Below are 72,089 nucleotides of genomic sequence, written 5' to 3'. Positions count from 1 at the left end.
GAATTTCTTCATGATAAATATTGGAATTTGACTGCACCATTGATCCACCAATTAAAAGGTTTAGTTGCGAAAAAGTAAAAAATATCTTAGCACAAATATTGCACAAAAAGATATCTTTGGTTATATGTATATAAATTATTGTTGGACAACTGATTCTAGTTGAGGGGTTTATCTTTAGAGTTTGAGATATCTTCGATTTTCATTTTTCCTCGCTACTACATGTAATTAATTGATTCTTAATTTTATCTCCATTTTGAGTGGTGTTCTTTATTTCATAGAAAAATCAACAAGTTCGGAAAAATCTTTATAGAATTTTCCAACTTCTTCAAGTATTTTGAAAGTTATACTAACCTTTGAGATAAATTGCTCATCGACAGCACACAGATACTGAAAACGAACCGAAATGTTATAAGCACGACACCATTATATAAAAATAAATGAACCGAATGTATAGCAAAAAATTTTATATTTGTAATAAAAAGATTTCATCAGCTCATTGTTGGTTGAAATCACATAAAAGTTAAAAAAAATAATTAATTCCATTTAAGACCGAATGTATAGCATAAGAACTAACAACATCAAATACAAATAAAAAAGAACTGAAAAATATGCCATATAACACCAAATAGATTCATCTAAAAATTTAGAAACTACTGTATTCTATCCAAATTCAAATTCAGAAACAACACTAATTTTCACAAAGAAGAATGAAATTATTCATTATCACTTGATTCAATTGCATTCGATTCCATTCCATTCCATTCAAATTATTGAAGAATGAAACTACATAAATTAAGAATGAACCAAACCTCATCCACTTAATTCGACTCAGAAGAATAATCCAATTCGCCTTAGTTCAACTAATATGAACATGAATCATTCATTATTTTCGAACACACAAAATCTATAGGAATTTGATTGCAGTGCTGAATTTAAAAAAAAAAAACGCAAATTTTGATTAAAAACCAATGCAGATCAAAATCTATAAAAAAAAGAGAAAAAATCTGCAGAAAAATCTGAGAAATCTACAGAAAAAATGCCAAAGAGAGAAGTGTTTATATAGCAGAAAAGCATTTACATTAAATGTTTATTAAGAGCATGTAAACACGCGTATGTAAATGACTTAGTTGCTAATGTGGAGCTTTATCGTATTTTTATTCACTCTTAATCTTCTTCTGTTGCATCGTCGTGACATTAGTGTGCGTTTGGTTGGTGTTCTTGGACACTAAAAACATAGACATGGTGGCACATGTCTATCATTTGTTTATTGAGATACAAATTTATGATGGACACGGTGGTACACAACTATACATAAAATACATATTTTTAGTGTTTTTTCGTTGAGTTGAGACATTGAGACACAATTTATAAGACACAAAATTTTACATTTTTATTCCTTTTTTTTTAAATTCCAACTATGTCCCTAATTAATCTAACCCTAATTTCCCTTTTTCTCTCTTATTATCTTCTCTATTCTGTGTTTCTAACCCCAAAATTCTTCCAACTTCCACGTCTCTTCCTCCATCCTCCCTCTTCCATGGCTGTGTCCCTCCTCCATGCCACCTCATAGCCATTGCCGCTCCTCTCTTTCTCATCTCATTCTCTCTTTCTCTCTTCGCATCGCCACACCTATCACTCTGCTTCTCTTTCCACTGTTTTGTCCCTCCATACCGCTGCCACGGGCCGCCACCATTGACGCCCCTTCTTTCTTCTTCCTCCTCTTCTCTCTTTCCCTTTTCACACAATCACGCGTATCATCACCATGGGTCATCTTCTTCAGTCAGATTTATTCGTCTACATTCATCAGGTGTTGCTCAGATCTGTTCGTCTCCACTATTACTTGAATTAATTTCATTAAGAAAGGCGAAAAAAATTAAGAAAGTCCAAAATAGTAGTCGACCATTCTTGAGATCTGTCTTCTTATTTTCGTTCTTTTTTTTTATTTATTTCAACCTGTTTCAGTTTTTTTTTTATGAGAAAATTGAATTGTTGAGCTGATGAATAAATAAAAGTTGCAGATAGTATTTTATGATGAAGTTAAAAAATTGCAGGTGGCAGTGGTGGTGGTAGAAAGTTATAGTGGCAGCAGTGTTAATGCTGGTGTAAAATGATGGTAGAGTTGATAAGGATAAAATGGACATTTGAATTAAATTGTTGTGTCTTGTACACTGATGTCAAAAATATTACAAAATTTGTGTCTATTTGTGTCTGTCTTTTGGTATAGTTGTATCTGTATCTATATGTTTTGAAGTAAGTAACCAAACGAAGCCTTATGTCCAATCTTTTGGACACATTATGCACATGGTAGTAATCAATTATAAAAATCCACATTCAAGAACTAGATTTTTTACAGATAGAAATCAATTTTGGTAATAAAGAATGAGATCAATAAAATTTCATGTGGTAGTGCTATTCCAGATTAAAGAATAAACTTTTAGATTGACTATTAAAATGACTATCTAAAATTTATAGTATCCTGTGACACCCAAGAAATTTATTTCATTTGACAATAACAGAAATTTATATAAAAGAAATATAAGAACCAAATTTTTCAATCAACATCCAATCAACTTTGGGAAAAAAGGTTGTGGTGTTTCTCTTTCACTTAAAAAAAAAAAAAGGAAAGAAAATTCCTAGTTAAAGCGTTGTCAAAAATCATTCATCTTTCATAATTATCATTACATTTGAATGATTCTATCAGAATTTGGTGGGTTTATTCTTAGACTATTAATAATAGTTAGCTAGCTTTTAAGGTTGAATAAGATGCCTATAGCAGGGCCTTGGAACAGAAACATAACAAGAAAACTGGAAGATAATCAAGTACTTCAAATTAAACATTCAACTTGAATAACAATAATTGAAAACCAATACAAACATTTGTTCAGGGAGCGATGTTCTTCAGGGGAACTTTTCACGTGAAGAAATATATATGTCTATAAATATATACAATAACAGCCCAATAATTTTATAGGCATATCCAAACAGAACATAATCTAAGGCAGCAGAAACATAAAACTTTCTTGCAACTCAAGCTGTTTCAAATTCAAGCGCTGCTAACACTCCCTCCAGTTCTCTCCGAAGCGGCGTTTGCGCCATTCTTCACCGGGTATGAAGCTTCCATGGCTATTCCACATTTGCCAGTATTGGTGCCTCTGACGTTACGCTGCAACTTGAAGTAACCATCCTCGCCCCAATTCTTGCCCCATGAGTTCCTCACAAGCCAATAGTCTACTCCATTTTCGGTTCCATATCCAACTACAACCACACCATGATCTAAACTTGTTCCACATCTACCCGTAAACACACCCTGCAAACAAACACAGTTATAAGCAAATATCATTATCATTATGCTGTTACATTCTGTAAAATAGTTCCTTCAACCAATCTTTTATATGAAATTGTGCTTCCACATTCTTGAATTGGAGACGCTAGCTCATGAACCCAAGTCTCAGATCAAGTCAATTTATTTGCTAATAGGATCAAATTGATAAATAATTTAAACTGTTATTAGTCATATAATTATCGTATTTTATATCAGAGCATTATCCATTAAAAATTTAATTTAGGTTGGTTTTCATTAATGAAATTGATAAGGTGTGGTTTAATTTGATTTAAATTGTTTAAATATTTAGTCTTTTACTATACTCCACTTTATTGTGTTAATCTTTTTCTTTTCACAAAAAAAAACTAGTCTAATGCAGAGGATTTGAGTTGAATTATGAGAAAATATTAGGAGACTATCAGAATTTATTGCTTTTTTGAACATCACTTAATTATTAACTCAATTTTTTTAGTATAATTCCTTTAATCTAGTAATCTTTTTATTCTATACTTTTAAACATTGATGACTAATTGATAACTAAAAATAATAAATTCTAATAATTCTTTAATATTCCTCTTAAATTATTTAAGTACTTAGTCTTTTGTTTCTTCTACACGGTACTATACTCCACTTTAGTGTGATGAATTCGTTCTTTAAAAAGAAACAAAAAGAAATGGAAGCTTACTGAGTCGTAGAGTTGCAAGGCCCTGCCAGAGGCTTCAATAGCAACGCTGACAGGCTGATGAGCAACAGCTTTCTTCAAAGCCTTCTCATCATTCACCGGAACATCCTCGTACCCATCGATGCTCACTACCTTAGCATTCTTCTGCAATACCCCAAAATATGATTAGAATCAATTCAGTTACTCTGTTCAAAAGACTAAGTCTGAGCGTGACTAACTCTGGTTGGATCACATGTGCCATCGATGCCCTTGTATGGATAGTGTTGCTCGGTGTCTATGCCACCGTTTGCAATGATGAATTGGAAGGCATAGTCCATGAGACCACCATTGCAGCCTTCGTTGAATGCTTTGTCACAGTCAACAAGTTCTTGTTCTGACAAACTCACAAGCTTCCCTGTTACTATCTTATTTATGGATTCCACTGCCGCTATTGTTGAGAATGCCCAACAACTTCCTGCATCGTCAATAATTAACTATTAACCAAAAATAAACTACTATTTCTACCTATAAAAATTAATTTAGAATGATAACAAATCTATTTACAAATAAATAAAATTAATTTTATACACATAAATGATAATTAACTACCATTCTACTTTAAAATATCAACAAATTTATCCATGAATAAAACCAATATTTAGATACTTTTATAATACAAAGATCTTTTTTTAAGGATATAAAGTTAATTTTATTTATTCATAGTTAAATTTGCTAGCATTCTAATTTTTCATTGATAGAAATAGTGATTTACTATTGGCTAAATAAGTAGATCAACTATGTTATGTGTAATCAGCTACTAAAATATTAAAATATAAAATACACATTAAAAAATTAAAAAATAAATTAAATAATATATACATTTTTTAATATATATATATATAATGTCTAATTTTAATATGAATAATATTACACATTTAAATTTTTTTATTAATTAAATCTAACTAAATTAATCTACCATAATAAAATTAGTAATAACTAATATTATTATTCTAAATTTTATTATTTAACTTAATTGAATTTTACTCATAAAAATACATTCGCTTATAGAATTTTTAAAAATCGAAGTCAATAGTATATTATTGCAACTAAGGTCCATCCAAGTATCCACTCTATTCCAAGTTCCGTCAAAGTATCAATTATCAAACCCATCATTTTTTTAATAAAAAATAATAAAAAATTTTAATTATTTAATTTTTATTTTAAAAAATTATGTCAAAGATTTTCACAATTTTCAATTGAGTTTAATTTTAACTAGTAGTAGATGTATGATTAGTGGTAGTATATTTTTTTACGCTAATTTAATGTTGAAAATAACTTGTAATTTAACTAATTTTTAAATAATGTTGTAACTCCTTAAATACTTTATTAGCTCCTCCGAAATATATAAAAGTAACACTTTTTGAATAATTAATATCTAACAAGGACCAATTCAACTTTTCCTTGTTTAAAATAAACTTTCGTGTCTATGTACCTTTTGAAATTCCTTTCTTCTCAATTGGGATAACATGCATGTGATCCTTTTATTAGAGTTTGTTACTCTTAAATTTAAATTGAGTCCTTATCTAGCTAAATTAAAATGTAACCTTAGCTTAGTTAGCAAATGTTATCTTAAACAACAGAAAAGGCAAATAAAATAAATAATCTTACCACAGCTTCCCTGATCCTTGACGGGTGCAAGTGCACCTTTGGACCTCCAATCCACGTGCAGCGGCAACCGGTCACGTGCGCTATAAGCGTAACGGTTGCCGGCGCTGATCTTGGCCTTGATGATCCTGCGGTTGGGATCACTCTTTGTCCCCAAATACATTGCTCTGTACTCTTCATTCGTCAAATCAGCGAACCTATTCAACCCAAGTTTGTATGTGGTGTTTTTGTGTGTGTTGTGTTCATCAATGAAACCCAAGTTATCCTTAAAAACTTGGAACCTCTTGTCTTTCTCTCCCAATCCATTGTACACCTTTTGGTGCTTCACCAACCATTCCTCGTACATGGTCATGACTTCATCGTCGGTTCTCATCGTGTTCGCTTGTTGTGGCTGCTGGTTGGTGGTGATGGCTGATGAGATTGTCAAGAGATGAAAGAGAATAATGGAGGACATAAAAGCCATCGTTGAAGCCATGGGAAAGTATGGGAGAGAAAACAGACCAGATTAGAGAGCTTTGGAAGTTGAAAGGTTGTTGGTGAAGATAGAGTTGGGGGGTGTGAGTTTATATAGAGGGAATTGGAATTGGATTTGGTGGTTAAATTTCAAAGAATGGGATCAAATAAAGATAAATTATGCAAGTGGGCGAAGATTTAATAGAATATAATATGGGAGTGGGATTGTGAAAAACACCATAATTGATAGGAAGTTGGCAACTGCCACAGCACGTGCCCTGGTTACTCTATTATGGTTATGGATGGACCTATTTTCTCTATTTTATAAAAATATACACTTTTTTTTTCGATATAAAGAATCTAGACTTTCTTTTAAATAAATTAAAAAATATATATTTATCATTATAAACCAAAATATAAATATATATTTACACATAATTTAAAATACAAATATATATTTACACATAATTTTGCTGTCAACACATTTGTTCTACACTTAATTTTATAAATTAAATAATAATTTAATTAATATAATATTTTAATTATTTCTTAAATTATATATTATATAGTATAATTAATTTTTTTATATTATATAATTATCTATTACTTCTAACCTTAGAAAAATTTAAATTTTAACTCCTACATCAATTTAGAGAATTATATTAACTTTTTTAATATTAAAAATTTTAATAATAATTTTTAGATGCTAATGAATCAAATAATATTTTTAATTATTTTTAAGAAATTATTTATTGTTTCGTTTTAAATTTATAAGTTTGTAAAAAATATAGATTTTTTGGAACTTAAATTAAAATACAAAATTTAAATTTCTATCCTTATTTGGTGCTATATTTTATAACCTACAAACTAACCGATAAGTGCACCGGGTCGTACCAAGTAATACCTCAGGTGAGTGAGGGTCGATCCCACGAGGATTGATGGATCAAGCAACAATAATTGAGTGATAAGCTTAGGTAGGCAAACAGAAAGTAATGTTCGGGCAATATAAAAGACATTAAACAATATAAAGAATATTAAAGATAAGCAAATAAATAAGTTGGGAATAAAATATGCAGAAAGCAATTAAGGTTTTAGAGTTATCTATTTTTCTGAATTAACTTTTCTTACTAACTATTTTAATCATGTAGGATTTAATTTATGGCAAACTATATGTGACTAGACTCTAATTCCTTAGACCTTTCTAATCTCCTCTAAAATTCATTAACTGCCAATTCCTTGGTCAATTAATTCCAATTAAAAGCTGCATGATCAAATTCCAGTTTATGTGCCACAAAAACTCTAATTACCCAAAAATAAAAGGATTATATGTCACATATCCCATTAAATCCAGATAATTAAAATTTAGGAGAATATGTTTTCAAGCTGTTGTTCAAGTAAAGAGCTTTTCCAAGTTTTACAAGAACTCAAATAGAAAGAGGGTCATACTTCCATTCCACCCAAATTCATAAGATAAAGAGCGAAAATAATTCTTAAATTATAAACCCATACATGAATTAAAATAGAAAAAGCAATAAAATCAATCCATACAAATAGACAGAGCTCCTAACCTTAACAGTGGAGGTTTAGTTACTCATGACTCAGAGAGAAAAACTATGATTTCGGAATGTAAATTTGTATATAATTGGAAGTTCTCCCGGAACCTCTCGGACTTCCTCCCCTAATAGAAGAGAAGTCTCCCCTTTTTATAACTAATCCTAATTAAGTTTAAAATCTAATTTCTAAAATTAAAATAATATCTTTTCTATTTTAAAATCAAATTTGAATTTAAATCAGAATTTAATTGACACGTCTTCAGTTGATGGGTGGGGACCACATATTTTGTCTATTCTATAGTTTCTAATTTGTATTTTCTGGGCTGAAAACTAAATTAAAACAGCCCAAAAATCGCCCCTAGCGTTTTCTGCGTTTTCTACATGTGGCGTATGTCATGCGTACGCGTCGATGGTCTTTTTTCCGAGTCACGCGGACGCGTCGATCACACGCACGTGTCGCTGTGCAATTCTTCAAATCATGCGTACGCGTCAGTCACGCGCACGCGTTAGTCACGCGCACGCGTCACCATGAAAAGCTCCAAATCACGCGTACGCGTCAGTCACGCGTACGCGTCGCTCCTTGCTGTCATCTCTTTTGATTCTTGTGCTGCAAAAACTCCATCAAATCCAACCGAATGCTACCTAAAATAAACAAAATTGCAAAAGACTCAAAGTAGCATCCATATTGGCTAAAAGATAATTAATTCTTTATTAAACTCAACAATTTAGATGCAAATTTACTAGGAAAAGATAGAAAAGATGCTCACGCATCAATATTTATCATTTAAACTTAAGGAATCAACTTAAAAAATAAGAAATATCAAACATTAATTCTGCTAACACTACTTACGAAATTGCAGACATCAATTTTTTTTCTATTTCGTAAGTATTGACTGCAAAGTTGTGTGCCTGCAAAATTGAAAAATACTACATAAAATCATAAATATAAATTTTTTATTTATTTAAAAAAAGTCAAAGAATCTATTATTTTTAACAATAATTTGTTATCAATAAAATTATCAAATTTCAGGTCCTAATTTGATGACTAAGTCGAAGGAACTTTGAATTAGGCCTCATTTTAAATTCGAGGCATTGAAGTTGGGGTTTTTTCCTAATTCAATAGTTATGTCGGAGGGTCAAAAAAAGTAAAATAGACGAAAGTACACATAAAAGATGATACAGTTGATAAAGTTATATATTAATAATTAAAAAATTCAGATGTATACATAAAAGGTAAACTTCATTCTTGGTTACATCCACCCACCCATCAAGAAAATTTTGTTATTGTTAAGACTTAAGAATGTTTTACACGTGTCATGTTCTTTTTCTAATTATACTATACATCGAGTGATGTGACAATTGATCCAGTACAATAAATTCGGATTGAGACAACCTTTTAAAAATATTGTTTATAATAAAGAAAAAACGATACCTTTGATCAAAGGCAACACTTTCCGACAAAACTCAACGTTTTTTGGAAAATTGGCTATATTGCCGTTACCTTTATTCTAAGGCATTTTTGCATTAAAGGAAACCCTTCCGTGACAACCTTTAGAAAATGTTTCCTTTTCTACTAAAAAAAGATAACTTCATATAAGAATTATCTTAGATGACCCAAACAAAATGCATAAAAAATTACTTTATTACAACATTTTTCATGAGTTGTATTTTCGAATATATAAAGTAACATTTGTCTAAGTTTTTCTAAGTTGTCTTTTCATATACCTAAAGCAACACTGGTGTAAGTTTTCTAATTATTTTTTCATATACTTAATGTAACACATGTTTAAGTTTATTTGGAGTTATCTTTTTTAATACATGAAGCAGCACGTTAATGGATTTTTTTTAGGTTTCTTTTTTTATATCTAAAACCATTTTTTTTTCAAAAAAAATTTATATAATATTTGAAGGATATATAGCACACACTAACAATATTTAAATATTTAAACTTAATTTAATTAATATAAAAGGAGAATAAACTAATATATATTGCATATATTTAGAAAGGTATGTCAAGTGCCAATTAGATCATTTTTATATACACATACTTGTTAAGTTACTAAATCAAATAAATAATAAACATAAGTAAATAAAATATATGTTTTTCTCATGGACTTGAACAATATATATATATATATATATTTCATTTGATATCAAGGACTTTATGTTTTATCATTTTGTCAAGAATCGTCTTTATCTCATAAAACTTCATCCAACTATAAGCAAACTACAGTCAAATCTAAATAGAGAAAAAAACACATTATCAAAAAGTGTCTCAACAATAACATGTATAGATAAACATATTCAAGTGTTACAACAATTTAACACACACATATATATACCTAATCATCATTTAGTCGATGAAGATGAATGTTATCGATTTAAATTTGGATCTTGTGCACTATTTGCAGACGATTGCTTAAATCGCAAGAGAGAAAGTGCTTCATCAATATTCATATCAGGAGAAGTTTATTGCAATTTCACAATATCTTCTAATCCTTGCACTTTTTATTTTGTGTCATCTAATTCAGTTTTCAAGACTGTTGCCTTCTCTTCACTTTATTTTTTTATTTCATATATTTCTTTATTTTTCTTAAGAGAAATTTTTGTAACAGTTCTTTCAAAACATCGAACTCTTCCTAGATTCTTTTTACCAAATACTTTTTGAAATGCATTAGGAAGAATTTTTTTAACTTCTTGAAGATTATCAAATTTATCCGATCTTATATACACAAATATATTATATGCATATTTTTAGTGATAAAAATTTAAACAAATAAATCCAATAAACTGTTGACAACTAATAGAACAACAATCCATCAGTAGTACATATATAATAAGGTATTCTAATCACAATACTATTAAAATAATATATAAATATGCAAGTGATTGAACATCCATAGCTATAAACATAAAACAACCACCAAAATAAGTATTGTTACAACCATAAGCACAAAATAACAACCAAAATAGTCATAAGCACAAAATAATCATGCTAAACAAAAAAAGAAAGACTTAACAACTAAGATAATTAGAGTTACAACTATAAGTACAAAATAGCAACCAAGAGAAGCAACATTACAATGACAATTTGTGTTTTTACATCAAGTATTTTTTTTTAGTCTATTTTAAGTAGTAACAAATATTTCGTCTTAATTTGGTTCCTTTTTATTCTCTTGTCTCTCACGCTATAGAACAAGATGGCGATTATAAAATTATAACACAAAATAAAATTAGATAAAAAATATGAGTAAAGAATTTCAAAATAAACGTGATTTTACCAAATCAACAGTTGAACACGTACTCTTACAAAATTGATAGGCCCCAACTTATACTTTCATTGTTGCTTTTTGTAATTTTCAAAGGACGATTCACCAACATATCCTCAATATTTTTAAAATATAATTCAAAGTGTTTTTTCTTGATTCTTGTCTTGTAACGTTTTCATACTCCTTGAACACTAGTCATCACCCATAATTTTAAGAATTTTTGAAGAATGAACTTTGACTACAAACACATTATATTCACCATATCATATAAATCAGAAGAGTATAAATATATGGCATCAACATAAAGATAAATTAAGCTTACATTAATATACTTTCATATGTGTTTTTAAATTTGCTTAGGCATAACTTTTTCATCAATCATCAAGATAATGAAATTAATATTCTTTTTCATTGTTTTAATAAAATTAGTTAAATTCTTCACTCTATGAGGAGTTGGCCCCACTACTTTTCCACCATCAAAAGTCACCTCCTCCTTTTCTTTCCAAATTCTCGCATAAATCTTTGGGCATCTTATTTTTGCACGACTCTTTCTAACCTTTAAGGTATCTAAATTAAAAAATTGACGAGTTATGCAAATTATATTATAACAAATACAATTTAATTTTGAAAGGTTAAAAAAACAACAATTATAACACTTATATGAATTTACATTATACATTATAAATAACTAAAAAAGCATAGCAACAAACAAAATTACAGTAGGTTCTACATGAGCAATTTCTATAACTTGGTCTCTTTTCACATCAAAATTTTTATTTTCATATTTACCAACATAATCTTTCTCATGGAGGATATCAACATTTCCTCCATCATTCGGGAATGGCCTAGATCTAGCATCCTCAATAATTGAGACTTCAATATGTTCCTCTTCTTTTTTCGTGTGAATTTTTTGTTCACCCAAAAAATTATCAAGAGTCATTGCTAGTCGTTTTAAGTTTTTTTTTTTGTCAAATTAACTAGTTATTTTTTAGTAGCTCTAACATCCTTACCAATTGACTCAAAGTCATCTTCCTCTTTTCTTTCCATTTCTACTCTTTTTGTATGCAAAAATGCATCAAGAGTCATTACTAGATACTTTGTCTTGATCTTAATCTTGTTAGAGATTGGTTATTCTTTATATTTCTTTCCATAAGAAGTCTTATTTACTCTACTTGGCTTAGAAACTGTTAGTTGAGCATTACTTCCCACTTAGTTATGAAAAGACTTTAAGGATTGGTTCATAGTCTTTTTCCAAGTGGCTCGTTTCTCCCTTTCAATTTCTGAAAATTTTTTTAGGATGTTGTGCTATTTTGACTTGATTACTTCCTTTATCACCTTTAGATATAAAATTTCGGACTGATTTTGAAGCAGAAGATATTTCCTTCATTTCAATTTCTTTAACTTTTGCATGAGTTTGATATTTTTTACTAGTCTTTTTCTCTTTTAAATTGTTCTATTTTCATCTAATAATAAGAAAATATTACAAAAGAGTAATGAAATATAACAAATAATAACCTTTTTTTATATCACAAAATGTTCATCAAATCAAGTTCAAAACTATAAAAACAAAACATGAAATTTAACTTATATACAATAAATGAGGAAAATAAATCACTCAAAAGTTTTCGGAATCATATTCTTCATCCGATCATGTGTTATACTCTTGAAAAAAATAAACTTCTATTGCGACATCGACAAGAATTTCATTCAAATCATTCTCTACCAAGTCTATTTCACGATCATCATTAGGTATAGGAGGAACGGTTAAGTTAACAAATGACTCATTTTCATATATGAGTTCTATAACACCCTACTACACAGAGCTTTACGCTTAAGCCGTAAAGCATAGATGGTGTGGTATTACAACCTCTAAAAATAAATATATACATAATAATATTGGAAAGAATACAGTATACGAGGAGTCTTGAAAAATGGATAAAACAAAATTGCAAAATAAAAAGCGCAACACTCAGGAACAAGATTACTTGTGCGTGAAGAAATCTAAAGTTCACATACATAATTATACAAAAGATAAGAGTAGAGGATCAAGGATACAAAATAACAAGCTCCTAACTTAGCTTGTGAAACTAAGGTAGGTCGGAGAATATTTACATATATATATATATATATATACAAAATAACAAGCTCCTAACTTAGCCTGTGAAACTAAGGTAGGTCGGAGAATATTTACATATATACAAAATGACACATACATAAAACCCTAGTTCTCCAAAATAACACAAGCATTTATAAGGAGAATCTATATAAATACATATATCAAAAGGATACAAAGAAAACCCCAAAATATCCACTTCGCTGTAGAAGCTCCAGACGCCTAGCGAGGTGCCGCTCAACCTGCATCTGAAAAATAATAACATAGTATGGGGGTGAGAACCGGAAGTTCTCAACATGGTAAAGGTGCCAGCATATAGGATATAAGGTCTTGGGAATGCAGAGGCAATCCTAGAATACCGACACTCAGATATAAAGCTTAAGGAACTAAACAAAAACCATAATTGGGTGATCTTCTAAGAATATCTAAGCCTAGCTTAATATATTCAATTAGGCATTCCCAAAATAATGTATAGCAAACAAAGCAGACAATATGTACATGTTGTATGCCTGTCCTATGACTGATGAGGCTCATCTGTCAATTATCAAGCCAACTCGACAAGTCCGGCTGCTAAACCATGGACTGTCCCTCGACGCGCATCCCCAAGAGTCTATGCATAACTTTCTCTCAAATATATAAAATTGTGCAATGGGGGTCAACATCTCCGGGAATTTATATGTGCCCGGTCACACTTATGTCATAGGGTCAACAGAGTATCGAGTCTCAACCTGGTACACGTGGTGGCAAGCCACGATACTTTACCCAGCGAAACTCGTATCTCAGATCATTTGAGTGTATAAGCCAATAAACATTCATATTCATGGTACTAATTGTATCAACATATCATTTAAACCATTGTACCATATACACTATAAGTTTACATCTTGGCCCATTTTGCGTACGCATTCCTCTTTACACGTACGCATGCGTGTCAAACAGAACCTCATGGTCGCGTAAGGGTGGTTTGCGTACCCAAAAATCCTAGATCACGCGTATGCTTGGGCCATGTGTACGCGTGGACGTACGTTTTATCAAAAATTTTGCTAAGCCTGAAATCTGCAGAATCTCACATTTGAGTCCTAAACTTCCGGCGCGCATAAATTTTTTGCGTAAACTTCACGAACCTAATTTTTATATAAAATAAGATCGAAATCATTTAGGGATCCGGAAGCCAAGTTATGGCTCGCCGAAGTTCGACCAAAAACCAATTTTTACACAAAATCTCAAAACCTCCATTTTCTTTAAAACTCAATTCCAAATCAACTTACCATACCCATAACCACAAACACAACATACCTTTCTCAACACAAAAACAACCTTCATATCCTACCATTTCTCAATTCAACAATATCATGCATCAACTCTTTGAATACATCAACAAGATTCTCATTTTACCTATCCAATATATATACATATTCATATCATCATCAAATCATCATTCGACATCCATCCAACAAACACCAAATCCATATCACAATTTTTATCAAGGTTACTAAGCATTAAACATACTCATACGTTCCAATCTATCCTATAGTCATCTAGCTTAAGTTTTCATAGAACATTATATATTAAATACATGAAACTTAAACCATACCTTGGCCGATTTCCACGTATTATCCAAGGCAACCCACTTAAGCGAAAGGCAAGGCTTCAACACCAAAATTTAGCTCTAATACCAACCAAGTTCCCAATCAAGCTTCCAATGGCTCCAAGGACTTCATATCATACAAACATACATATCTAACACATATATACATATATATACCCAAAAAATCAATACCCAACATACTCAAAACAAGAAATAGCTAGAGTTAAAGATCCTTACCGGACCCACGAACTAAACAAACTAAGCCCAACAAGTTTCGCAAGCTAAATTGAACCTATAGCAGCAAAGCCAACAAATTCTCAACATGTATGCTCAAGGTTTTTGAAAATCAAATGGGTAGAGAAACTGGAGTGAGAATGAGGTTTACCTATGAAATTTTTTCAGTAGATTCGTAGAGCTCGATGCAGTAGTCGCATGACCGCAGACGGTGCGGTAATCGAAACTCGGAGGGAGAAGTTACGGAGGTTTGATTTGGAAGCAAGGGTTTTTGTCTTCCTTCCCCTTTCCAAAAGTTTACAGCATGAGTGAGGAGAAGTGAGGAAAAGGAAAGCTGTGTTTCTTAAAGGCTAATGGCCTGAATTGGACCTTGGGCCCATTTTGAGCTCGGTTCGGCCCGTTCGGCCTAATCTTGGGCCAAATTCTTTGAAATTAGTGTCAAAATTCTTATTTTAATTTGCTCTATCTTATTTTTCTATAAAATTTATATTTCTAATTTATTTTATTAAAATTTAATTTATTGGTTAATTATTCGCTAATTTAACGGAGTTTACATCCTACCCACCAAATTAAGAATTTCGCCCTCGAAATTCAGATTTAGTTACTTGAAAAGAGGTGTGGGTAGTCCTTTCGCATATCCGATTCGAGCTCCCAAGTATGCTCTTCCATACCGGCTTGATTCCAAGCTACTTTCATCAATGAAACCTCCTTCCCACGTAAACACTTGATGCTATTGTCGTCGATCCTAACTGGGGTTACCGGTAGTGTTAGATCTTCCCTCACTTGAATTGATTCTGGCTCCAGAACATGGCTTGCATCAAGAGTATATTTACGAAACTATGACACGTGAAACACGTTGTGAAGTTTCGAAAGATGCGGCGGTAAGGCGATCCTATAAGCCACCGGTCCAATTCTCTTCAAAATCTCAAACTGTTCGATGTAACGGGGATTCAATTTATTTATTTTAATGGCTTTTCCCACTCTGATGGTTGGAGTAACCTTCAAGAAGACATGCTCTCCTTCTTCAAACTCCAAAGGCTTCCACCTTTGATCAGCATAACTCTTCTGACGACTTTACGCTACAAGCATTTAGCTACAGATCTTCTTTATCTGTTCTGTGGTTTCTGCTATAATCTTAGGTCCTAGCAAGCTCTTCTCTCTAGATTCATACTAGCATAGTAGAGATTGACATTTCCTCCCATACAGATCTTCATACGGATCCATTTCGATACTCGTATGGTAGCTATTGTTATAAGCAAACTCCACTAGCGGCATATATCGATACTAGCTCGCCGACTAGTCCAAAACACAAGCTCTCAGCATATCCTCCAAAGTCTGGATTGTTCTTTCTGATTGATCGTTAGTTTGAGGGTGATATGCAGTGCTCAAACTCAACTGAGTTCCAAATGCTCACTGAAAGGCTCCCCAGAACCTTAATGTGAATCGAGGATCTCTATCAGATATAATGGTGGAAGGCACGCCATGCAACCTCACAATCTCCTTAATGTACAGTCGTGCTAACTCCTCCAACATGCAACTCATCCGAATGGGGAGAAAGTGAGCCAACTTTGTTAGTCGATCTACAATCACCCAAACAGCGTCATAACCAGTCCGAGTTCTAGGTAAGCCCGACACGAAGTCCATCGCTATACTCTCCCACTTCCATTACGAAATCTCTAAAGGATGAAGGGTTTCTGATGGTCTCTGGTGCTCAATTTTAACTTTTTGACAAGTCAAACACTTGGAAACATGCAACGCCACATCATTCTTCATTCTCGGCCACCAGAACATCATTTTTATATCTTGATACATTTTGGTGCTTCCCGGATGGATTGAAAACCTGCTCTTATAAGCCTCCTTCAAGATATCCTGCCATAAGTCTCCAACATTTAGCACAATGATTCGACCCTTGAACATCCGTAATCCGTCCTTATCCTTTGACACTCTCCATTACTTTTCTTGTTCAATAGCCGGCAATACTTTCTGTAATCCTTTATCATCTTGATGAGCTTTTAGGAGTTTAACCTTAAAATCAGTCGAAACTTGCAGCTGACTTAAACATAGAGTCCCGAATTCTTCTCTAACTCCCAGTTTCAAACCTTGGAATGCTTTTAGCAGCTCTTCCTCTTACAGCATCATCCAAGCAGCATATAGAGACTTCTGACTCAAGGCATTTGCCACAACATTCACCTTTCCAGGGTGGTAATTTAACTCGAAGTCATAGTCCTTTAGAAGCTCTATCCACCTCCTCTGACGCATATTCAACTCCTTTTGCTCAAAGAGGTACTTCAAGATTTTGTGGTCTGAGAAGACTTGAAATTTGACACCATAAAGGTAATGTCTCCAAATCTTCAGAGCAAATATAACGGCAGCAAGTTCCAAGTCGTGAGTTGGATAATTCATCTCATGTGACCTTAACTACCATGAGGCGTATGCTACGACCTTACGATGCTGCATCAGCACACACCCTAGGCCCTTTAGGGATGTATCACAGTACACCTCAAATAGTTCACTCAGCCCAGGCAAGACCAACATAGGCGCAGTGGTCAGCCTACGCTTTAATGCTTCAAAACTCTCCTCACACTCCGGAGTCCAGGCAAAAGGCACATCCTTCCTAGTCAGCTTGGTTAAAGGTAAGGCGAGTTGTGAGAATCCCTTAATGAATCTCCGATAATAACCTGCCAAACCTAGGAAACTCACGATCTCCGTCATAGAAGATGGTCGCTCCCAATTCAGGATGTGATGATCAGCATGTGAAGGTAATGATCGACATACATGCACGACTAATACCGCAACATGTGATGGAGTTATATGTTGTGGTCTGTGACATGGTTGTTGGTGGTGGGCCGTCTCTTTCGAGTCCTGAAATTGTCCTACTCAAGGCCACACCGATCCACTACGCCCAACCACATGATAGTGCCGACGAGGACGAATGTGAGGGCGATTCAACTTATGTTGCTGGGTCCAAGTCGTCTATCAATACAGCTTTCAAAGATGAGTATGTGCCAGAGACTCCCATCGGTGGTGTTGATAAGTTTTTCTTGCCCCCTTTGGCCATTCCTCGACTGTCGGATGTTCCTAGTCATTATCAGACGTTGAACTTGGACGCAATGTAGCCCAGTGGTCTTTTGAATGCCGGTGATAGGGAGGATTACAATATGGATGGCAGGGGTAGAATTTTGAGTTGGCAATAGGTTCAGGAATTGTGAAGCAGTTCTAATGGCGGTGAAGAACTATAGTATTCGACAGAATGTGGAGTACAAAATTTTGGAGTCAGATAGACTTAAATACCAATGTCGTTGCAAGCAATTTACTAACGGTTGTCCATGGACTCTTCATGTGGCACTACGCCATAACTTGAATTACTAGTATGCGTTACGATTTATTTTGGATGCATTAGAGTCTATTACGTTAATTTTGTGTTTCGCTGAAAATTGACATCCACGAGAAATTTGTAGGAAGGTGCATAGATTCGGTGGAGCATATACATGTCTGGCACCTACCATGTCTCAGGACCATGCTCAGCTGGATAGTGGTTTGATTTGCAAGGTCATGTTAACTATGATAAAGACTGACCTGTTAGTGTCTATCCTAGTGTTGCAAAGTCTGGTGCATCAAAATGACCATTTCAAGCCTTCGTATCGAAAGGTGTGGACGACAAAGCAAAAAGCGATTGCCAAGATCTATGGTGACTGGGAAGAGTCGTATAGTAGGATACTTGCGCTCTTACAAGCTTTGCAGGAGTGCCTCCAATGTACGATTCACGAATGTGTTGTTGTTCCTTATTACAACAAGGACATGATTAAAGGAAAGTGGAGTCAGTTTGATAAGGTTTTTTGGGTATTTCCTCTATGTATTGAAGCATTTAAGCATTGCGAGCTTTTTGTATCTGTGGACGAGACACACTTGTATGGAAAGTACGGGGACGTGCTGTTAATTGCTGTGGCTCAAGATGGTAACAACAAGTGTGCAAACCAATGTGGTAGGCAACATCTTAGAGCGTAATGTTGACCTCACTCCATGGAAGGTGGAATGTGTGGGTCTCGGGCCTTTATCGCTTGACAAATGCAGAAATCAAGAAATTGTCAAATATGAAATCCCTCAACTCTACTGCATGTCCAAATCCAGCCACCCTTATATAAAGCAACAGGATGTCCCGCGAAGAGAGACCCAGAGTCACACGACGTGAAAATAATAACCGTGGTCTCTACAATTTTCATAACATTTATAAACCGTTAACTATTGCTAAATACTACTAAAAATTATAAACCACCTAGATAAACAATTATATTAAATGCACGCAACAAATACCTATTAATTAGACTAACATGTTAATTGAGAATTACTTATTTTATTTATTTAACTTAACTCAAAATTAGTTACCTATTTTATTTATTTAACATAAGTAACAATTACTTATATTCAATTATACAAATTATAAAATCATACTAAGTATACCAATGAAACTAATATAGATCTTCTAACTTAGTCTACTTACTATTACTTACCCCATTAACTAAGTTACTAAATACTAAACATCTAAATTTATTATTCACTAAAAATAAAATAAGAAAAAACTACTAACCTCAAAGTCTAAAACTCCAACTACGTGCCAAGTAACATTCAGTATGTTGATGTCTCCTTTGCGGACATATTTTCGGGTGGCATATTTTCGGAAGGAACTCGAACTCAAGCATTTAAAAGATCACAAAAACTTAAAAAATGATGGTTATGCACAGCAATCTCGGATGCTATTACATTATATATGCATGCGAGTATATCTCGAATGCTGAGACCACAAGCACGATGCATGTACATATCTCGGGTGGTGAGATCCCATTCTCTTTTTGCACATATCTCAAGTGCTCAATACCAGTCCTTATCCTAATACATATCCTGGATGTATCCAAGATATGATTCAATGTCATCCGGTCATAGTACGGGATGTCAAACACCGAGATATACTTATTTTTAGATTAACTCCTTAGCATCTGAGATGTGTATCATGATATATTTTTGTAAATAGGTTATTTTTTATGTATTCGTAATTTATATATTTTTTTAATTTAAATAAAAAAATTTTCGTTTATGACATAAATATTTAAATTTATATTAGAAAAATAAAAAACAAATTGCAAGAATATATTATTTTCCATTAGGACGGTAGTGGGCATGGATTGGCTGTGCTGATCTTGTAGCCAATAAGACTTCTCCATGTGGATGATGCAGCAAAGAATCAAAGATTGTCAGATTTCTTCGAGAAGAGGGATTCTGTTTACTTTTCAGTCAATCAAGCTTCTCGCCTTCAACTATTACTAGCGTGATAACCCGTGCAATGCACGGGATTCACGAAATTTAAACTTTTTTTAAAAAAAAATACTAAGAATATAACTAAAATACATTCTATACAAATAGATATGTTCTATTAAGTTTGAATAATTACAAAATTATTATTAAACTAAAATAAAAAAATAGATTACAACAATTATTCAATATGTCAATAAATATATAACATGTTTTGTAAGATAATAAAAGTTAATAAAATATTCAAAGAATTGCTAAACACTAAAAAAACAGAAAAAAAAAGTACAATAGAGATGTAATTTACTATTACATATTATCTTAAGAACACATAACATCAGGAAACTTACTATTACCAAAAGAAAATATATACAATATATATAAATTTGTTCATTAAACACAAAATAAAATATATCCAAGACAACTTAACATATAATTCACAATATCCATCAAATAGAGTTATACATAGGAGGCCTAACAACGCTGAATCGATAACTCTATCTGGCGGTTAGCTATGGAGCTAAGTTTCAAAGTGATGGTATCACCCTCCTTTAAATTATATGTTCTACAACATTCACTCCACCCGACCCCAAATTTCCATTCTGTACGTCTTCCTCGACTCCTCAGTAACTGAAAAAAGAACACATTCTTCTCAACATTGGAATCTGGACCAATGATCGTCCAAATCGAACCATCTCCAAATGGTTTAAGATACACAGCAAATTTTGAAGCCAAATACTGCAACAAATAATTCATAGTTAACATAAACATAATATTTTTATACAAAATAAATAACAGATTTAGGAAGAACATCCAATAAGTTTGTAGGAAAAAAAAAAAAGAAAACACTCTTTAAGATCAACTTACCAATCTAGACTGGCCAACATCCCAAGCTGTTATCTTCTTTTCATAAGAAACCTCCAGAGCATATCTAATTCAAGATAATATGAACCTTAATCACGACAGTAAAAAATAAAAAGCTATCAAATGATATTAAAATACAAAAGAAAGGAAAATAGTTACATGTAGCATTACCTAGGATCAGGCAATTCGTTTGACACATTAATGTGTTCATCAACTTCCAATGATAAACTGCTGCCACTAGACAAATTTATGGGATTATGTGGATTATCCCCAACCAGTGACACATCTTGATCATTGTCTTCATCACCATCCGATGAAAGCTGTTCATCCGATGGTTCAGACCCAGACAGAACAATGACATCAGCTGATGAGTCTTCTTCCATCCTGGTATACTTTATGTGGAAGACTCTTGACACATTATCAAGTGTCTCTGGGTCCATTAGCTCAGGAACATAGCAATCAGGATCAAGGTGAACTTGGATGGGTTGGTTGTCTTTATCAAACAATGAAATAAAAAAAATTCCAAAACTAACGTACCTAAATTGAACACATGCTGGTCTATCGATAAGATAGAAAGTTCTAATCATTTCAAATGAGTACTCAGTTATCAGCAACTGATCATTCTTTTGATCACCTCCAACGATAAACAATTATCTAACTCATCAATGACATAGAATATTGGCCCGAATCCTTCCCCATGAGTTGAAACAAAATTTGAGGGAAGAGCTCTATCACCCTATATTCAAATTTCTTAACAAAGTTAACTCTTGTAACTAAACATGCTAAAAAAGCTTCACATAATCTTACCTAATTATTTAGCAAATAGAGGTATTTTAAATATACTATTATTACCAACTGAGCAACACAAGAGAACAATAATCACATAAATGAACTAACATTATAATGAGAAGAAAACTTTAGAATAAATAATTGAGAAAATTCTAGTTCAGTAAATAGCTCAATGAATTTAAAAAAAATATCCATAGAAAAACGACAAAGGGGCAAAGCAATCAGTCTCACAGATGAAGTAAATAATAGAAAATAACAAATTAAAGAACATAAAGCCAAATCAGTAATCTAATTAATTGAGATTGACACTACTCTAGAAAAGTGCACATTGGCCATTATGTCACATTACCTGCTGACTGAGATCACAGAATCTGAAAACCAGCTCTTTTTCGCTGGGCCAATATGCCTGGGTTGCTAAAAACCTCCTATTAGCATATAAAGGCACGATTAGAATTTAAGACCGAGACTTTTAACGAAGAAAACAACTAACTAAGTATACAAAAAAATTACAACAAACTAAAAGCACAATAATGAAAAATACCCAAGAGACCACATTAGAAAACTAACATACATATTGTATAAACTACAACAACTTCTGAAATCTAGCCCACATACAAATGAGAGGTCAATAAAATTAAATTAAAACATGAAAAATATCTGAGTAAGAATTTAAAAAAAATACTATAGATGGCATTACATCGATATTGAATTCACATTAAAATTTTCATAAGTTAATATGAAATATACTGAATGGAAAAGCAAATGAGACTTCAATCGAATTGAAAATGCAGCAAAGAAAACATATTCTCTAATGCTCAGCACCATACCTGTTTGGATCTTCTCTATTAGCATCCATGGCCATTCAGACTTGTCAAATAGAGAGGCTTGATATAAAGATTTAAGAAGAAATAAAGGACGTTGTCTCGTACTGCAAAAGAAGGCATTATAATAAAGTAAACCCTAACAGAAAATTTCAACAAATTCAAGAAAAACAAGCGATAAAATTGAATAAAGAAACTTAAAGAACAAAACATAAAGCATGTCATTTGTAGGACCTTAAATCAGGTAGGAAATTGAAGATATTTAAGAATTTTCACATAGAAACAAAAGCCACAATGAAAACATTAAAACTGATAACAAATAAGATAAGAAAATATCAACACTAACACTCAAGACATGTGAATTAGTAAACTCAATTTATGTTTCTAGTCAACATCATATAAAAGTTTTAATTTAAGCCAAGTTCAAAAAGCATCTGAAGAAGCATGATTAAATTTATGCATTGAACAGTTAGTAGAATATTTAGATGACTAAAATTTTGCTATACAAACTTATTAAACAGAACTATCAAAATAGCTATAATAACTAACTTCTTTATCCATTATCAAAAGCTGAAGAAAAGCATGTTATTCATTCTCCTCCCTATGATCAATTAAAGGACCTGAAACAAAAACACAAACAGCTGAAACAAAATAAAAATCCAGCACAGAGGAGGGGCAGCAAGTCAGCACAGATTGAGAGCTGGGATGGTGCAACCACACAATGAACAAAACTAAAAAAACTTTGAATCAACAACATAGTGAAAATTCAGAAAAGTTTAATAAAATTTAACTATAGAAACAGACAATAAAGCACTAATAGAGTTATAAATATAAAATCTATAGAAACAGACAATAAAGCACTAATAGAGTATAATATATAAATTTATAATCAAATGTAATCACTGAGCAAACCCAAGCAATCAAGCATTGTATGGGCAGTCGATTAAAAGAAAGAATCAAAAAGAACATTTAAATCACACCAACAACACAATAACACCAATTGAAACATTTAGAAAGAAAGCAACCAAAAGAATATCTAGAAATTCACCAAACTTGAAAACAATAATGATCTCAACGAAATAAAAGCTAACTTCCAGGAAAGTGAAAAATACCCAAACCAAAGAACATTCAATCACAGTTTAAACCAAAATTCAGAATCCCATCAAATTGAACAGGCAAGCAACCTAAAAATCAAAGAACCAAAAAATAATTTTCAAATAAAGATCAGATCAGTTGAATCAGAGTTCACAGAGCTTCACTATTCAGTAACACAGTTTCACTATATCAGAGTTCACAGAGTTTCACTATACCAGACTTCAATCATAAATTGATAGTTAATAAAAAAAATTACCTAGAGAACATGCAAGAGACTGTGGTTGCGGAGAGGGACAGAGACACCGAGAGACAGAGACAGAGACACCGAGTGACCAAGAGAGAGAGAAACACCGAGGGAGACAGAGCATGCAAGAGTGCTGGAGTAGACGATGGCTTCGAAAGTTACGATGGCTACCGCGCGATCGAGCCTTCCAAGGTTGCGATGGCTGCTTCGCGATCGAGGGGAAGTGAGCGCGCAGACGGTAGCTGTTCGAACGAACAATGGCGGCGGCAGGAGACGCTCGCTGAACGGAGCTGAGGGGCTCTCTGGAGCTCGATGAGATTGAAACGGCGCCCTGGACTCTGGAATGCTAGGTCTGGCACGGGAGGATGCACTTAGGGTTTGCTAATTGTCTCATTGACTCGAACCGCAGCGTTTTGCTGCCTAGAAAGTTTTAAACTTTTTTTTTATCAAAAAAATATCTAACTAAGTAACTATACACTATTAAAGTACTAACATAGATAACTTAGATATATCAATAAAAAATTAATAAAACCAACTAAGTATTTGAGTATTGGATGACTACTAAATCGAAAAAATAAAAAAAAATGAATAATATATTTTTATTTACTTTTTAGTAGAGTTGATATATTTTTAATAATAAAAGTAAAATTACTAAAAAATTCATTAGATTTTTTTTTTTAGTAATTGAAATTTATCTTTTAAAATTTTGTTTGAAATATATATTCTCACATGATAAATAAATAAGAAATACACATAACCAATTTGACTAAAAAATATCCTTTTACATGAGATATCTAAATCTAAATATAAAATTATAACACAATTTAAAAAAATACATTTTTAAATGATTTTGGAATTCATTATTTAAATTATTGCATACATTTTAATAAGTTATAACAAAATATATATATATATATACCAAACAAACCCCACATCTATCTATAATCAATAACGATACATACAAATTTAAGCACAAGAAAGAGAACAATACCTTTTATAAATATCACAACTCCAAAGAATGAGTTGATAATTACATACCAAAATAAATCCATCAACAATATACTTTACCAATTTCCCAAGTACTTAATACAACTAAGCAAAATTCTAACAATTCTTCAGAGTCTTGCAATGATATTATAGATAACTATATAATTATATATTGTAATGTAAGAAACAATTAGCCACTACACTCATCCATCCTTTCCACAGCATCGCTAGTATTTTCACAATGTCCAAACGCCCTCCGAAGCTCCTCCCTAATAGTGAGAGGCTGATGATTCCCAACTAAATTGGAACCTTGTGAGGAGCAGATTCTTGCATGAAAAGCATGGTTAACAGTCTACAGAGAACACAGCAAAATATAAGAACAAGGAACACAGAAGAAAAAAAATAAATAAAAAAATAAATAAATAGATAAATAAAACAAATTGAGATAATAAAGAAATCAGGTATGATAAAAATTTGGAAACTAATAAGAGAGATATTAAACAAATAAAGAAACCAAAGCTAACCAACATACATGTATCCCTATATGTATTAGTGTAAACATAGTTTACTAATAGATAAAGAATCAAAGCCCATTAGATAAAGAAATACCCAACAAGTGTGCAAACCAATGTGGTAGGCAACATCTTAGAGCGTAATGTTGACCTCACTCCATGGAAGGTGGAATGTGTGGGTCTCGGGCCTTAACCAATGTGGTAGGCAACATCTTAGAGCGTAATGTTGACCTCACTCCATGGAAGGTGGAATGTGTGGGTCTCGGGCCTTTATCGCTTGACAAATGCAGAAATCAAGAAATTGTCAAACATGAAATCCCTCAACTCCACTGCATGTCCAAATCCAGCCACCCTTATATAAAGCAACAGGATGTCCCGCGAAGAGAGACCCAGAGTCACACGACGTGAAAACAATAACCGTGGTCTCTACAATTTTCATAACATTTATAAACCGTTAACTATTGCTAAATACTACTAAAATTATAACCACCTAGATAAACAATTATATTAAATGCACGCAACAAATACCTATTAATTAGACTAACATGTTAATTGAGAATTACTTATTTTATTATTTAACTAACTCAAAATTAGTTACCTATTTATTTATTTAACATAAGTAACAATTACTTATATTCCTTATACAAATTATAAAATCATACTAAGTTACAATGAAACTAATATAGATCTTCTAACTTAGTCTACTTACTATACTTACCCCATTAACTAAGTTACTAAATACTAAACATCTAAATTTATTATTCACTAAAAATAAAATAAGAAAAAACTACTAACCTCAAAGTCTAAAACTCCAACTACGTGCCAAGTAACATTCAGTATGTTGATGTCTCCTTTGCGGACATATTTTCGGGTGGCATATTTTCGGAAGAAACTCGAACTCAAGCATTTAAAAGATCACAAAAACTTAAAAAATGATGGTTATGCACAGCAATCTCGGATGCTATTACATTATATATGCATGCGAGTATATCTCGAATGCTGAGACCACAAGCACGATGCATGTACATATCTCGGGTGGTGAGATCCCATTCTCTTTTTGCACATATCTCAAGTGCTCAATACCAGTCCTTATCCTAATACATATCCTGGATATATCCAAGATATGATTCAACGTCATCCGGTCATAGTACGGGATGTCAAACACCGAGATATACTTATTTTTAGATTAACTCCTTAGCATCTGAGATGTGTATCATGATATATTTTTGTAAATAGGTTATTTTTTATGTATTCGTAATTTATATATTTTTTTAATTTAAATAAAAAAATTTTCGTTTATGACATAAATATTTAAATTTATATTAGAAAAATAAAAAACAAATTGCAAGAATATATTATTTTCTATTAGGACAGTAGTGGGCATGGATTGGCTGCGCTGATCTTGTAGCCAATAAAACTTCTCCATGTGGATGATGCAGTAAAGAATCAAAGATTGTCAGATTTCTTCGAGAAGAGGGATTCTGTTTACTTTTCAGTCAATCAAGCTTCTCGCCTTCAACTATTATACATTTTTTCTTTTATTTTACTGAATATAATTTAGATACATTGTTAATATAAATCAGTTATATATATATATATATATATATATATATATATATATATATATAACGTTAAATTAATAGAAATATTTTTTTAATATTAATTATGTAAATTATTATTCATAAAATAAATGTAATTAAATAATTTGTAAAATATTTTATCCAATTACTATATTAAAATTAAACTGTATTTTATACAACTATATATAAGAAGAGATATTTTCAGCCATTTATGATGTAGCAGGAACTTAGAAATGAAAAGAATGAATCTCTTCCTCATGTTTAATTTTATCTATTTCCAAAGCTTTAGACAAAAGAAAAATCAAACCACTTTATTTCTAACATTTTTACTTTCGGTTGGGGCACATGAGGTGCTATCTGATCATTCAAATAGATAAGCTAAAATAAAAGAGGAAGAATTTCACCAAAAACTATACAATAAAATAAAATAAAATAAAAGGGGGAAGAATCTTGACGAGCTTATGGGTCAGGTGAATTCACTTCTCATAGGTGCAGATAAGCTGCAACACTTGAAAATAAACTCGTGAATTGAGATTCCTGAGCAATGATATTATTACAAAAGAATAAAGGTCGTTTTTAATAGGCGGTTAAATTTTATTTGTGTCTTTAATATCTAAATAATTTTATTTGTATTTTTAATGTTTATGAGTTTTAATTGAAATTTAAATATTTTTTTTAAAATTAGAATACAAATATCTCAAAACTAATGATTTATTTCGAATAATAACTTATCACAAATTAAAAATTAAAACTAATTTTTGTAATATTTATATAATTCACTTTCTTCAGTACAAAGAATCTAAATACAAATAATAGATACAATATTAAAATTAAATATTTTTAAATATGACCTAATTAAAAATAAATAGATCAAATAAAAATAATTAAAAAATATGATTTGATCTGATAATATAATTAATAATAAAATAATATTAAATTATTTTTATAAATATTAAAAATAAAAATAAAAGAATTTAAATATTAAAAATATAAATAAAATTTATCTCAAATATTAAAAAATAATAATAATACTTTACTTTCTTCTAAAATTTTCATTGCCACAAGTTGCACAGAACGGTGGTGGTGGAGTCTGACCACATGTGACAGCCGCACTAGCAACATTAATATATTAATAAAAATATTTGAATAATCTAATATAAAAGCTTTACAAAAACAAATAATTTAATTAAATGATAAAAAATATTCTTTTTAAATAAGTGTCGTTTTTCATATTTATGAATATATATTATATAAAATAATTTATTAAAAACCTTTTATATTAATAAAGTAATATAATTACTAAAGAATAATATCATTCTATATTTTTATTAATAATAATAACAAAATTTTACTAATATTTTTTTTTTATATATTAAAACGGGACAAACTATACTAATATAATTTATTCAAAACAATAAGAGATCTATAACTGCCCGTGGCCAAGTCCCAAGTTGCAATGGAAGTCACTCAAGAGTAAATGGGGCATGGCTCCCCTGACCTTGGAAAAAAGTAGCCCCTTATCTTCGAGAGAAATAATAGCATGTTTCATTTGGATTTATGTGATTTAAATATTTTTAGGATATCGCATATTTATTGGTTCATATCCCTATAGCAAGCAACATGATGCTCTTATAAAAATGTTCGAGGAAAAAAAATTTAAAAAAAAAATAGATAAAACGAAGAAATAAGAAGTTAATTAACCTTATAACTAACATATATATATATATATATAATATATTATATTATATCTATATATATATATATATATATATATATATACTTTTTAATTTAAAAGTGATTTGATTATTACTTTTTTATTTTATCAATTTTTTATTTTAAAAGAGTTTAATTCAAATTGAAATTGTATGTTAAATTCTTTATTATTTTTTAATATAACATTATTTACAATATTCTTTGAGAGCTTTGGCTTTGGAGAAATCAAAACTTGGACCTTCAAAGATCAACTTGGAATACTTGTGTGGCTAGTTTTTTAGTAATATCTAATATGTAAGATTCAAAATTTGTGTTGATGACTTTAGAGAGACGATGCAATTTAAATTACTAAGTCTTTACAATACTTATTTTCATGTGAAACTGTAGACCTTTAATGTTAAAATTTGAATATATTTATGTTTATTGTTTTGCTTGTTAATTTGTTACATTTGTAACTACTTTTAATTAGGGTGATAACAAATTTATTTATATATAATAAAGACCAATATAACTCATACTTGAATTCAACCATTTTTTTATTCAAAATGACATTTTAATTTAGCATGAGAGCTAAAATTTATATCATATATGGTGACATTTTGGAAAAACGTCACCGTCTTTTCTAACTATCCATTCCCAAGCACGTAGATAGATTTGGCAAAAATTTTGACCACATTATTAAGGATTCCATTGACTTTAATGAAGAATCTTTAGAGACCCTTCCGAATGTGTGCATGTGTTTGGTTCATACTTCATACATAGGCAAACATATAAACACAAATACATAAATATTAACGATATACATTATGTATTTATATACTAATATATATTACTGTATTTCTTTTTATTTTATGTATTTAAAAATCAAACATAAAACATGAGCATGAATATATCATTGTATCTCAAAATTTAGTAGATGCACCCACTAATCAAATACATTTATCATCATTTTGTTTGAACACAGCACAAAAGTAGTCTAGTTGAAGACTCACTGTTGTGATAAGTTTAAAGTAAGTGGGCGGTTTGAATCTCCCAAGTCAAAATGAAAATAAATAAAATTTTAAATGCTTTGATCTTTGTATTTATAAATAGAGGCATTTGTCTTTGAATGAAACACACACAACAATAATATAACAAAAGCAAATTATATTCTCTCTCTTTCTTCTTTTTATATTCCTTTCTATCTTTATATATATATATATATAATATATATATATATATATATATATATTTATGCAATTCTCTCTCTTTTTACTTTTTATACTCTTTTCTATCTTTATATATATATATATATATAAAAATCATTATTGAGCTAATTATTTTAATGCTAGAGTCTTCTATTTATACATCTTTATTTTATATTTAATATATCTTTTATTTAGTATACAACACGTTATCAGCACGAGACTCTGATCAAATTTTAAGAACTCAGGTAACAATTTTTCATTATGTCAAAACTCTCTCATCTTGAATTCAATACTCTTGATATATCTGGAAACAATTATTTATCATAGATATTAGATGCTGAAATCCATCTTGATTCAATAGATCTTGGAGATACCATTAAGACTGAAAATAATACATCCCAGAAGGATAAAGCCAAAGCCATGATTTTTCTCCGTCGTCATCTTGACGAAGGATTGAAATGAATATCTCACATTAAAAGATCCTGCAGATCTTTGGAACCTTGAAGAAAGGTATAATCATCAGAAAACGGTGATACTTCCTCAAGCCCGATATGAATGGACGCACTTGCGTTTTACAAGATTTAAATCTATAAATGATATAATTCTGCAATGTTTCGAATCATCTCACGAATGAAATTATGTGGGAAAAAGATAACTGATCATGATATGGAGAAAACTTTCTCAACCTTCCATGCCTCGAATGTGCTCCTGCAGCAGCAGTATCGAAAAAAAGGGTTTAAAAAATATTCTGAGTTAATTTCTTGCCTTCTTGTTGCTGAACGCAGCAATGAGTTGTTATTGAAAACTCATGAAGCGCGCCCAGCTGGCGCCGCCCTATTTCCTGAAGTAAATGTGGCAAATTACCCCAGAAGATTTCCTGAAGTAAATGTGGCAAATTACCCCAGAAGAGGTAAATGGCAAGGTTTTAATAACAAGAAAAATTATGGAAGGAAAAAGAATTATATTCAAAAGAGAGGATCTCATCAGAAGTAGGATAAAGAAAGAAATATCGGGCAGAATAAATCAACAGAGGATAAGTGTTTCCGTTGTGGTGGAAAGGGTCATTGGTCACGTACCTGTCGTACCCCAAGGCACCTAGTCGATATTTACCAGGCATCTTTTAAAAAAGACGACAAGGGAAAAGAGTCGAATTTCGTTTCAAATGATGCTGAAAATTCCACCACTCATTATGATGTATCTGATTTCTTTGAGGATCCTGAAGGAAATATTGGTCATTTGATCAATGATGGAATAGTTTAATGTGTAAGAATATTAAGCATTCATGTAAATAAATAATGTAAAGAACTTATTGTTAAGTTTTATCTTCTATGTATTTAAGTTTCAAATATGATGTATATAAATAATGAAATATTAATGTTTATGAACTTTGAAATCATTAAATATGTCATCTTTTAAAATAAAATTTTAGTATATGACATTATTTTTATGTGCAGTATTTTTTAGAAAAATAATTCTGATCAAGTATTCAATTTAACTGTGCATACTACTCATTTTATTATTATTTGTCTTTGAAGAAAATGGCAAGGATATATAATGAAGATGTATGCCTTGCAGATAGTGCAAGTTCGCACACTATTCTCAAAAGTGATATATATTTTACCCATCTGGTGCCAAAAGAAGAATGTGTTAATACTATTATTGGCTCAGGCAATATGATTGAAGGCTCCGAAAGAGCTATAATTTTGTTTCCCGGAGGAACAAAATTCATAATAAATAATGCACTATTGTCTGCCAAGTCTCGAAGAAACTTGTTGAGCTTTAAAGATATTCGCCGAAATGGATATCATATTGAGACTATGAATGAGGGAAATCATGAGTATTTATGTATCACAACTCATGATTCAAATAAGAAAGTTATATTAGAAAAATTATCCTCACTTTCATCTGGGTTGTATTATACCAAGATTAGTGCAATTGAATCACATGCCACTGTAAACCAGAAGTTTACTAGCCCAAATGAATTCATAACTTGGCACGACCGATTGGGTCATCCGGGAACAACCATGATGAGGAGAATTATTGAAAATTCTCATGGACATTCACTAAAAAACCAGAAGATTCTTAAAAATAGTGAATTTTGTTGTGCTGCATGTTCTCAAGGGAAGTTAATTTTAAGGCCATCATCAATAAAAATTGGATTTGAGTCCCCTGAATTCCTAGAAAGGATTCAAGGTGATATATGTGGACCTATTCATCCACCATGTGGATTTTTTAGATATTTTATGGTCCTAATAGACGCATTTTCGAGATGGTCACATGTGTGCTTATTATCTTCTCGCAACCTGGCGTTTGCGAGATTACTGGCTCAAATTATTCGATTAAAAGCACAATTTCCAGAAAATCCAATCAAAGCAATTCGTCTTGATAATGCTGGTGAATTTACTTCCCAAACTTTTGATGCTTATTGTATGGCTAGCTAATGGAATAAGTGTTGAACATCCAGTAGCTTATGTTCACACACAAAATGGGTTAGCAGAATCACTTATTAAGCGCCTCCAATTAATTGCTAGACCCTTACTTATGAGAACAAATCTCCCAACCTCGGTTTGGGGGCATGTTATTTTACATGTCGCAGCACTTATTCGTTTGAGGCTAACGAGTTATCATCAATTCTCTCCTATGTAATTAGCTTTTGGCCAGCAGCCAAATGTTTCCCATTTAAGAATATTTGGGTGTGCGATATATGTTCCCATTGCACCACCTAATCGCACCAAAATGGGACCCCAAAGAAAATTGGGGATATATATTGGATATGATTCTCCCTCTATAGTGAGGTATCTTGAGATACAAATTGGAGATGTATTTAAAGCCCGGTTTGTGGATTGTCATTTTGATGAATCAAAATTTCCAACATTAGGGGGAGAGAATAAGCTTCCTGAAAAGGAGCTTAACTGGAATGCATCATCATTGATGCATTTAGATCCTCGATCAGGGCAATGTGAACTGGAAGTTCAAAAGATTATACATTTGCAAAGAATAGCAAATGATTTGCCTGATGCATTTTCTGATACAAAGAGGATAACTAAACCTTATATACCAATGGAAATGTCCCAATTCGAATTGATGTCCCAGTAGGACAAGTAGCCACTGAAGCAAATTCACGCCAGAAGCGTGGCAGGCCTGTCGGTTCCAAAGACAAAAATCCTCGAAAGAGAAAAGAGGTAAATAATATTCCTGTTGAAAAAGACATAGTAGAGACACCTGCAGTTGTCCAAAATTTTGATATAACGCCAGAAGACGTTCAGGTACCTGAAAATTGTGAAAATGACGAGATCTCGATAAATTATGTCTTTACAAGAGAGAAATGGGACCGAAATAAGACAATTGTCAATGAAATATTTGCATATAATGTGGCATTAGATATCATGCATGAAAGTAAGGATCTTGAGCCAAGATCAGTCGAAGAATGTCGACAAAGGAATGATTGGCCAAAATGGAAAGAAGCCATGAAGGCTGAGTTAAACTCACTTGCTAAACGTGAAGTCTTTGGACCTGTAGTCCGTACACCAGAAGATGTAAAACCTGTTGGATATAGGTGGGTATTTGTGAGAAAACGAAATGAGAAAAATGAAGTTGTGCGCTACAAAGCCCGTCTTGTGGCACAAGGTTTTTCACAAAGGTCCGGTATAAATTATGAAGAAACGTATTCCCCTGTAGTGGATGCGATAACATTGCGTTATTTGGTCAGTTTATCTGCATATCATAAACATCATATGCATTTAATGGATGTGGTAACAGCCTACTTATACGGCTCATTAGATCGAGATATCTATATGAAAGTCCCTGAAGGACTAAAGATATCTAAACCATCTAGTGAATATTCGCAAGGGTCATACTCAGTCAAATTGCAAAGATCTTTATATGGTCTGAAACAATCTGGACGAATGTGGTATAATCGTCTTACTGAGTATTTGGCCAAAAACGGATTCAAGAATGATGATATCTGCCCATGTGTTTTCATAAAGAAATCTGCATCTGGATTCATTATAATTGCTGTGTACGTTGATGATTTAAATATTATTGGGACTCCTGAAGAGATTCCAACAATTATAAAAACTCTAAAAGAAGAGTTTGAGATGAAAGATCTTGGAAAGACTAAGTTTTGTCTCGGCCTACAGATTGAGCATATAAAAGGTGGGATCTTTATTCATCAAACAACATACACAGAAAAGATCTTGAAAAGATTTTATATGGATAAGTCACATCCATTAAGTACCCCAATAATCGTAAGATCTTTGGATGTGAAAAAGGATCAATTTCGTCCTAAAGAAGAAAATGAAGATATCCTTGGTCCTGAAGTACCATATCTTAGTGCCATTGGAGCACTAATGTATCTTGCTAATAATACGCGACCTGACATATCATTTGCGGTGAATTTACTAGCAAGGTATAGTTCCTCTCCAACCAGAAGACATTGGAGTGGAATCAAACAAATTTTTCGATATCTTCATGGAACGGTTGATATGGGATTGTTTTATCCCTATGGATCCAAGTCACAACTAGTTGGCTATGCAGATGCCGGATACCTATTTGATCCACATAAAGGGAGATCTCAAACAGGATACCTATTCACATATGGTGGTACAGCTATATCATGGAGGTCCACGAAACAGACGATAGCAGCAACCTCCTCTAATCATGCTGAAATACTGGCGATTCATGAAGCTAGTCGCGAGTGTTTTTGGCTGAGGAGTCTGATTCAATATATTCTGTCATCATGTGGACTGATTGATCATAAGATAGCTCCAACTGTCCTGTTTGAAGATAATACAGCATGCATTGCTCAACTTAAGGGTGGATACATCAAAGGTGATAGAACAAGGCATATTTCTCCCAAATTCTTCTTCACTCATGACCTTCAAAATCAAGGGACAATTGATGTCCAACAGATCCGTTCAAGTGACAATCTAGCAAATTTATTCACAAAGTCACTCCCAAAATCCTCCTTTGAAAGATTGGTACATGAGATTGGGATGTGCCAATTTCGAGACATTAAATGATGTCGGCAAGAAGGGGAGACTGTACTCTTTTTCCCTTGGTCAGGTTTTTTTTTCCATTGGGTTTTTCCTAATAAGGTTTTTAATGAGGCCGTCCCAATCGCTAAAGGATTTTGTACTCTTTTTCCTTCACTAAGGTTTTTTCCCACTAGGTTTTTCTTTAGTAAGGTTTTAATGAGGCATAATCCTGAATGGTCATCCAAGGGAGAGTGTTGTGATAAGTTCAAAGTACGAGGATGCCCATTCAATATATGGGCGGTTTGAATCTCCCAAGCCAAAATGAAAATAAATGAAATTTTGAATGCTTTGACCTTTGTATCTATAAATAGAGGTCTTTGCCTCTGAGTGAAACACACACAACAATAATATAACAAAAGCAAATGCTATTCTCTCTCTTTCTTCTTTTTATACTCCTTTCTATCTTTATATATATTTATGCAATTCTCTTTCTTTACTTTTTATACTCCTTTCTATCTTTATATATATATATACACATTACAACATATAATATTATTATATATATATATATATAAATCATTATTGAGCTAATTATTTTAATGCTAGAGTCTTCTATTTATACATTTTTATTTTATATTTAATATATCTTTTATTTATTATACAACACTCACATATTTATTAAGTAAATTTTTAACCAAAGTACTAAAACTTATTATAAAAGTTATACCGCTGACAAATTTAATTATAAAAAAAATTAAAATTAATTTATAATTATAAAAAATAAATTTTAATAAATAAAATTAGTCAAATTTTAAAAAATTATCAAAAATTTTAAATTATCTCTTTAAACTAACTTAACTATCTCCAAATTGTAACCTTAAAAATGAGTAATTAATTTAATTTAAAAAAATAATTTAAATTTTTTTATAATTTTTAAGATTTGACTAGTTTTATATGTCAGACTTCATCTTTTATAGTCATGAATTTTTTTAACTATTTGACGGTTATAATTTTTTATGATTATTTTTATTACTTTAGTCAATTTTTTTAAATGGCTTGATTGATATTTTCGTATTTTTAGATTTAGTTTTGTAAAAGTTTTGTTTTTCAGATGTAGTTTATAAAAGCTAACTTTTAAAATATAATTTTTTAAAAGTTATAACATTTGTGTTTAATAAATTAAATTAAAAATGACTTTTAATAAACACAAGTAATAATAAGTATGTTTGGTAAAATAGTTTTTAAAATTTAAAAATATTATAATAAATATTAATATAAGAATTAAATTTAGATATTAATTGATATATGAGGTTATATTAGATTTTTAAAATTTTGATAAGTATAAACCAACTTTAAAAAACTCTCTTCTTTATGTGCTTTCAAAAGTACTCTTAACTTTTAAAAGCTATAAGTACAATTGCAAAAGCACATAAACTTTTTAATTTACTAAATGCAAAATGAGATACTTATCACAAACACAAATTTAAAAATTTTTACCAAATCAAGCCTTACTTTCGCTAAGATCTTGAACCATCTGTTTGCGTTGTTGTCAAGATGCAAATTTAGTCTTTGTATGACAATGTATAGTTTGAGAAAGGGTATTAATATGAGCTAATATCACTTATTTTTTAAAAGATAAAATTAGTCATATTAGTCTCTAAAAAATAAAACCTAAATCAAATTGGTTATTCTGTTAGTTAAATAATAATGTATCACACTAAATGTCATATATAGTATGATAATGTAGTAAGGTAATAACACATGTTACAAAATAATTAGTTGACATGTTAGGTCAATAATACGTAGCGTATATGTCATAAATTTATTTAGAATTAAATTAGTTTTTGAAAATATACATGTAAATTATTTTTAATTTTAAAATTTTTGTACTTTTTTTTGTTTTATGTTTTTTAGAAATTTCTCTTCTTTCCTCTCCTTCTTTTCCTTCTTGTTTTACCTATCAGTAATAAAAAGAGGAAAAAAAAATATATGAAAAAAAATGTGATAAAAAATATATAATTTACGTACATATTGTGTAAATAATTTTATTAAATTTAAGCTAATTTAAATAAACATAATTACTAAAAGTGCTTGTATATATAGCAGCATTATAGATAAAAATTTTCTAATAACTTAATTGTTAAGTAATATATAATTATATATTAAACAGGTCAGGACATATTATCCCACCTGGCCTTATTCCTTGCGTAGTCATGTAGCTCTTTGATGTTTGGGTAAGCGAGTGAGACACTGCTAACTGCATTCTCTAATGAGGGACCCTCTTTTTTGTGTTTTTTATTACGATACCAACATGGCCTAGGCCCATAAAAGAAGAGAAATAGGAACCCAAGACCAAAAACTTGTAGGAAGCCCTTTTACATCCTGTGATATCAAAGGTTCTAACTCTCTGTCCAAAAAAAAGGGTTTTAACTCTAGAATACCAAAAAAAATAAAGGTTCTTCTAACTCTAGAGGTGTAGTATCTAACAACATGAATCCATATTGATGTTTGATTAGCTAACCCACAATTATTTCCTGTCTATGTGTATGTTGAACTCTTTATCTCCCAAGGTTTATTTTTCATCTCCCAAATAAAGTGATCTTTTTTATTTTGTTATTACGAATGAGTGATCTTTTATAAACTCAAGGGCTTTTTTATATTTGGTGCATTCTAAGTATGAGTATATGATTACGTCAGTAACTATATTGATTATAGTGTTTTTAAGGTAGCATTTGGTGGAGAGACAAAAAAAAAAAAAAAAAGATCGAGATTGAGAGATAGAAACTAATAAACAAAAATTGAAATAAATATCAGTATTCTGTTTGGTATAAAATAGGATATAGAAATTGAAACAAGAATAAAATTCTAATTTAATTTGTACAAACGGTAAAATTGAAATTAATTAATTGAACTAAAAGTATTTTAGGTATAAAATGTTATAAAAGTTTCAGTCTCAATCTCTAAAAATTTTAGTCCTCTGTGTCCCTACTTTTTTGAGATACTGAAATACTGAAATTTTAGAGACAGAGACAAATTTTAGTACCAGTCTATGAACTAACAAACATGATATTGAGTCACAGTCTCTCAATCTCTGTCTCACTACCTCAAAACAAACGGTACCTAAAAGTATTGCTAAAATTAAAGTAACGTTTTTTAATTATTTAGTAATACTTTTTAAAACTGTTACTAAAAAAAAGTCTGACTTTAATTTTTATAACGCTTATACAATTATCATAACCACCGTAAATATAAACATATCAGAATCCACCTTTATATTTTAGGTCATACATATTTAAGCCTTATTTCAATTTGGACTGAAAATGAAGGCCGGTTTTTGTTTTAAATCACGGAGGATGGACCTTAGTGGATTTCTCTTACAATAATCAGCCTTTGCTCTTTGATTCCCAGCCAATTTAAAGAAGATAAATAAATCCATACAAAACCAAGTTGGGTTGGTCTAGTGGTTAGCTCACTAGTCCGCTTAAGTAAGTGTCGGGGGTTCGAATCCCGCCTTGTGCATGCAGCAACCCATTGGCCAGCGGCAAACCCTTAAATGGAGCTCAGTACCGCGAGACGGATTAGTCCTTGACCTGCCGAGTTGGGGGATACAGTGGGAAACCAAAAAAAAAAATAAATCCATACAAGCTATACCAAAAAAAATTCAAACAAAAAATTAGTTTGAGTTGGTCGAGAACTTAGTTTACTCATTTGATTGATTAAATAAATGTAGAAGGTTCGAATTCCACCTTGCATGTACAATAATAATTTATTGGCCAATAACAAATTCTTATGGAATTTAAATTCGTGGCGCATTAATTTTTGGTCTGTTAGATTATAAAATATAATGACAAATTCAAAAAAAAATTCAAATAAAATATATAAATAAGTGGTGGTGGGGGTTCAATAAGAAGGTGTTTAGGTGGTGACGGAGGTTCAATAAAAAAGAATGTTCACTTTAGAAAAAAGTAGTTTATTCTTGCAATAACTTTGATGGTGGTATGTCCTTTGAAAATCAAAATTTAAAAAGAACTGGAGGTGTTTGGTAAGGAAAGATAAATTGAAAGAGGTATTTCTGGGTCTATACAGACTGAAAAAGGAGTGCACAATTAGTAAGTGTGGTATTTGAAATGGTTATATTTGGAGATACAGCTTACAATGGAGAAGAGATTTATGGGAATGGGAGGAACAAAACCTTATAAAACTTCTTGTAATTTTGTCAAAAATCGAAATTAGATAAGAAAAGGTGGACACTATGAAATAGAAGCACCACAAGCAAGGTAATTTTTTGTTAAATCTTTTTTAAATGTGGTATAAAGTATAAAGAGATAGGAGTGGAATCCAATATGTATAATTTTATAAAAAAATTGTGCCTCTATGGGTTGAGTTGCTGATGTGGTTTGTAATTTTAGAAAGATTGAATACTAGAGATTAATTATGTGAGTTTAGGATTGTGCCAAAAGTGGAATCTTTTTGTGTATTATGTAGGAAAAATTAGAGATCCTATATCACTTATTTTTTTATGTGAGTGTATATAGAATGTGTGGGGATCAATCTTGGTAGAATAAAATGTGAAAAGAATCCTTTGAGGTATGGATGGATAAGAAGATAAGAAAAAATGTGAAAAAAGTTTGGATGGTGTTATTTTTTTCTGTAATATAATGCATATGGAGATATAGAAATAACATTGTCTTTAATTATGGAGTGTTGATATTAGAGAAGTTAAAGAAAAAAATTGTAAAATGCACAAATTAATGGTGACAAAATCGACAATATAAGAGTAATTGATTTGCCTATGAGTACAAATATCAAGTTTAAGGTGAATAAGAAGATAATTTATGAAAAAGACCAATAATACAATAGATAAGAATTAAAAGGAAATTGATCATGAATTGATATAAAATAACTGTTTGAGTTCATCTTAAAGTATCTTTGAAGGAACTAAAATTATTATATTCTATTGCTTTATTTGTTGTTTATAAAGCTAATTTTTAAGTTTTTTTTTTTTTTTGTTGCCCTGGTTATGCTGTTAGTTTTTTGAAACTATGTCCACATTCTTTGGAGTTGGGTGGAGATGTAATTATATATATAAAAGAAAGCAAGATAAATAAATAGATAAAACTCCGCCCAGTTAAAATTGTTTGCATGGTGAAAGGAAAAAGTCCACTGTTGTGCTTCATGAAATTAAATACTTCATCAGTACGTATGACTATTTTTTCCTTATATAAAATTAGAACAACAATATTCTTTAATAACAACGATGGCATATATATTGAAGTCAATTTTTATTGTTTGAAGCAAGAATAATGCAAGATCATTATCAATATCAATTACTCAAAGCTTTCAAAAATTTTACTGAAGGAAGGTAATGCCGAGGTGGTTTATTTATTTTAAGTAATCCAATAATGATAAAATATTCAGAAGATATATACTCCATAAATGACGTTCACAATGAAATAAAATTAATCTTGTCTGGAAAATAGATCGGCTTCAATTTCTCGAAATCGGCCGAGCTATGGGCTGCAAAGTTGAGCGTCCGTCTCTTAGAATCCGAGCTTCTTGTGTTTGTTATTTGTGTGAGAGCACGAGCAATACAAAGAGGGTAGAATGCACCTGCAAAGGCACTCCAATGCTTAAGTCAGTACAGTGTCAAGTTTAGAACTGTCCTTCAAAGAGATACTTTACCTTTCTTTTATAGATATTTCTTCGTCCGTTACATTCTGGGTGATAAATTATCAGTTTCTGTGATGATTGGTTTCGTAACCGATTTTATCATACCGTTTGAGACGTCGATTATGATGAGAGTATTGATGTCACCGAGTTATAACTCATAAGAACCGAGCAATAACGGAAAATGACGAGTTATAGTGACTGCCAATAACGATCATGAGGCCGAGTTATAGCTCGTATTAATGGTGATCATATCACAGCCCCCAAGCTCAGCTTGAGGAAAGTTTTTTAATGAAGCAGGTTGAGCTTTTGTGATGAGTTATAACTCGGTATAGTGGGTTACTGAGTGAGCCCCCAGTTCAACGTACTTCATTAAATTAACTTTGTATTTGTGTCACTTAGAAAATCGTGCCCGTTTTTTATTGAGGAGAGAGAATGAGTGGTGGCTTCATTAATATTTTGATGGTTTCTAATGCTCCTTTCGCCGTTTGATGTGACTGAGGCAAGGGTGATATTTGGAACGTTTTTGTTTGTGATTGATTATTTCTACTGATTGGAATTTGGGCGTTTTGGTTTTCTGCTTCTGTGTGAAGAATGAGCAAGAGAGGTATGGTTATGTCTGTGTTCTTGTGATTTCTTTCTTCCCTCGTCTCTTTGTATTTCTTGGTTGCATGCTTGTTTTACTGTTTCTAATGGGGTTTGAGAAGGAGAAGAAAGTTAAGATAGATTGGTCTTATGACTGGGTTGGGGATGATGTGAAGTCTCGGGTGTCGTTGTTCTGTGATGAAGCTGCTGTTAAGGAGGTGGATGTTAGTAAGGTAGTGAGGCAGAATTCTGGAGTTGGGGTTGAGTTACTGCCATATAGTGTTAATGATAGGGTTTATCACCGGGGTAGAGGCTTTGAGTTTTTCTATATACACAGCTGCGTTCTTGAAGAGTTGAGAGTTAGGTTACCCTTTACTGATTTTGAATGTCAGGTTTTGAGACAGTTAAACTGTGCTCCGTCGCAGCTTCATCCAAATGGGTGGGCGTTCCTTCGTTCTTTTGAGATTTTAATGGAATTTCTGGAGGAGGTGCCGTCTGTTGACCTGTTCTTTTCCTTATTTCAAGCCAAGGGGGTGTGGAAAGGTGGTTGGATAAATTTCAATAGCACCCCTGGATTTGGCATTTTCAGATTGTACAAATCTTCTTTCAAAGATTTTAAAGAGATGTATTTAAAGGTTAGGGGTCTGGAAAAAGATTTTCCTTTTTTCGTAGATGAGAATCTGGCTGAGAAGTTCCCATTGTATTGGTGTTCAGAACCTCAAAATATACTCGGACCTGAAGTTATCTCTCCGAGAAATGTTTGTTTGATTGAGTTTCTTGTTGAAAATATTGATCGGGGAGACCTGATTTCAATGTATGAGCTTCTGAAGTGGGAAGAGGATAAAGATGCTGTGGTAACATTTTTGGGTGAGTTATAGGGTTGTTTCTAATGTGCTTATTTCTTTTTGTCATATATCTAATGTTAGTTGTGTTTTGCAGGTGGTAAATATCCCGGTATTTCAGCCGCGTCTCTGAGGACACGTTTCAAAAATAAAAATCTGGAGAAGGAGGTATCGTCTTCTAATGCTGAGAAAATTGCTGGGACTGGCGAAGTTACTCAGCCTCGTCAAGGTTGGAGGAAGGTGATTGCAAGAAAGAGAAGGAAGTCCGACCTTGTTGAGTTGTCCGATGATGCTGATGAAAAGGAGGTAGAGGTTCCTCTGGAGGAGATACAAGCTTTTATGGGTAATCAAAGAAGGCTTCATGAAATTTCTGAGCAGAGTGAGGCATTTTCGATGTGGGGAAAAGAGTATCCCTATATGGCTGTGGTGGACGAGTATTGTCAATCGTCGGCTGATGTTTCTCTTGCAAAGGAGGTTGGAGACATGGCTATTGGGCAGTATATGCAGGTAATAGGCGACTGTGTTTGCTTTATTTTTGTTGTTTCTTTGGGAGTCTTATGAACTTTGTTTTATTGTTTTCTCTAGGTTGTTGGCCTGCGCCTTGCAAGTCTTGGGCGTAGCCAAGAGTTGAAGTATAAGAGAGTTGCTACAGAAAAAGGAGAGGTTTCTATTTTGAAGGAAGAGTTGGTTAAGAGTAAAAGTGCTGCTGCTGAGCTTCAGGCACGTTTAACTGAGACCGAGAAGTTATTGAAGGAGACTAAAGATAGTTATGCTAAGGATGTGGAGGATTTGAAGAAAAAGGAAAGTGACTTGGTGAGTATACAATCTCGTCTAATTGAGGTGACTGCCCAATTAAAGGAGTTGGAGAAGAAAAAGGTTGATGAAATTCTGGATTCTTTTGTTGAGGGGTTTGAAAGGGCTTTGTTACAGGCCAAGTTTTTGGCGCCAGAGGCTGATCTGTCCGGGATGGACCCTGGGAAAGTCGTTCGTGATGGCAAGATGGTTGAAGATGATGGTGACGTTGAAGATCAAGCTGATAATGTGTAGTTTTTTTTTATTTTGTTGGTTATTTTGTTTTATTCTTGTAATGGATAGCTGTTTGAACTTTTGATGTTTGTTCTTTGGATTGTGTTACGGACTTGAATGTTTTTGAATGGTAGTGTTTTTCGTTAAGGAAAAAGCTGTTTGTTGATTAATAGGAAATGATCATGATGACTTTTCATTTCGGTTTGAGAAAACTGCCGAGTAGTGGCAGGTTGCGAATTTTGGACGATTATTGTCGTTTGCCGAGCTATATTGATAATTGGTAGTTATGAAAGAGATAGATCATATGATTGAATAGAATGAGGTAATACTGATGATAAATTTGTATTTATTTGAATATAAATTTGCAGGTAGGCTAGTCTCGTTAAAACCTCTCCAAGCAAAACCCTTTGAGACAAAAACTTGGTAGTAGGAAAAAGAGTACTAGCTTGTCCCTGACTTTCAACTATAGAACTTCTTTAGGGAGGATACATTCCAAGTATTGGGTAGTAGTTTACCATCTATTGATTCGAGTATGTATGCTCCATTGCCGAGTACTTCTGATATTCGGTATGGACCGTCCCAGTTTGCGGCGAGCTTTTCATGTGAGGTTGGTTTCCGAGCAGTTTCTGTTTTACAAAGTACTAAGTCTCCTTGCATGAAGGATCTGCTTTTGACCGCTTTGTTGTATTGGCGAGCTATTGCTTGTTGTGCTGCGCGTTGCCTTAATGTTGCGATGTCTCTGACTTCTTCGATGGTATCGAGTTCGATTCTCCGAGCTTCTTCCTGATTGCCGAGCTGTGTTCTGAATGAGCTCTGGGAGATTTCCAGTGGTATCATAGCCTCGGAGCCATATACAAGCCTGAACGGTGTTTCCTTTGTTGATGTTTGTGGGGTGGTGTTGTATCCCCAAAGGACTTCAGGTATAAGCTCGGCCCAGAGCCCTTTGGCATCATCTAGCTTCTTTTTAAGTGCATGTAGGATGACCTTATTTGCGGCCTTAGCTAGTCCATTTGTTTGAGGATGTTCAACAGAAGCGAAATGTTGCTTTATTTTGAGGTTCTGCAAAAAAGATTGAAATTTCTGATCGGCAAACTGGCGACCATTGTCAGTTATGATATGTTGAGGTATGCCGAAATGGCAAATAATCTTTTTCCAAATGAATGAAATCATTTGCTGGGATGTTATTTTTGCCAAAGGTTGGGCTTCCACCCATTTGGAGAAATAATCAATGCCGACAATGAGAAATTTTACCTGGCCCGGTGCCGTAGGGAACGGACCGAGTATATCTAAACCCCATTGATTAAATGGCCAGCTGATGTCTGAATGATGTAATTGCTCTGCGGGTATGTGTATCAGTGGTGCGTGTCTTTGGCCGTTGTTGCATGATCGGATTTTTTGTTGGCTGTCGTGCTTCAAAGTAGGCCAGAAGAATCCAACTCGGAGGACCTTTGATGCTAAGCTCCGAGCACCTGTGTGTGTGCCACAAATTCCTTCATGTGCCTCAGCTAATGCTATCTCAGCTTCCGAGTTGTTAAGGCATTTGAGTAAAGGCCGAGTATAACCTCCTCGATACAGTGTTCCATTGAATATTGTGAAGGAAGATGCTTGTCGTCGGAACTTTTTATTGTTCTCGATCCTTTCCGGTATAGCACCTGTTTGTAGATAGTGTATAAAGTCGTCTCTCCAGTCTTTTACCTGTGTAACACTTAACACATTTGTCAGAGTAACAGTGGGTGATGTTATGGTGAACTGCTGCAGTGTAGATAACTCGGACTGTGTACTGCCGAGTTTAGATAAGATGTCTGCCCTTTGATTTTGTTCGCGAGGTATATGTTCTATTTCAAATTTGGCGAATTTTGTTGATAATTTTTTTACTAATAGCAGATATTTAGAGAGTAGAGGATCTTTTACCTGAAAAAGGTCGTTTACATGCTGTACCACTAATAAAGAATCACAATATACCTTGATCGCCGAGATTTGGAGATCTAAACAAAGTCGGAGTCCAGCGATCAGTGCTTCATATTCGGATTGGTTATTGCTGACTTTGAAAGCTAAATGTATTGAATGTTCCAATATGAATCCGTCCTCGGCCTCTAGACGGATTCCTGCTCCACAGCCCCCATTATTTGAAGAGCCGTCTACATATAAAGTCCATTGTTTTGTATGATCTTCCTCTGATGGTATTGTAAGTTCGGCGATGAAATCTGCCAAGAATTGGGACTTGATCGGTCCTCTGGATTGGTATCTGATATCGAACTCAGATAATTCGACTGCCCATTTTATAAGTCTTCCTGCAATTTCTGGTTTGTGTAATACTTGTCTTAGTGGGTGATCGGTTCTGACGTGTATAACGTGGCTCTGGAAGTAAGGTCGGAGACGGCGGGCCGAAAATATAAGTGCTAGCGCGAGCTTCTCTATCCTTGGATAATTGAGCTCGGCGTGCTGGAGGGTTTTACTGACGAAATATATCGGATGCTGGACTTTGTTTCTTTCTGTAACAAGGGCCGAACTTATCGCCCAATCAGTAACTGACAGATATAGAAATAAATCTTCCCCTTGTAGGGGCTTTTGCAAAATCGGCGGTTGTGAGAGAGTTGTTTTTAATTTTGAAAAGGCTTTCTCACAATCGTCGTTCCACTCAAATCTGTTTTTCTTTTTAATTGTTTGGAAAAAAAGGAATAGAAGTTGATGCTAGGCAAGGAACAAATCTGGAAAGTGCGGCAAGTCGTCCTGTGAGGTGCTGAACTTCTTTGATTGTTTTAGGGCTGGCCATGTCCAGCACTGCTCGGCATTTGTCTGGATTTGCCTCTATTCCCCTGCATGTTAGTAAAAACCCTAAGAATTTACCCCCTTGAACGGTGAATGCATATTTCTCGGGGTTTAGGTGCATGTTGTACTGGCGAATCTGGCCGAAGATTTCTGTAAGGTCGCTGATGTGACTATGTCCGATTTGTGTTTTGGCGACCATATCATCGACATAGACTTCAATATTTCTGCCGATCTGTTTTGCGAACACTTTATCCATAAGGCGTTGGTAAGTTGCACCTGCGTTCTTTAATCCAAATGGCATAACTTTATAACAATAGTTACCGAAATCAGTGATAAAAGCCGTTTTATTTTGATCGGAGGGGTGCATGAGTATTTGAATATACCCTGAATACGCATCCATAAAACTTAAAGTAGCATAACCTGAGGCGTTATCTACTAAAGAGTATATGGATGGTAGAGGGTAAGAATCCTTTGGGCATGCTTTGTTTAAATCAGTGAAGTCGACGCACATGCGCCACTTACTGTTTTGCTTTCTTACCATTACCACATTGGCTAACCAGGTAGTGAATCTGATTTCTTTGATAAATTCTGCGTTGATGAGCTTTTGGGTTTCTTCTAGTGACGCTTTCTTTTTCTCCTCTCCGAGTTTTCTTTTCTTCTGCTGTACTGGTCGTACCGCCGGGTTTATTGCTAGTTTATGACTGATAATTTGGGGGTCGATGCCGGGCATGTCTGAAGGTGTCCACACAAAAAGGTCGGATTGTTCTTGCAGGAAGGTCGTTATGGCCTGTAACTCAAATTTGTTGATTGACGTACCTACGTAAATAAATTTGTTAGGGTCATTATTAAAATAAACTTTTTGTAGGTCGTCTGAAGGTTTTGGTCGTTCGAGAAAATCAGCTCTTGGGTCGAGGTCGGCTAGTGAGTGGCCATTTTGCTTGAGGTCGACATTGTTGTCTTGTTGAGTTGAGCAGTTTTGGAATTTCATGCTGATGTTGTAACATTGTCGGGCCTCTTTATGGTCCCCGTGGATTGTTACTACTTGTTCGCCCTGCAGTGGAAACTTAACACAGAGATGAACTGTAGAAACAATGGCGCCGAATTTGTTCAAGAAAGGTCGGCCAAGAATAAGGTTATATGGACTGAAACAATCAACAACTAAATATTGAATATCATTAGTTTTTGAAAGAGGATGCTCACCCAGTGTGGTTTGTAACCACACTGATCCGAGTATTGGAACTCGTTCTCTGGAGAATCCGACCAAGTCTCCTCCTGTGGATTGTAGCATGTTGTCGCTGAGCTTCATTTTTTGAAATGTGGAGTAGAATAGAACATCGGCACTGCTTCCGGGATCCAAGAGTACTTTTTTTACTAACAGATCCCCTAGCTGAAGGATGACTACCACAGGGTCGTCCAAATTTTGTATGTTGGAGTTGAAGTCAGCGTGTGTGAAAGTGACTTCTGGTTGTTGATTGGTGATTGCTGCATCATGCTGTGGTCCGTTTACCGAGCATATTGCTCGGAACGACCTTTTCCTTGCCGAATTCGAATATCCGCCACTAGCGTATCCTCCTGAAATACAATTGATTATACCTCGTGGTCTTTCATATTGGCTCGAAGATGCCTTTTCTTTTTCTCGGTTTTGTTCAGGGATGTCGGTTGTTGTGGAGCTAGATCCGCGCTTTTGTATGTGTCCCCCAATGTATTTGTCAAGGTGTCCTTGTCTTGCCAACCGCTCTAAAAGGTCTTTGGCGACCACACAGTCATCAGTATTGTGATCGTGTTTCTGGTGGAAGGCGCAGTATTTCGATTTGTCAACGTTCTTTGCATCTTGGTAGGTACCGGCTTTTCTTGGTGGCTTGATCAGTTTTGAATTCAAGATTTCTTTGATTATGTCTTCTCTCTTAGTGTTAAACTGCGTATAAGAATCAAATCGAGGTGTTAGTTTAAAACTTTTCTTATTGGTTGAGCTCTTATCTTCTTCTCGGAAATGTGACTTGTCAGACTTCTGAGCTTGTTTGAGCTCTTTGATATCAATTTGTCCCTTTGCCTTCTCGCGAAATTCTGCTAGAGTCTTCGGCTTGGCTACTGTGATTGTCTCCTGGAACTTTCCGGGTCGAAGGCCGCTTTTAATTGCGTGTAGATGGACCTCGGGGTGGAGGTCTGGTATACTGATTGCGACCTTGGTGAAGCGGGTTATGTAGTCCTTTAAGCTTTCGTTCGGTCCTTGCTTGATAGTATTCAAGTAATCGGAATCGTGCAAGTATATTGCAGATCCGACGAAATGATCTTCAAATAACTTTGCCAACTGCTGAAACCGTGAAATGGAACCTGCAGGCAAAGCACACAACCAATCAAGTGCAGGGCCGTCTAAATAATTCAAAAAACAACGATATAAAACTGTATCTGATGCACCGTTGACGATCATTATTGATCGGAATTTCTTTAGAAACTTCCTCGGGTCTCCGAGTCCGTCATAAGGCGTGAGGGTCAGCGGCAGAGTGAACCTCTTCGGCAGTTCGAAGTTCATCACTTCTTCTGTGAAGGGACCTACAAGGTCGTCGGCCTCTTCTTTTTCATCTTCGGGTTGTTGCTCTTCTCCTCGAGCAGTCTCTGAGACATGAGAGGGTTGGGACTGATGCTCCTCGTTTTCTACCTGCTAGCGATGAGCATCGTTATGCTCAATCCGAGCATGATTTAGTTCAGCGATTTGGGCAGCCATTATTTGGTTCTCGTCAGCCATTCGTTGATTGGCTTGCTGTAGCTCAGCTACCATTCGCATGAGTTCGGATAGTGAAGGAGGCAGCACGTCAGCCATGAATGCAGATAGAGGTGATGGGACCAAAAGAAAAAATATGACCTTCTCGGACCCCACGGTGGGCGCCAATTGATCTTGTCTGGGAAATAGATCGGCTTCAATTCCTCGGAATCGGCCGAGCTATGGGCTGCAAAGTTGAGCGTCCGTCTCTTAGAATTCGAGCTTCTTGTGTTTATTGTTTGTGTGAGAGCACAAGCAATACAAAGAGGGTGGAATGCACCTGCAAAGGCACTCCAATGCTTAAGTCAGTACAGTGTCAAGTTCAGAACTGTCCTTTAAAGAGATACTTTACCTTTCTTTTATAGATATTTCTTCGTCTGTTACATTCTGGGTGATAAATTGTCGGTTTCTGTGATGATTGGTTTCGTAACCGATTTTATCATACCGTTTGAGACGTCGGTTATGATGAGAGTATTGATGTCACCGAGTTATAGCTCATAAGAACCGAGCAATAATGAAAAATGACGAGTTATAGTGACTGCCAATAACGGTCATAAGGCCGAATTATAGCTCGTATTAATGGTGACCATATCAAAAACCAACTACCAAGTTGGATTTTGTTTGTATACCACGAAGCCTTCAAAAAATTTCCTCATGTAATAATGAAAAGAAATTAAATCTCATCATGTTTTTCCTTCCCAACACAAGATTTGATATGATCGAATATATATACTAGCTGCTGGTCCACAAATATTAGTCGAATAAATATTTTCTAGACAATGCTTATCACATAATATTATCTAGAAAATTTGATAATTTTGTTACATGATAGCTTATTATTAGTCTGTTAGTTAGTCTCTCCAATTGCTTGACACACACGATAGATAGTGTTTTTTTTTTCAAAGATAAATGTTATTTTATTAATATAAAATAAAAGTGTTTCTATAAAGAAGTATAAAAGAATTGGGTATTCCCATTTATCACCAACTGTGACTGAAAGACTAAGAGCTTAAAGAAGAGTAAAGTAAGAGTAAAGAAAATTAGTAGCATCTATCAGGTATGGCTCACGAGTTCACGCACTAAATTGCTGGCTTCTTTCACTATTTTTGGTGCCGGGCTTATTACCTTCTCAAAAACACACGATAGATAGTGTTAAATACAAATTAGTTAGAGAAGATATTTATCTTGTGGTTAAGAACTTAAGATTGGTTGTAGCACTTATATATATACTGAAGGTCAATACTTCAATAAGATGGAAACTCAGGTGCAGTCAATTTCATGTGAAATTGATAACTGAAAGTTATTAGATAAAAATTTAGTCAAATTATTCAAATTATTTAACAGTTTTCAGTTATCAATTTTACAAGAAATTGACTACACCTGAGTTTTCATCCTTCAATAATTAGCACAAGTTTCTTCATTTTAATGAAAAAATTTCACACACTACAACAAATCCTTAAGATAGCGACGGTTATTTTGCGGCGGTTTTGTAAATGTGCCGCGAAAAGACAAATTGCGGCACATATAGTGACGGTTAAAGGTTGGGGCTGCAATCAAGACGACATTTAGCGGCGGTTTTTCTAAAACCGCCGCTATATTGCTGTAAGGTTAACATTTCGCGGCGGTTTTCTTCAAACCGCCGCTATATTGCCGGTCAGGTTTGTATTTCGTGGCTTCTTTTCGAAAACCACCGCGATATGTCCGCCGGTGACTTCTTGTTAGGCATTTTGCGGCGGTTAATTTTAAACCGCCGCAAAATGCGTGTTACCACATATTGCATTGTTCTCTTTAGAAATAACCATCTGGGTATAATATAGTTAAATGAAGACTACTTTCTGAAGCTACATATGTTTAAATCATTCTTACTTAAACTCGTAACACTTTTTCTACATTCAGTTTACGATAAAAAATTCACAAGTTACTTGTAACCTTTATATGTTAACTCATGTGAACAAATTTACCTCTAAGATTTTCTTGAATACGTTATTGGCATTTAAAAATTGCATTCAATCATGGATGTAAAAGTAGAAAATAAAGGAAAACTCTGATATTTATGAAGTTAAAATAAAGTTCTAGAGAGCATATATCAAAGTTACTCCTCTTTGAAGTTATGCCTTACTAAACCTAAACCAAGAATAAACATGTACAACTGTGACCCAAATCATTAAACTAAGGAAATCAGCGTAACTGTTATAATAAAAGATCAAAATTTCTCTCCAACATCATATTGACCTAGCGAAAAAAATTCTGTTATGAATCTATGGGCTTCACGTTTCAGAGGATCTGATATTTCATCTCCATACCATGGCATCTTATTCAGATCAAAGCACCTTTTCTTAACATGTATATCATCTTGTTTATCTTGTTGGTCTTCTAAAGTTTCATCCTCTTCATCCGGAACCTTATTCAGATCAAACTGCATGGATCTATCAACTGCGACAGAGGATACATCATCTAAAATGTCTTCTGAATCAGACTCTTCTCCGTCTAGACTGTCAGGAACTATTTCTCCGGAATATTCAGGTACGATTGAAAATATCAACATGCACATAACAGAATGAGTATACATAGAAGGAATTGAGAACTCTGGAGTTATTAAATACTGACTTAGAAAAAAAACCAAACTACAAGATGCTAAGACAATTTTATTACTAAACGTAAATTTTCGACAATTACCATCACCCTTGTTAGTAGTTTGTGCAATTTTCTTAAACATAAGCTCTATAGCAATTGTTGTGCTTGCAGAGGATGACAAAAAGTCCTCATTTTTTATCGATCCTGTTCCACCGTCATGTTATGTTCACTATTGTTTTCAAAATGTAACACTAGTGAAATTATATTATGTAATACATAGCAAGATTATAAAAAATGCAACCCTAATAACAACTGTAGAAGGAATAAAGATTTAACGTATACTAACATTTCCATACTAAAATCGATGAAAGAACCAAAAATTCGGCTTTTACTCATGAGGATTCACAATAACATAACTATTTAACTGAAAAAAAAAAACTACACAAGTGTAAAGTAACCAAAGAAAATAACGTACAACGCTGAGTTTATTTAACTTAGTTAATGACAAAAATATCATTTTTAAAACACATTAAAATACTTCATACAAAACATTATGCGACATCATCGAAATTCTCTGAGGCATTTTCTATGAGGTCTTCTATATCCTCCTCCCTTGTCAATAGTAAATCTCCAATGTCACCTTCCGCTGACATGTTCAACCCTGGCTGTGGAGAAAAACCAACTTCAGCTTCTTCATTCTCTTCTCCCATGTCATACAAATCCCTTGGTTTCACATGAATCATAACACTCCATTCTTTAGCTACTTCATCATCCATATAGTATACAAGCTAAGCTTCTGATGCCAATATGTAGGGTTCATCTTCTTCACGATTACCAGTGTGTATTGGACGAGAGAAATTAACGCTGGTAAGCCCCAAATGGTCTTATTTGATGCCTCTACTGGTAGTGGTATCAGCCCAAACACATTTGAACAATACCACTGTGAAGGAACAACTGTAATTCAACTCAATTATGTCTATAATTTTTCCGTAATACGGAACACCACCAACAGCCACTCTATTATCACGCATGCTTGCATAACTTCTCGTATTAGATGATACATATACTACACTATTTTGTGTTTTCATCCCGTTTTCCTTTGTGACAGTTTGAAACTTGTACCCGTTAACATTATATGCCCCAAAACGTCTGGCTTGAGTCATGGGACCGCACGCAAGCAACTTCAGCTCTTTCGATTGAATAGTACTTTCCAGAAGAACCTGGAACCACATAACATTCACGCTTTATATTAAAGTCGGTTTTAATATAGTACTAATTCCAGGGTAAAAAAACATTGGTCAGGTTAGTATTCTGTCAACCTGAGCATTGAACCACCGAGAAAATTCTGCATGGACGACACTATCAATCTTAGCTGGGGACCTTGTCTGATGACGCATGCTTCGCTTTGTCTTTTCCCTAAATGTACTTTATTGTAGAGAAGAAAATTAGTCCAACTAGAAACTAGGGTAAAAGAGTTACGTTGGTGTTTTAGAAATACATGCGTATACTTACTCAAGGAACGGAACAACGACATCGCAGTTGACTAGCACATGACGATGAGCTTGATGTTTTTCCATTGGAGTGAGTTCGAAATGCGAAACTGCCCCTAATGCCTTGCCAATAGCTGGGAAGATACTCTCCTCTGAATTGTGAGGAACGTCAACAGGTTCATCGTCAACTCGCCCTGGTCGGTTAATTCTAGTCTCAATATTATCCAAATACCTAGAACAGAAAGTCAAGATTTCCTCAGATAAATAGCCTTCTGCAATTGAGCCTTCTGGTTGTGCTCTATTACGAACATATTGCTTCAGACGTCCTAAATACCTTTTATATAAATACAATAAAATACTCAGTATGTACACAATTAATTGATTTGAATGTACTAAAGGGGTTTATCAGTAAGCTAACCTTTCTATTGGATACATCCACCTATAATGTACGGGTCCACCAAGAGTAACCTCATCAACGAGATGCACGGTGAGGTGAACCATGACGGTGAAGAAGGATGGAGAAAAAATCATTTCCATCTGACACAAGGTTTGCACAATATAATTCTGAAGCTCAGCAAGCTGCATAGGGTTTACGGCTTTCCCACAAAGTTCTCAGAAAAATGACGACAAATTTGCAATCACATTGGACACCGGACTTGGAAGTGAAAACTTCACCAAAATTGGGAGTAATTGTTCCATCAGAATATGACAGTCATGACTTTTCAACCCAAATAACTTGCGCTGTCGCAAATCAACACAACGAGCAACGTTGCTAGAGTAACCATCTGGAAATATCACATTCTGCAAAGTCTTCAGGAAAACATCCCTCTGTGAATTCGACATCGCAAATATTGCAGAAGGATATTTACCACCTTCCCCCGGCCATAATTCAGGCCTTATACCCATGCATTGTAAATCTCTGCGAGCTTTTAGATTGTCCTTTGATTTGCTGCTATCGTTTAAGATAGTGAATACCACATTGTCACACACGTTTTTCTCTATATGCATCACGTCGAGGTTATGACGCAACATCTGATCCTTCCAGTACGGGAGGTCAAAGAAAACACTCTTCTTCTTCCAATGTAAATCATCTTCATCCGCATCCTGGCCATTGCGTCTTTTTTTAGATGTCACACTTGAACTCTTCCCAAATGAAACGTGCACATTAGACTGCTGCCTCAATACATCAGTTCCGGATAACTTCTTTGGCGGATCTCTACCTTCAACCTGCCCATCAAATCTATTCCGGTCTAGTCTGTATTTGTGTCCCTGGTTTAAAAAGCGTCGATGGCCCATGAAACACCATTTTTGACTGTCTTTCAGCCGATGTGGCTTAGCATCTAAGTTACACGTAGGACAAGCTAACCCACTGTGCGTATTCCAGCCGGATAGGTTTCCCAATCCTGGAAAGTCACTGATAGTCCACATTAGTGCCGCACACATCTTGAAAGTGTTTCCCTCTTTGGCATCATAGGTTTCAATCCCATCCCATAATTGATTCAACTCATCTATCAAAGGCTGCAAATAAACATCTATGTCGTTACCCGACATTTTCGGCCCAGGAATAAGCGTGGATAGAATGAAAGATGTCTGCTTCATGCAAATCCAGGGTGGTAGATTATACGGAATAAGAATCACAGGCCAGATGGAGTACTTTGTGCTCATATTCCCAAATGGATTAAATCCATCGCTCGCCAAGGCTAGGCGAACATTGCGCGGATCCGCGGAAAAATTAGTATACTTTGCATCAAACTTTTTCCATGCTTCAGCGTTCCTTGGATGCCTAAGGAAACCATCGTTATTAGACGCCTGTTTATACCATAACATATCACTCGATGTCTTGCTGCACATGAATAACCGCTGTAGTCGTGGTATGAGGGGAAAGTAACGAAGACTCTTGGCTGCTATAGGTTTTCCTTTTCTCTTTACTGGTACGTTGAGCCTAATAATAGATCCCTTTTTAGTCTTCTGCTTCCATCTTGAATATCCACATTTCTTGCACCTAGTTAGGTTCTCATCATCACCTCGGTACAGCATACAGTCATTTGGACAAGCATCTATCTTGGTGTATTCAATACCCAGCTTTCTTATAGTCTTTCTAGTTTCATACGCTATCTTTGGGAGTTTTGCTTGTTCGAATGCGTCGCACAGCAAGTCAAGAATCATTGTTATTGCCTTATCACTCACACCGCACATACACTTGATATGATAAAGCTTCACTAAAAACGATAATTTGGAGTACTTTGAGCATCCGGGATATAACTCCTGCTCTCCATCTGACAGTAGATCGTTAAAATCCCGCGCCGCGCGACTTGGACCTTCATACAAGCTCGGTAACACGTCTTCATCATCTTGTGTAAACTAATTGTATTGCTTTTCAGTGAAATTTATTTAGTTGAATAAGCACGTTTATAACATTTGAGAATCACAGATTTTTATAACTGATTATCTCAATAAACTTTTGAAATTCCCATAAAGTTCTCTATTTTTATGTTATCCTAACCGTTTACCTCCACTTAAATTATGCAGGTGGTACATTTTACTTTTATAAAGATACAATGGTTAACTTGTTTAAGTTAATATGGTAACTTAATAACATATTTGGTGCAACGACTAAGGAACATGTACATTGCATAACAGAAATTTAAAAGTGATTTGAAAATACTCTAACAAACTATTTGAATTGATTAAGTTAAATCTGATTGTCAAACGGTGTTGTGATCTGATTGCATAACAGAAATTTAAAAGTGATTTGAAAATACTCTAACAAACTTTTGAATTGATTAAGTTAAATCTGATTGTCAAACGGTGTTGTGATCTGATCCCATTTCTTCTCGTTTTCTGTTGTATACGTAAACCCCAAAATTTCAATTTTTTTATATAAAAAATACTACTGGTTCGTTTTCTTTTTGTTCATTCGTAAAATTATTTTTCTCTCTTTCTTTCATTCTTCCAGCGATATGTCTGCATTGAAAGAAGATCAATGAGAAACCTTGTTTCCTTGTTCGCCTGTTTGTAGCTCGATTATAAGGTAAGCTTCTTCTTCGTCATCTTCATCTTCTTCTTCAGTCTAATTTCATGGGAAAAGGGTTTTAGCTTTCTGAAGGAAAACAAAAGGGTCTAACTTTTTTAACAAAGGTCTTTCCGAAACCCATATTGTGAAAGTTGGCTCCTTTGTGTGAGAAAGTGAGCTCTGATGTTTTTTATTAGTGTATATACATAATGTCATGAAGAAAATTGGAATCTATTTTTTCAGTTCATGTATACTTAAATTCCCACACTTTATTTTTTCATTCATTCATTGTCTTGTTTGATCAAATAATCTTCAAACTATATCAAACCAAAGTATCATCATATATTATTATAACGAATATATATATACAAAAAGCAAATCACCAATTCAAACTATGTATTTATATTCAAACTATGTATTATTTAAGTTTTTCTAATGTATAAATTTAATATAATTATATTATCATGAAGGAAAATATACTTTAAATGTATAATATGTGCAGTGAATTTTATGGTAGTATCTAATTTTTATTTAATTTATTTTTTTTATGTTAAAATTTAAATATTTAATAATTATTTATTTTTATACTTTTAAAATTAAATATTAATTTTTATTTTAACTTTTTTCAATAAATTAAATAAATACTTTTAAACACCATAAGTAAAAGGCAACATAACATTTAACAGTGAACTAAGAAACTAAAGCATATGTAATATTTTAGTGCACAATGAAAAAGACAAGATAGCGAATGCCAAACATATCACACAGATTAAGGAGGAAAAGTAGAGATAAAGGAGGATTAAAGCTCTGATTAGTATTCTAATTAGGGAAACATCAACTGTCTTTTAGTTTTTTTATTCATAAATTGCTATAGGTTTATAGTGGTTCATAAATTTTTTATTCTTTTATCCGTACCAAAATTTTTAAGTAAATAGATAAAACAAATAAAGCAGTATTATTGTTGGTTAAGACTTAAGAGATGGCAATGCTCGAGCACTGTTTGATTGGAATACTTTGATGTGTGAACTTGCATCTTGTTTGTGCATCTGTAGGAGAAGAACAAGATCTTAATATTTATTACAAATATGGGAGTAAGACAGTTAGTTATTTAAGGTAGTTGTAAGTTAGTTAGTTATACTTTCAGTTACTAGTTCTATTCTGTTATAACATATTATACTCTAGATGAGATCAAAGTATATGTAATATGTTCTGGAAATTAAGCTGATCAATATAAATTTCTCATTTACTAATTTGATATGTATTAGTCAGTTTAGTTAGAGGACATGTTAGTTGGAGGAATTTGTATTGAAGAGATTGATTTGAACTTTGTGTTCATCAGTTGAACCAATCTGGGTTGCGCACTCCTCAGTGTACACTTCAAAGCACCCTCACGAAACCACAAGATCTGAGTGTAACCAAGGTCTGTTTCTTTCTTCTCACTTGTTAAATCATATTTAGATTCAGTTCACCATCTATGACTAATTTCTCCTATGACTTTACTAGAAGGAAGCTTTTGTATTTCGGTATGGTTTTTGGTGGCAGGGTTATAGGAACATGTAGTGTTTCTACTGTGCTTGTGTTTTGATGAGATCTTAGTCCTCATTGTTTGACATCCCCTGCCATTGTGCAGCGCCTTGTTTCATTGTGGGGGAAGATGTTCGAAGAAGAAGTGGATCAAGATCTTAATATTTACCTGCAAGTGACGTAGACAGGTTAATCGTTAATGTCATACTAATTATTTATGTCTTTTTTTTTTCGTCTAATATTATCTCTCATCCCTTTTTACAATAAGTCATGAATAATGATTACTATTAAATATAAACATCTAAAGCAAGGACAAAACTTCAGATTTTATTCTTGTGTGTTTTCCTATTCTTTTCTTTTTGTGTTGTTGGGTACTCTTTGCAAGCAAGTTAAGATCATTAACACAGGGGATCTTATCCGTAAGCAATTCTAAATGACAGTGATTAGATACTAGCTTTAAAAATGGAAAAAAATATTAGGGGGTCAATGAATTAATTAATAATACTTAGTGCCTCACTCTTGTAACTTGAATTTAATGTTTGCTAAAACGAATTTTGGAATAAAAAAATCTACAAAGGGGTAGGCAGGGCCTGAACTTGAAGGAAAAGATCACGAACAGGCTAGAATGAAGGAGAATGTGATAATTAGAATATATTAGTTTTAGTAGAAAATTCAAAATACTCACAATATTAGAAAATTAGTAGAATATATTAGTTTTAGTCAGTAATGTGGTATTAATATTTAAAAATATATTATTAAATTATTAAATTAAAAAATAACACTTATGTGAAAAAATTGGTTAACGGGTACCGAATTTGTTAGTTTAGATTACTTGAGTTTAGATTACTTGAGTCTGTTCTCTCACATTATAACTAAGGTCTGATGACTGTTGATATAGTAAATAATTTAAAATTATTTGTATTACTATTTCTCCATTATTCTTTTCTTAATACTATGCTTCTTACATTCTTTCATAATTTATTATTTAAGGTTGTTTCTTCATTTTGGTCTTCTGCCTCGTTTGGCTCCATATATAGAACAAAAGTAGGAAATACTGTATACAGTAAATATTAATACTATCTATATATGTGGAATTGTAGGTAAGAACACTATCTAATATTAATATAATTTGTCTACTAATATTGTTTTATATACAGGTTTTTAAGGATGCCTAGGAAACCAAGGTACAATATTATACGGAAACCCCCGAAAGATGCCGGAACTAATGACGGTACTGAGGAGACAACGGTTAGTGTTTGTGGTTAAGTTTTCTTGACGTAACCTTTAGTGAAAATTAAATATGTCCTTCAGTTGACTCATCGAACCGCATTAATTTTCCTCCCGGCAAAATTACTAGTTTAAGAAATAAAATAATTCTCAATATTAATTCGTTCTCTAAGATATAATTCTAAATAGTTTCACATTGCGTTAAGGTTGGGACCACGACTAGAGGAGCTCAGACATCACGGGAGGAAACACGTGATAGGGTTCCTCCGATATCATCCTCAGCTAATAGAGCTCCGGCAACCCGTATGAATGAACCGTTTCGTGCACCGCGCATCGACCATAGGAATGCACAATCGAGTACTGCTGATGACCTTCAAACTCCAACAGACAACACAGAGACTCGGTATCGCGCGGAAGTGGCTGATCATGAATTAGCGGATAAGGATTACGACCTAGAGGCGGATGAAGTTCCGTCGTTTGATGACCACATCGACGACTTGTTTGCTGCCCAAGAAGTCGAAGGTTAGCATAACAACAAGAAAGCCAAAGATACAGATTTCTGGAAAGTTACTGTTATCGGTAAACATTTTTTTTCCTCCCATTTTGGTAAACAGTGATCTGTATAGTCCTTTACTTCTATTTTTCTTTTGTGCAATGATTAGAGATTAATTTTGTTTCCCATACACTTCTTAGAGGACGGTGTGAGAAAAGTTTCTAAGCTGAGTGTGAAGGAGGCTATAGCCCTCCCTTCCAATACGAAGATAGTACTCCCATTTAACAGTCAGCTGCAACCGATTGGTCAGGCGGCAGGATTACTAAGTGGTTTCATAGGAAATTTGGGTGCGGATTATTCCCAGTTTCCCATACACTTAGAAAGTTGGAAGCTGGTGAGGAAAGCAAAGAGGGATCATGCGTACAACATGCTTAAGGTAGAACTTTAAGCTTCTACAATTTAAGCAATTTTAGTTTTCGGTTTTTTCTTTTTAGGTCGTTTGCATGGGTAATTTAATTGGTTAGTAAAATTTTCATATTGTGTTTGTCACATCATCATTTAAGCACTTCTCATTTATACGTAATTGCGACTGCTTGTACTGGATTTGAGGGTCATACTTCAATAATTTAAATTAGCCTGTAATTGTTGTCGCATGTCTTAAATATATCAATCTTAGACTTGTTTGTTGGTCCTCGTTAATGACAATGTAAATGGGTTGCAGCGGGTCTTTTACTATGAGGACGATGCTGGAGGAAAAATAAAGCGTGATATTTTGAAGAGGATAGGAAAGAATGGGAAGGATTCAAGACACCACTTGTTTCATAGGTGTTACAAACAAATAAGGACTTATGAGAAAAATCTTCGGCATCACCCGAAAGGAATAGACAAAAATGATTGGAAAAAGTTCGTTGACTATCGCCTGAATGAAGAAACGCAGGTAAGCCTTGGTATATTTTATTATTTCCATATAAAAAAACATGTGTATACATAGTAATTCCCTTACATTTGATATTCATCATATCTTTCTCATTTGCATTTGTTTTGTTACTTGTTCATAGAAAAAGTGTAAACAGAACACTTATAAATCGGAGCAAGCAAGTTTACACACATACTGGGGGCTCCAAAACCTTGGCACGAAAAAAAGACGAAGTGGTAATAAGTCATCATTTGCATTAAGATTTCGATTAAGCTTCTTGAAAAATATTGTTGTTTACTGAATTGTGTCAATATCAATGATATAGGAGAGAGAGCAAGGAAGGTCCGTTGGTAGAGGAGAGTTGTTTATCATGACTCATAAGAAAAGAGATGGCTCGTATATCCACCCCGATGCGCGTGTTGTTAGTGTAAATCATGTTTGAAAATTTAAAGCAATATATAGCTTACTGTATATATCGTGCTACTATTAACTTCTTCCTTTCCAATGCTGTATATTTTTAGGAAGCAATTTCAAATGTTGAGAGGCAGGATGGATCCTCTAAGCAGCTTTCACAGAATGACTCGTTAGCACAAGTTCTCGGAAAGGAGCACCCAGGACGAGTTCGTGCCCTAGGTGCTGGACCATGTCCCACCCAAATCTTTGGTAACGCTGCTGGAATACCATCGGGTTCTGCAGAGTCCAATGCAGAGGATAAGAGGATGATTGCAGAATTGACGGCTAAGCTGGAAGAAGAGCGGGCGAAGAGACAATCAATACATAGGGTCTTGGGATATGTAGTCCAACAGTTAGGAGGCAATTTGCCAGTTGAGATTGCTGAAGAGCTGGCTTTTGTGGGCGGTACACCGGACTCGTCATGCGTAGGGCCATCTTCATCTGGAAACCACGACCCGCAACAAAAACTTTTAATTTCAATTAATGGTCTTGGATACCTTTTACATTTAAGTTGGTTTAGTATGTTAGGCTTATTTTATCCAACTTGAGCATTCTTACTTTATTTTGGATGATATTATGACAATTTCGTTATATATGTTATTTTTGCATAACTTTAATTTGGTTTATTATGTTAATTGAGCTGTTTTACTTGGTTTAAATTAGTTAAAAAGTAAAAAAATTAAGGTTTAATAAACGCTCTTTGTCAAAATAGGTAAAATAATAGAAAATTTAAAATTTTAATGGAAAACAAAACCGCCGCAACATTATAAAAATTTTTTCCTGTCCGCCATAATCGCCGCAAATTGGATAATAGCAATTCCCTTCACATACTGCGGCGGTTAATAACCGCCGCTAAACCTAAATGACATTTTGCGGCGGTTATTCCAGCGGTTGATTAAAACCGCCGCAATCCGTTTTGCCGCGTCCTATCTTCCGGCGTTTTTGTTGTAGTGACATTTCTTACTCTTATAACTTCACCCCACTCTTCTCTTAGATTCTCAATAGAAATTTCTTCTTCTCTTCATCATAGTTCATACCATAGATATTAATGAGATCAAATTCATCTCTTAAACGATTTTTACATGATGCGATAAACATGGAGAGATAATTGTTCCGATCAATAAATCTATGTGATAAAAAAAAAGTTTTAAATCATCAACATCTTATATCCGGTCCGTTATCTCATTTCTATTTACTACTATCATTTTGGTTATCTTTACAGCTAGCGTTATAATAGTTAGAGTAAATCCATCATCCATGTTGTGTTCACTAAAATTCAAGAACAAACTGAATTCGTTGATGGAACTATGACCTAGAAATTAAATAAATTGGAGTATAAAATTGTATCGTCGTATAACTCCAGTTCTACCCCGCTCTAATCAAATTTAGATGAGAAAAAGTAAATGTTGTACATCTTTCTTTAACTCATTGTTAGTCATGGGGGAGCAAAATGTCAAACTTTTCGTCTGTTTGACTTGTGCAGCCTTGTCTTACATTACGGTGATCGTATGTGCATGTGATTTCTATAATATTCTTTTAAGATTGAATATATATTAACTATGTTATCTTGTTTTAATAATAAAAGAAGAGTATATATTATGTATTATTTGTAAATGGTTGTTGTTGAATAAAAGGGCGTGCTAGCTAGGAATCTACTTTAAGAAAAATATTCAATGAATTTTCAATTAATGAAAAGTTTGGTTTAATCTTTAGAATTGTCAGCACTTAAGTTTTTAATAGTAAAAAATCGTAATTTGTTCTAAATTTTCCAATACAATCCCAACTATTATAAGAAGAAACGCCGTTTTGCAGACAAATCAATTATTCAATAGATTTCCGTCCAAGTTATAGAATGATTTATTTAAAGTAAAGTATCATTTTTTTTAGTTTGAGGTGAATCTTAAAGTTTAAATTATTTTATTTAAGTTTTTAAAATTTTAAAATTATTTTAATGTTATTTTATTATTAGTGATCTATTAATATAATTAAATGTAGAACAAAATTAAGATGATTTTAAAATATTAAGAACTTAAATAAAATGAAAATGTTGAAAATAAAAATAATATATTACTCTAAAAAATACCAAATCAAATAAAATAAAAGTAAATGTTAACAAAATAAGTTGCATCGAATTCAAAACTTTTACTCATTTATAGAATACTTGTAAATGACTAGTAGATAAATTTTTGAAAAAAAAAAGAAAAAAAAAGTATATCATTTACAATAAAGTATAAATTATACATTTTTGTTTTTAATGTATCGAACTTTTTTAATGTTTAATTTAAATAAATTTTATTCTTAACTTTAAAATAAATGTTAATTTTATCCTTTAATAATATTAATTTTTTGTCATACATAATTATTTAATTATTTTTCAATCACATCTAAATAAATTATTTTTAGTTACATTACTTTTATTTTAAGTAAATTTATTTTTCTAATTTTACTCTTAAAGATTTTTACTCGTAATAGAATGCTTGTAGAATAATTAACTAGTATATAAATTTACAAAAAAAAAGAGTATGATACATATAAAATAAAATATAGCTATATATATATATATATATATATATATATATATATATATATATATATATATATATATCTTTTTATTTGTAATGTGTACCAATTTTTTTAATGTTTAATTTAGTTAAACTTTATCTTTAATTTTAAAATAAATTTTAATTTTATCCTTTAATAATATCAAATTTTTATAGTAGATAATTATTCAATTATTTTTTAATTTTATCTAAGTAAATTATTCTTAATTACATTATTTTCATTCTAAATAAATTTATTTTTAAATTTTACTCTTAATCATATTACTTTTATTCTAAGTAAATTTATTTTTTATTAAGAATAAAATTAAAAAATAAATTGAATAATTATCTATCATAAAAAAAATTAAAATGATTGAAAAATAATTATATTTAAAATTTAATTAAATTAAATATTAAAGAAGTTCGATGTATTAGAGACAAAAATGTATCATTTATATTTTATTGTATATGTATGTATCATGCTTTTTTTTTTTTTCAAAAATTTATCTACTAACCATTTTATAAAAATGAGTAAAAATCTTGAATTTGTAATATAATTTATTCTATTAAAATTTATTATTATTTTACTTAATTTAATAATTTTTATATATAAAAGTAACGTATTGTTTTTGTCTCTAATATTTTTATCTTATTTAAGTTTTTAATATTTTAAAATTATCTTAGTGTTATCTTTACCTCAATTCTATTAATAAATTATTACCGACAAAATAATACTAAAATAATTTTAAAATATTAAAAATTTAAATAAAATAATTTAAATATTAAAAAAATTTTAAAATTTACTCTAAACATCGTTAAAAAAACGAGTAGAAGTGGGAGGGGCTAATGAGGGGAAGGAATTAATCAATTGAATATATTGATGACGAATTTATAAAATAAACTTGTGTAAAATTAAACATGAAATGAAAATGAAAGGCTGAAAATAAAACGAAACTTGGACATATCTAAGATAAAAATATAGCAAAAGGGATAAAACTAAGATGAAATTAAAGACGTAAGCAAAATATAGTGAATTTTTAGGTGGAATTAGATCTTCCATTGATTACTAGTTATTTATTTGCTAGTAACCCCATTAATGTTACATGTATTCTACCCAATAGTTTATTAACTACTGAACCTTCTAAAGCAAACGCACAATAACCACTAAGAGTGTGTTTGAAAAATTCGTTGAAGAAAAAAAAAAAAGTACGTTTAGATTTTTTGAAAGTTTCAATTTTTGATTTGGTAAATTTTTTTTATGAACGCAAAGTGATTTTACCAAAATCGCATTTAACGGATTTTTAGCCATAGATATTAAATATTTATTTACATTTTATTAATTTTATTCTTTATATATATTATTATATTATTTATAAAATTTTTGTTATTTTTATTTATATGAACTCTATTTTTTATTATTTATTATTTTTATTTTTTATCAATTGTATGTTTAATATTATACACTTTTATATTTGTAATTTTTGTGTATTATGTTTGTTATTATCTTTTTATAATATGATTCATTGATTCTATTAGGTAAAGTAAATTAAATAAAAAACTAACTGTAAATAATAATAGTAAAAAGTTATAGCATATTAAAAAGGAGTACTAAAAATATACTATATAAAAAATATCATCAAGAACTTTTAAATTTGTTTCAATCACTACAAAGTAAATATTTAATTTTTTTATTATTTTTAGTATTCTCTTTTATAATTGTAATTCTCGTATACTATGTTTTAGTGTAATTTTTTTATAATATAGATTATGATAATATAATTTCATTAAAAATTAATCATAGATAATAAAATTATGATTCTCTTTCATATTTTTTATTTTTATTTAAAAATATATTTTGTCTATTTTTATATGTTATTTTTATTTTAGTAAGTAAATATTAATTTTATTATAAAATAAACTAATAAGATCTATTTAAATATCTAAATTAAAATGATAGGATAATATAAAAAAATTATTTTAAGTTGATGTCCATTTTAGTAATTTTTTATCTAAAAGTGATTTTGAATAGTATAAGCCAAACAACATTTATTTTACTATAATCTATTTTGATACAAAAATTGTCAAATATAAATCACTTTAATACAAACTTACTTTTTATCAAAATCAAATTTACAAAATCAATTTTATGCAAACTCTCATTTATAAACTGTAATCCAAACACACACACTAAACCATCAGATACAAACATGGCTTCTAATTGATTGGTATATTCATCCAATTAAGAATTAATTGGTATATTCACCCAATTTAACTAGTTAGCATCATTTTAAACCTTACCCATATTAAGCGTATTCCTACTCTCAGAATTTTTCTAAGGTACTAGTTAATGATAGTATTAAAAAGAGTAAAATATTTACTATTACTTTTTGTGATAATGTATAAAAAATTCAATTATTTTATATAAAGTTAATTATTTTTTCGTCTCTAATATCATTAAGTCAAAATTAAAATCGTTTTCAAATTTTTTTCTTATTATTATCATCATCAACGTTCTAAAATAATATAAAATTATTTTATCCCTTATTCTTGGACCAAAATACTCTTATAATCATTTTTCGCTACCACCTTCATTGCCACCTACATTGCAACAAGAAGAAGAGAAGAAGAGGAAGAAGGTGTCATCGGCGAGAAAGGGTGCAGCGGCAGCAATGACGACACAATGGCAGCAGTGACCCAGCAACAACAATCTCTCTCTCTCTCTCTCTCTCTCTCTCTCTCTCTCTCTCTCTCTCTCTCTCTCTCTCTCTCTCTCTCTCTCTCTCTTATTATCTGACAAATCAGCGGCGACCCAGCGACAACGGTAACCCTGCAACAACAACCCCTCCCTCACTCCCTCTGTTCACATCGGTTCTCTCTCTCTCTCTCTCTGATGAACTAGTGGCGACTCAGCGACAGTGGTAACCCTACAGCAGTAATCCCTCCCTCCCTTTGCTTGCATTGGTTATCTTTTTCTCAACCAACGGCAACCCAGCAGCAATGGCGACCCAGTGACAGTGGCGACCTAGCAGCCGCAATCCTTTCCTTTGTTCGCATCGCTTCTCTCTCTCTCTCTCTCTCTCTCTCTAATAAACCAACGGCAGCAGCAGATGGAGCTATGATAATGTAGGTGGTAGTAGATGTGGTGGGAGTGAGGTGAATGGTGGAGTGAGGAGGATGAGAAAGAGGATGATGATGAAGGGTATTTTGGTCCAAAAATTAGAAAAATGATGATTTTATAACGTTTTGCAACGTTAAGAATGGTATTAATTAAAAAGGGTCGGGGACGATTTTGATTTTGACTCAAGACGTTAGGGATGAAAAAAATACTTAACCTTTTTATATATTTGGGTAAAGTACTGTTTTTGTAACACCCTACCATACAGAGTCTTATGCTTAAGTCATAATTCAGAGATGGCAAGGTATTACGACCTCTAAAATAAAAAATTTAGTACGTATAGTAGTATGAATGATTGATTATAACTAGGAGCCTTTATAGAAAAAGAGGTAAACAAAAAAATCGCAACTCGAAAGCGCAACACTCCGGTCGATAACGTAACGAGCAAGGATAACCAACGCGAGATTATATATATATATATACAAAGGAGTGTCAAAAACAGGAATATCAAGACTCAAAATCCGGCTGCGAAGATAACCGGTCCGAGCATAGCAATATATACATATGATAAAAATAAGGAAAACCCCAAAGGAAACCCAAAGGGACACAAATACAGAAACCTATTCTCCAAAATCTCCCATAAGAGGAGTCATCATAGTTGTATTATTTAATGGAGATGAAAGTATCTAAGCAAAACATATAAACCAAAACATAGTCCTGAGAACAAAGGATCTCCGCAAATCTAGAAGTCTCCAGCAGGCCTCAGCGAGAAACCTCACGTCCTCCATCTGAAAACCACAAAATCCGCATGGGTGAGAACCAGAGGTCCCCAGCATGGTAACAGCTTCCCCGTATATAATACATAATAATAGAGGAAAGCCGAAGGCAAACCTAGAACTTCCTCCAGATAATTCAAAGCTTATAAACAAGCTAAACCATATAAGAGCGTCTGACTAAAGATCCTTCAGTCTAACTAATACTTCCCTCTCCAATTCCTTCAGACCTCCCAACCACCAGCAGGAGTATAATGTAGCAAACACAGTTATATCAAACAAGAGATATACAAATAGGAACAGATAAGATATTTAGACAATTAGCAAGTAATATGCAGTCAAATAGGCAATCTCAAACAATTCATATAGTATGCATATGATGAATGCCTGTCCCTAGTGACTGATGATATCATCTGTCGGTTATAGAGCCAACCCAACAAGTCCTGGTAGCTAACCATTGGACTGTCCCTCTGTCGTGTCTCCCAAACTCGAGTTATACTCAATATAAAGTTGATCATAATCATGATCCATATCCATCACCCTCACTGGTGAATATTTATGGGGGTGAGCTCATCCGGGGCTTTCACAGTGCCCGGCCACCCTGACGACATAGGGTCAAAAGAGCTTCAAGTCTCAACCTGGAGCACGTGGTGGCTAGCAACTGCTTTCTCCCAGGGAAACTCTCATCTCCGATAATGGAAGTGCAACATTCACAATTCATTCAACAGCATATATATGCATTTATTCTTAGCCATAATCATGGCTCCGCCGTAACACGGCAATAATCCAGCCATCCGGCTCACGGTTAAATCCATAACCAGCCACCCGGCTCACGGTTAAATCTATAACTAGCCGTTTCATTAACAATTACGGCCTTTCGGCCCATGGCATAACAAGCACTTCCACCACCATCCTCCGCCTCTCACATAATCATCTTTGATCCTCATTGATCATTTATTTTTCCCTTGCTTCACTCGCAAGTTACCACATCCCCTAGCTCCTTTTCTAATAGCTAGGCATATCATAATGATTTAAGACATAAATGGTGAGATCGGAGGCTTAGAAGTATGAGATTTGGCTTTTAAAACTCAAAAATTAACTTTGGGATGAAAACAGGGCCACGCGTACGCGCACTCCACGCGCATGCGTGGATGGCCACAAAACTCATCGACGCGTATGCGTCATGCACGCTAACGCGTGGATTGACAATTAGCCAATCGACACGCACGCGTCAACCACGCGTTCGCGTGGGTGCTCTCGTGCCCCAGGCACAAAACTGGCACAGTTCTGGCACAACTCTCTGGAAAATGGCTGGGCATTGGGTGCAGCACATCGGCGCGCCCGCGCACACCACGCGTACGCGTGGATGGCATTTTCGAGAAGAACGGCGCATACACGCCAAGTGCGCCTACGCGCGGGGGGTCATTCTGTTAAAAATTTTCTAAGTTAAAAACTGCAGAATTCATAGATTCAACCCCCAATCTTCTGACAGACATAACTTCCTCATTTTAAATCGTTTTTCACCCGTTCTTCGAACGGCATGGACATCCCGGATCCAATTTCATTTCTAAACAGATTTGGCACAAAACAGAGATCCGTAGTCCAAGTTATGTCCCGTCAAAGTATGCCCAAAAACCATGTTTTTCATAAAAACCACAAAGTGCCATTTTCAAAACAAGCCATTTTCAACTCTTTTCAAAACCAATCAAAACATGCCAATTTCATCCCTTTTCTTTGAAATCAATCAATATATATCAAATTCAACATCAAGCCTCCTCAACTCACACATTGACACTTTACCACAATTTACAAAGCCACTACCCCATCATTCTAGCCCACTTCACCCAAGTGGCTCAAACCCAAACACATTGACATATCATATACTCTTCCTCATGCCAATTTTCAACAACACCAATTCCAATTAACCATCATTATACATAATCAATATCATATTCACCATCAACATGGTTCAACCCACAATTCAACCATAACCAATCATCAAGCATATATCACAACATGCATATTTCTCATACATCATACCATCAAGGCATCAATAATCATCATCACATATATGACCACATCATATATCTCAACCATTCAACAACATCAACAATTCAATACCTATCTTAGGGTCTCTAGCCTAAGTATTTCCTACCACATTACATATTAGATACAAAAAACCGAAACTATACCTTAGCCGATTTCCTAAGCTCAACCGGAGCACTTCCAAATCACTTATCCACAAGCTCTCAAGGTCTCAACACCTCCAAGAACAGATTTTTTACCACCAAATCCCTTTTCAAGCTTTTCAATATCACCAATCAAGCTTCAACATTCACACATACACAACCTAAGCCACAATCATCATACCCATACATAATATCTCAAAATCCAAACATCATAGAACCACAAATTACACTAGGGTTGAGAACCTTACCATACCCAAGGTCCAAGGAGACAAGATTAACCTTCTCCTTCAAGAGAGTTGGGTCCTATAACATCAAAGAGCCCAAAATCTCAACATTTTTGCTCATGAAACTCGAAAACAAGGCTGGAAATTCGAAGATCAAAACGTGGCTTACCTCAATATTGATTGTATGGGTTTTGTAGAGCTCTCTATGGTGAACGCGTGGCCGCAAACGGAGCGGCAATCGGAGCTCTAGATCAAAAGTTATGGTGATTTGAAGATCAAGTGAGAGAAAGAAGTTTGAGAGAGTATTCTTCCCCCATGGCCTCCATTTCAGCGTGTGTGTGTGTGTGTAATGAGGAGAGAGAGTGCTGAAAACTAGGATTTTGGTTTAGTTATGTTGGGCCAAGGGCCCACTTTGGGTCCGGTTGGCCCGGTTTGGCCCGTTCGGTCCAATCTTGGTCCGAATTCTATAAAATTGGTACCAAAATTCTCGTCTCAGTCTCCTCTATCACATTTAGCCATAAAAATCACATTTTAGGCTTTCTAGAATAAATTCTCATTTATGGGTTAATTAGCCGTTAATTAACCGGATTTTACATTCTACCTACCTAATTGGGAATTTTGCCCACAAAATTCAAATGCAATTACCTGAGAATAAATGCGGATAATCCGTTCGCATCTCCGACTCAAGTTCCCAAGTGTGTTCCTCAACACCGCCTCGACTCCAAGCCACTTTGACTAATGAAACCTCTTTTCCACGCAACCGTTTGATACTCGTATTATCAATTCTAACTGGAGCCACTGGAAGCGTCAAATCTTCCTTTAACTGAACCGACTCAGGTTCTAACACATGGCTAGCATCAGGAGTGTACTTCCGAAGCTGCGACACGTGAAACACGTCGTGTAGGTTCGAAAGATGAGGTGGTAGAGCCATCCGATACGCCACCGGTCCAATCCTTTCCAGGATCTGAAATGGACCAATGTATCGAGGATTCAACTTCTTTGCTTTAATCGCCCTACCTACTCCCGTGGTAGGAGTAACCTTAAGGAAAACATGGTCTCCTTCCTCAAATTCTAAGGGCTTTCGCCTCTGATCGGCATAACTCTTTTGACGACTCTGCGCCGCCAGCATCCTATCTTGGATTTTCTTGACTTGTTCAGTGGTCTCAGCTATCATTTCTGGCCCCAACAAGCTTTTCTTTCCAACTTCATACCAACATAGCGGAGATTGACATTTCCTCCCATACAAGGCCTCATACGGAGCCATTCCGATGCTCGCATGGTAACTATCATTGTATGCAAACTCCACTAATGGCATATACCGATCCCAACTCGCCGGTTGGTCCAAAACACAAGCTCTCAACATATCCTCTAGTGTTTGGATCGTCCTCTCGGATTGACCATCTGTTTGAGGATGGTAAGCCGTGCTCAAGCTTAATCGGGTTCCAAAAGCTTTCTGAAATGCACCCCAAAATCTTGAAGTGAAACGAGGATCTCTATCAGAGATTATAGTAGCAGGTACACCATGAAGTCTCACAATCTCCTTTATGTATAACCGTGCTAGCTCCTTAAGGGTGTAAGTCATACGAATGGGTAAAAAGTGAGCTGACTTCGTCAATCGGTCCACAATCACCCAGATAGCATCAAAACCAGCCCTAGTCCTTGGCAATCCCGACACGAGGTCGATTGCAATACTTTCCCACTTCCATTGTGGAATCTCTAAAGGTTGTAACATCTCGGAAGGTCTTTGATGTTCAATCTTTACCTTTTGACAAGTTAGGCACTTTGATACATATTCTGCCACATCATTCTTCATACCCGGCCACCAAAACATCGCCTTTAAATCATGGTACATCTTAGTACTTCTCAGGTGAATGGAGAATCCGCTTTTGTGTGCCTCCTTTAAAATATCTTGCCTCAAAGTGCCAACATCCGGCACAATGATCCTACCCTTGAATCTCCATAACCCATCTTTTTCTTCCGACACTCTCCACTGTTTTTCTTGCTCAATAGCCGGTAACACCTTCCATAACGCTTCATCATTTTGATGAGCCTTTAGGAGTTCAGACTTAAAGTCACTTGAGATTTCTAATCGGCTCAAACACAAAGTTCCGGATACTTCTCGAGCACCAATTTTCAGACTCTCGAATCCCTTGAGCAACTTCTCCTCTTGAAGCATCATCCAAGCCGCATATAATGACTTCCGACTTAACGCATCCGCCACTACGTTTGCCTTTCCCGAATGGTAATTCAACTTAAAGTCGTAGTCCTTCAATAATTCCATCCACCTTCTCTGTCTCATATTAAGCTCTTTCTGGTCAAATAGGTACTTCAAGCTCTTATGATCAGAGAAAACTTGGAATTTAACCCCATAGAGGTAATGCCTCCACACCTTTAGCGCAAACACGACCGTAGCAAGCTCCAAGTCGTGCGTAGGATAATTAACTTCATGTGGCCTCAACTGTCGTGAGGCATACGCCACCACATTATGATGCTGCATCAGTACGCACCCTAAACCCTTTAATGAGGCATCACAGTACACCTCAAATGGCTCATTCGGCTCAGGTAACACTAACACATGTGCAGTGGTCAACTTTTTCTTCAATGTTTGAAAGCTCTCCTCGCACTCAGGAGTCCAAACGAATGGAGTGGCCGTCTAATGGCTTGCCACTGGGGTTGTCCCCTCCGAAGCGATACAAAGTTTGATTAATTCTGTTTACTCACCAATTCAAATCCATGTACCAAAACTCATGTGTCAATGCTATCATGGAAAATTTTTCACCTTTAGGCTCACAAACTTAACTTGGTATATTGCCTACACTTTTAAATTTGAGCATAACAACAGATAATTGTTCTGCCATTATCCAAAATACAAGTCTAGTTTTTTTTAATATGTCAAAAATATTGTCCTTAGAAAGCAGATAAATAAAAATTATTATAATTTGGCTAATATATTGACTCATCATATAACAAAAATGCTTAATTAT

At 33.5% G+C, this 72,089-nt stretch overlaps 2 protein-coding genes across 2 annotated transcripts; both read right to left on the bottom strand.

Annotated features, from left to right (window-relative positions):
- Positions 1-2,857: 2,857 nt before the first annotated feature.
- Positions 2,858-6,216, bottom strand: LOC130970837 (cysteine proteinase mucunain). Its single transcript, XM_057897035.1, has 4 exons — positions 5,652-6,216; positions 4,223-4,458; positions 4,008-4,148; positions 2,858-3,307 (listed from the first exon to the last, which is right to left on the bottom strand). The coding sequence occupies exons 1-4, from the start codon at positions 6,121-6,123 to the stop codon at positions 3,044-3,046; spliced, it is 1,113 nt and encodes a 370-aa protein (XP_057753018.1). The 5' UTR covers positions 6,124-6,216; the 3' UTR covers positions 2,858-3,043.
- Positions 6,217-53,250: 47,034 nt separating this feature from the next.
- Positions 53,251-54,804, bottom strand: LOC130976213 (uncharacterized). Its single transcript, XM_057901010.1, has one exon. It carries the CDS (start codon positions 54,802-54,804, stop codon positions 53,251-53,253), a length of 1,554 nt encoding a protein of 517 aa, XP_057756993.1.
- Between the last annotated feature and the right edge of the window lie 17,285 nt (positions 54,805-72,089).

This window comes from Arachis stenosperma, chromosome 1 (assembly GCF_014773155.1).
Source record: "Arachis stenosperma cultivar V10309 chromosome 1, arast.V10309.gnm1.PFL2, whole genome shotgun sequence".
Classification (NCBI taxonomy): Eukaryota; Viridiplantae; Streptophyta; class Magnoliopsida; order Fabales; family Fabaceae; genus Arachis; species Arachis stenosperma.
The sequence above is the reverse complement of the archived record's forward strand: the minus strand, read 5'-3'. Positions and strand labels throughout refer to the sequence as shown.

Bases quoted from the DNA above. Each gene is read 5' to 3' on its own strand.
- LOC130970837 (XM_057897035.1), bottom strand. From the start codon at position 6,123: ATGGCTTCAACGATGGCTTTTATGTCCTCCATTATTCTCTTTCATCTC. The intron at 4,459-5,651 runs GTAAGATTATTT...TTGACGATGCAG, and splicing joins CAAGGATCAGGGAAGCTGTG to GAAGTTGTTGGGCATTCTCA. The intron at 4,149-4,222 runs GTTAGTCACGCT...GGGGTATTGCAG, and splicing joins GCACATGTGATCCAACCAGA to AAGAATGCTAAGGTAGTGAG.
- LOC130976213 (XM_057901010.1), bottom strand. From the start codon at position 54,804: ATGATTCTTGACTTGCTGTGCGACGCATTCGAACAAGCAAAACTCCCA.